The sequence below is a fragment of the Sorghum bicolor genome, chromosome 9, assembly GCF_000003195.3.
Source record: "Sorghum bicolor cultivar BTx623 chromosome 9, Sorghum_bicolor_NCBIv3, whole genome shotgun sequence".
NCBI classification, from domain to species: domain Eukaryota; kingdom Viridiplantae; phylum Streptophyta; class Magnoliopsida; order Poales; family Poaceae; genus Sorghum; species Sorghum bicolor.
Genome location: NC_012878.2, coordinates 51,656,457 through 51,725,853, shown reverse-complemented (window position 1 = coordinate 51,725,853; position 69,397 = coordinate 51,656,457). Strand labels below are relative to the sequence as shown.

General features: G+C 45.2%; 5 protein-coding genes, 1 long non-coding RNA gene and 1 pseudogene across 10 annotated transcripts; 3 read left to right on the top strand and 4 right to left on the bottom strand.

The window, feature by feature from the left end:
• On the bottom strand, positions 3,553-7,804 carry LOC8072532 (rop guanine nucleotide exchange factor 7). The gene is made up of 7 exons (XM_002439860.2): positions 7,056-7,804; positions 6,845-6,961; positions 6,520-6,674; positions 5,247-5,321; positions 4,859-5,149; positions 4,357-4,725; positions 3,553-4,265 (listed from the first exon to the last, which is right to left on the bottom strand). The coding sequence occupies exons 1-7, from the start codon at positions 7,342-7,344 to the stop codon at positions 3,801-3,803; spliced, it is 1,761 nt and encodes a 586-aa protein (XP_002439905.1). The 5' UTR covers positions 7,345-7,804; the 3' UTR covers positions 3,553-3,800.
• LOC8072530 lies at positions 11,247-13,822 on the bottom strand (annotated as a pseudogene).
• LOC8061754 (universal stress protein PHOS32) lies at positions 17,666-20,258 on the bottom strand. Of its 2 annotated transcripts, XM_021447735.1 has the most exons (5): positions 19,844-20,258; positions 19,572-19,681; positions 19,338-19,456; positions 17,955-18,061; positions 17,666-17,858 (listed from the first exon to the last, which is right to left on the bottom strand). In XM_021447735.1, exons 1-4 carry the CDS (start codon positions 20,037-20,039, stop codon positions 17,986-17,988), a joined length of 501 nt encoding a protein of 166 aa, XP_021303410.1. In that variant the 5' UTR covers positions 20,040-20,258; the 3' UTR covers positions 17,666-17,858; positions 17,955-17,985. The 2 variants fall into 2 exon arrangements, with proteins under 2 accessions (XP_021303410.1, XP_002439902.1); XM_002439857.2 differs by having other exon boundaries at positions 17,672-18,061; positions 19,844-20,255.
• Positions 23,700-27,451, top strand: LOC8061753. 3 transcript variants are annotated; one of them, XR_002447401.1, is made up of 9 exons: positions 23,700-23,904; positions 24,878-25,027; positions 25,110-25,172; positions 25,257-25,310; positions 25,397-26,047; positions 26,290-26,463; positions 26,809-26,886; positions 27,125-27,221; positions 27,350-27,451. XR_002447401.1 is itself a non-coding variant. In XM_021447177.1 (8 exons), exons 1-8 carry the CDS (start codon positions 23,746-23,748, stop codon positions 27,161-27,163), a joined length of 1,368 nt encoding a protein of 455 aa, XP_021302852.1. In that variant the 5' UTR covers positions 23,700-23,745; the 3' UTR covers positions 27,164-27,451. The 3 variants fall into 3 exon arrangements, 2 of the variants coding, with proteins under 2 accessions (XP_021302852.1, XP_002441202.2); XM_021447177.1 differs by having other exon boundaries at positions 27,125-27,451; XM_002441157.2 differs by having other exon boundaries at positions 26,809-27,451.
• Positions 26,464-26,862, bottom strand: LOC110430137. The gene is made up of 2 exons (XR_002447402.1): positions 26,772-26,862; positions 26,464-26,597 (listed from the first exon to the last, which is right to left on the bottom strand). It is a non-coding gene; the product is annotated as an uncharacterized LOC110430137 (long non-coding RNA).
• LOC8061752 (protein GUCD1) lies at positions 44,114-47,806 on the top strand. Its single transcript, XM_002441156.2, has 9 exons — positions 44,114-44,818; positions 44,985-45,112; positions 45,774-45,885; positions 45,966-46,040; positions 46,144-46,232; positions 46,394-46,452; positions 46,879-46,951; positions 47,228-47,303; positions 47,412-47,806. The coding sequence occupies exons 1-9, from the start codon at positions 44,690-44,692 to the stop codon at positions 47,472-47,474; spliced, it is 804 nt and encodes a 267-aa protein (XP_002441201.1). The 5' UTR covers positions 44,114-44,689; the 3' UTR covers positions 47,475-47,806.
• On the top strand, positions 60,628-63,269 carry LOC110430582 (transcriptional regulatory protein AlgP-like). 2 transcript variants are annotated; one of them, XM_021448384.1, is made up of 5 exons: positions 60,628-61,116; positions 61,219-61,590; positions 61,694-62,012; positions 62,128-62,235; positions 62,327-63,269. In XM_021448384.1, the coding sequence occupies exons 1-5, from the start codon at positions 60,910-60,912 to the stop codon at positions 62,407-62,409; spliced, it is 1,089 nt and encodes a 362-aa protein (XP_021304059.1). In that variant the 5' UTR covers positions 60,628-60,909; the 3' UTR covers positions 62,410-63,269. The 2 variants fall into 2 exon arrangements, with proteins under 2 accessions (XP_021304059.1, XP_021304058.1); XM_021448383.1 differs by having other exon boundaries at positions 61,216-61,590.

The following is a 69,397-nucleotide window of genomic DNA, read 5'->3' as shown; positions in this document are numbered from 1 at the left end:
TACTTGTCAAGCGGCATGTGGCGTGAGGTTGACGACGCGAGGGCTAGGGAAGTGAAGAGATACAGAGGGAGGTGTGTGGTGTTACGATGCGATTAAATTAAAGGGACATCAAACGCGGTGGCCTATTAACACAGCGAGGGAAGTGAAGAGATACAGATGGAGTATGAAGGGAGTACTTGTCAAGCTGCATGTGGCGTGAGGTTGACGATGCGAGGGCTAGGGAAGTGAAGAGATACAAAGGGAGTATGAAGGGAGTACTTGTCTTCCAATGTTAATATCAGAGGGCGAGGGAAGTGAGGATACAGAGGGAGTATGAAGGGAGTACTTGTCTTCCAATGTCAATATCAGAGGGCGAGGGAAGTGAAGAGATACGGAGGGAGTATGAAGGGAGTACTTGTATGGAGGGAGTATGAAGGGAGTACTTGTCTTCCAATGTTAATATCAGAGGGCGAGGGAAGTGAAGTGAGGATACGAAGGGAGTATGAAGGGAGTACTTGTCTTCCAATGTCAATATCAGAGGGTGAGGGAAGTGAAGAGATACAGAGGGAGTATGAAGGGAGTATTTGTCGAGCGGCATGCGACGTGAAGTTGATGACATGATTAAATTAAAGGGACATCACACGTGGTGGCCTATTAACACGACGAGGGAAGTGTTGAGATATGGAGGGAGTACTTCTCTTCCAATGTTAATGTCGGAGGGCGAGGGAAGTGAAGAGATATGGAGGGAGTACTTGTCTTCCAATGTTAATGTCGGAGGCTAGGGACATCACACGCGGTGGCCTATTAACGCGACGCGGCAAGGGAAGTGAAGAGATACACAGGGAGTATCACACACGATGGCCTATTAATGCGGCGAGAAATGGAGGAAGTACTTGTCTTCGAAGAGATGGGGAGAGTATCACACGCGGTGGCCTATTAACGCGGCGAGGGAAGTGAAGAGATACAGAGGGAGTATCACACATGATGGCCTATTAACGCGGCGAGAAATGGAGGGAGTACTTGTCTTCAAAGAGATGGGGGAGAGTATCACACGCGGTGGCCTATTAACGTGGCGAGGGAAGTAAAAAGATACAGAGGGAGTATCACACACGATGGCCTATTAACGCGGCGAGAAATGGAGGGAGTACTTGTCTTCGAAGAGATGGGGAGAGTATCACACGCAGTGGTCTATTAACGCGGCGAGGGAAGTGAAGAGATACGGAGAGTATGAAGGGAGTACTTGTCTTCCAAAGTTAACGTCAATGACTTTTTTTTGGTTAAGATCGGTCCTTCCCCAGAACAACTTCTAATAACGATACGGGGGGAGTACTTGTCTTCCTCATTGAGGAGTTTGGCGAGGGAAATGAAGAGATCGATCGCGGACTATTAATATGCGGCGCGGGAGCCGAAGCGCGAGGAGTAGCGTCGTCCAAAGTTAACGTCGGAGGCTAAAACGACTCCAAATTTAACGTCAGTGGCTAGAACGACTTCTTTTGGTTCAGGTCGGTCCTTCCCCAGAATGACTTCTAATAACGAGACAGAGAGAGTGTGAAGGGAGTACTTGTCTTCCTCATTGAGGAGTCTTCATCGGAACTTGTGGGAATTATCAAACCTACTATTTTTGCATTTTCTCTTTTTGGGTGCATTTGCCCCCCCCCCCCCTCCAACCACCACACAAACAAACACAACAACGAAGCTTGGTTTCATGTTTTCTCGTAGATCACTTCACTAAATGCATCATGAACAACAACATAGCTTCGCCCCTACTTGTAGACTGTTTGTAGAGAGCTTTAGTCGTATATTAGATGCTTAGCCTGTTAATATAGGTGATCCTGTCTTTATTCGATGTTATATTGTTATCCTATTGATATTGTTCATCGAAATGATATCAAGATGGAGGATGAATTGAAAAAGGTCTATTAACGCTATGAGCAGTGCAAAATATAGAATAGAGGCAAAGCGAACCCTTTGTTAGAAAACGAAAATATCAATCTCATCCTTGAATCGTATTGAGTAGTAAGTAATACTAGGAGGATTCCCCGCGCGTTGCCGCGGGTATGAAGGAGGAATATAATAAATATATAACTCTTTTATTAGCATAATCATTGAAAATTGTATCCATAGTGGATGATGTGTCTCGCTGATGTGGATGTCATAATTCTTGTGCTAGTTAACTTTAATGCAAATGATAGTAGATTGCTGATGTGGACACCTTGCATGTCAGGAGAAATTGATAGAGGCAAATGATAGTGGACTGCTGAGGTGAACGTTTTGCAATTTAAGAGAAAATAGATAGTGGGGTTGATAATAGACTACTGAGGTGGACGCATTGCATGTCAAGAGATAGTGGAGTTTTGCTTTATAAGAGTTATAGATTACTACGCTAGTTTCGTCATTTTTGGTTAGTTATACTCATTATAAAAAAATACATCAACAAAAATATCGTTTATTTTCTGTACTTTCATATAAGCTAATGTGGAACCGGCAGAATTAATTCGACACAATTGTTCTGGTAAGCGAACACTATTTGAACGGTGAATAAACAATATTAGAACATTATAAATCAATATTACCTAAAAGTTAATAAACAATATTTGGCAAGTGACTGAACAGTATCGTAGCCGTGATTGAGCCGCCCGATCAAGATCCAATGGCTGAGGAATACCCGCTGATGTGGCTAAATTTCATGCGAACGACACTAGTGCACCTTAAATTCTAGGCGAGACCGCGAAGGTTCTGCGAATGTTTCACACGCGCGGCATACTTCAAGAGATCAAGAGGCCGGCTGTGACGTTCATTATGTATTGGGTTTCGTTAAGACCATATGAAGGTTTTATGAACGAATTTCTAATGCATTTATATTTTAGAAATAGTGTATAAAAGTTTTATCTTTATAAAATTCTTTACTTCTATAAAATTTTTATCATCTTTATCTTTATTAATAATATCTATAAGTGGCAACGTATCATATGCAACCTAGCTTCGTGTGCAACCTATGCAACCACCAATTAAAGCCACAGGATCTAGATCTAACGTCTGAGTTTTTTTTCACTTAAACCCCTCTACCTGTGGGTTTAAATCTAACCCGTGTGTATCCAGAAGGGAGGGTTTAAGTGAAAAAAACCTCAGACGTTGGATCTAGATCCTGTGGTCTTAATTGGTGGTTGCATAGGTTGCATACGAAGCTGGGTTGCACAGGATATGTTCCCTATCTATAAAACTCTGATAAAACATCGATGAGACTAGCGAGTCAAAATCGGGCTTGATTGTCTCTTCGTGGACATCCCGATAAAAAAATCGGGCACGATTACTGTCTTGCGACGGCGCGGTGCTTTGATCCGATGAACATCTGATCTGATAGAAGGCAACGGATCTAGTGCAAACTCATCTCCCGTGCAAACTATGCAAACTCTAATATGGACCGCAGAATGTTGATCCAAGGGGCGCGGAGAGATCGGGTAATTTTGCACTTAACCGCCCGCTCTTAATCACACTTTTACAAATCCCTCCTTCCACCTCTCTCATGCGCCTCCTTGGATCAACATCCTGCGGTCCAGATTAGAGTTTGCACAGTTTGCACGGAAGATGAGTTTGCACTAGATCCGTTGCCCTAACTCCCTTAACATACCAAGTCCTACATGACACCGCGCCAAACATTACAACCGGAGGAGGGCTGACAACCAGAGAAACCGCCCTCGGATGCTACAGTAAACACTCCTACACGCCACAACGTATCTGGCACGCACAGACGAGCGAGCGAGCTACGTATACACTACACATAGAGGCCTCCACAGGCGACCTCGATCTGAACCCATGGGTCTTCACATCTCTGCTGTGACAGCCGTCGGGACATCGAACACGGCGCTGCCGACCACAATTCCCTTGACGACCTCCGCCACGCCAGCGCGGTCAGCCACGGACCTCGCCGTTGTCCTCTTAGTAGCTCCGGCGGGCCCCTTGACGTGGTGCGACCGGCGGTCGACCAGCAGGGCCCTCCCGATCTTGGACGGGCTCGACAGCTGCGCCGGCGAGAAGCTCGGCGTGGTGTACGCCGTCGCGTACGGCGTGCCCGAGGCGGGCACCACCGTGGCCGCCTGCTTGCTGCTGCTGCTGCTGCTGCTGTTGATCTTGCAGACGATCTTCGCGTCCACGCCGGCGGACGGAATGCTGTCTGACTGCTTGCTCAGCTCGTCGACGCTGAGCAGGTCGTCGATCCGTGCGATGATGTTGGACGCCAGGCTCTCCAGCACCCTCGAGTAGCTCTCCAGGATCGATTTCCCCACGTCCTGATAACCATGAGGAAAAAGAAGATGTTCAGACCGCCATTCGCTGAGCTATCATTACCGCCAGCAAATCATTCTGAAAGACGCGACGAACCTTGTTGTACTGAATCTTGCTCATGTCCAAGCTGGTCTGAGTGAGCCCGGGGAACCGCTGCTTCAGCGAAATCAGCAACCCCTCGGCGCGCTCGGCGAGCAGGTCTCGCTTCTCCGTGTCCATGATCATGTCCTTCACGATGCCCCAGGACGACTTGGCGCCCGCACGGCTCGCCGGCTTCGCGGCGGCGCCGTGGCCGCCGCCGCCGCCCCTCCGGCGCCACACGTAGACGGAGGCCTCGACGCGGTTGGCGATCTCCAGCGCCTGGTACTCCGACGACAGGTCGAGGCAGTCGAGGAGGCAGTCCGGGGAGAAGTGGTCCGAGGTGATGTACCGGTATATGACGTCGCCCAGCGTCGCGCGCCCGTTCTGTCACGTCCAAACATTGATCAAACAAAGTGTACCGTGTCAGCTTCAAGGTATACCGGCACAGAGTGTTCGAACGATGTATGGACAGAATGTCCAGACATCGTCGTGTCATGGTCCGTGAGTTCTGCACGACCTTTGGCAGCGAGTCGAGGTAGGAGTCCGGCACGTCCATCTCGGCCAGGGCGTTGCTGTTGATGGCCATGGCGGCCTTCAGGATCTGGTTGGCGCAGTCGCGCCGGTGCTCGACCTGCCTCCGCGTGGCCTCGCAGAGGCCGCCGTGGGGCACGCGGGGCACCGGGAGCCACCACTTGTCGTCGCGGCGGTGGAACGTTCTCCGGTAGGACGCGGAACCGTCGCAGTCCGGCGCGCAGATGCCCTGGTCCACGTACCAGAATTCGGCATCTCTGAATCCTTCCAGGATTTCCTGGAAGCAGAGGATTGTCACTTGTCAGTAAGTTGGAAAATGTTCGTTTGTTCAGAAGAATTGTGAATAGAAAATAGGCATGTGATGCTAAACTCACGAGGAGCATGTTGTCTAGCTTCCGAAGTGCCGGCAGGTTGATGTACAGATCAGACCGTGGCCTGCTTGTCATGATCTGAAAAATTGCAATCGACAATTATTAATCAGTTTACACTGCTCGCATCGACATTGTTGCCATAATGATTCTTGAAATATAGAACTACACATTGCAACATTATAGCAATCTGGAATGAGGATTAGTCTAGACTGTTTGAAACTCTGTACTGTATTTTAGAGGTTTATTAGTAGCAAAGATGAAAACGGTACGGATATTTTTCGACCGTATTTGACACCGAATTCGTTTAAAAGGATTTAGATCTGTCCGTATTCGAGTCCGAATGTTCAACATCCGATACCGTATCCGTATCCGAATACTTAAATCGTATATTTATGATGTCCACATCTAATCCTATCTTATCCGACATAGTTGACATTATCCGTATTCGAATTCGAATTCGACCAAAAATATAAAAACAAATATGATATTGGTGATATCCGATCCGTTTTCATCCCTAAGTAGTATGGAAGTATAAATGAACTACAATCACAAAAATTACTCTGGTGGTTCCCATAATCTAGAGTGTTTAGATCACCTTTATCTGCTCATTATAATTTAGTTGGTATCCAAACATCCCCTAAACAGGAAATTGGTATACAGATGGATGAACAGGATTAGCATCATTCTGAACAGTTTTTTTTTCTTTTCTTTTATAATGCATCTCGTGGTTACTACTTAGCAGATACAGGCACAGCTAGGAATGAACACGGCATTTGAATTGGCAAGTTTGATGAAACATGCACAAGTGACCACCAAAACGGGCATCACATTAATGTGATCTTTACTCTATTCTTGGTTGTTGATTGATAAGAGAGCTATTTACTTTCTTTGGACCTCAGACATCACGCGCTTAACTGTCCCTTTTTAATACACTAGATTAGGTATCAAACGGCTAAGTACGTATTTAATGGCTCCTTGCCGCGATCCAGCACCATGAAGATTCAAATCACCAAAGATTTTGCGCTTAATCACACATGGCTAGGACGCCAGACGCTGCAATTGCTCATTAGAAACCTTCACAGGTACACTACTAGATTTATATCAATGTTTCTTTAGATGAACTTGTTCCTGAAATCATGCGTCCTACAAAACGATGTATACCTAAGATTTTACTGCAGAAACATGCTGGGAAATGATGATCAATTCTACACAAATTTTTACTTTTTTAGGTAAAGACACAATTTTAGTGCGTTAGTTGTTATTGTCACTTAATTACCTCAAGCCTTGTACCATCCGGGAACGTCTGCCACGTGGGCACGAGCTCGACGATGTGGTCGCTGACGCAGAGCAGCCAGTCCATCTCCCGCCGCCACATGGCCTTCTTCTCCGGCAGCAGCGGCTCCAGCCTCCAGAGCTGGCCGAATATCGTCGCTGCAAACACACGGTGCGCCGCAACGGCATCAAGAGCAAGTCGAAACTCCATTGCAAATTTGCAATTGTCGTACAAGAAAGCATAAAGCAATGCAATGCAACCGGGCTAACCTAACCAATCAATGCAATTGTGCAAAGCTAACCAACAAGTTGTTTTGGTCACGTCGTACCGCACAGGTTGGTGATGGCGTTGGAGATGGCGAGCGCGGTGCAGACGCCCTTGCCGCTCCCGGACATGTCCTCGCCGAGAAGAAGCTTCGAGAACCTCTCCTTCATCATCTCCATCTCTGGCAGGCAATTTCGCACAAGCACGACGGTGAGATCGACCGACAGACCGCTGTTAGTCCAGATTGGAGATTGCATTCGCGTTGCACTACGTACCTGAGGCTCTCGGCGGCTTTTTCTCATTGCCGCCGTCGTCAGCCCCGCCCGCGCCCGCGACCGCGACGTCGGCCGACACTACCGACACGCAGGTCTTGATGGCCACCTTCTGCTGCCACTCGTCGGGCGGGGAGTAAGTGTAGGAGACGGTGGAGGAGGCGGCCTCGGAGCTGGCGCTGGAGCTGCTCCCGCGTCGCCCCTCTTCGTCGGCCGAGTCCGCCGTCAGCGCCTCGCTCGCCGCCCTCTCCTCCTCCTCCTCCTCGCCTGCGCCCGTGCTACCTCTCGCCATCGACCACGTCCGCTTCCGCTACCTCTCGCGTCGTTTATTTCCCGGGAGCCAGCACGAGGGCGGAGGCTCAGGCTCCGACTAGACACGCAGGCAGGCCGTCTTCGCCGGCGACGACTACGCTCGTGGCGTGCGGCGAGAGGGCAGGCTGGATGCTCGTGGGGTGGGGGTGGGATGCGATGAAAGAGACGGTGTGTGCGAGTGTGTGTGTGTGAGAGAGAGAGAGGAGAGTAATAAAGGCTTAAAAGAAGCGAAAGGCAGGAGGGAGGAGGAGTGACCGTTGGGTTTTGAGTTGTCTTGGTGGGCTTCATCTTCCCGTCCGCCCGCGCCCGCGCCCGCGCCCGCCAGCTTCTCCCCCACCACCACCAGGCCACCACCACCACCACCGTCTTTGGTAGAGGGAGGGGGAGGGGACAGCACAGGACCGCAGGGGGGGGTGCGCCTGAGGGTTGCAGGTTTTGGTCGGCGCCGGCGTGGCAGCTACGGCGGGACCGTCTGGTGCGTCGTCTCTACGTATGGATCGACGATCCATCGGACTGGCTATATATTTCGTTCTCTCTCCTCTCTCAACGTACACTGTACGTGTTGCCGTTGCACGCTGTCTTTGCAGGTGGCCGGCCATGTGGAGGGGAGGATGGGTTGCTGTGTCTGCAAGCCACGGGAAATTCCGAGGAGGCAAAAGGACCGTTCGGTGATTCCTCGTTACTATACAGTAGTCCTGGATTTGTTTAATGGCCGTTCAACGTGATCGATCGATCAAACGGTCAATTCGAGCAGTAAATAATTTGGATATGATATTCGGCGGTGACGACGTGCCCGCAACGGATTGCACCTCGCTGGTGCAAACTCGTCTTCTGGATACGTACTACCAGGCATGATGAGAAGTTGCATGCATGAGATTTGTATCGACAGGGAGATGGAGAAGCAAAGCAATAGGTAGTACTATACGTGTAGTCGTGTAGTATAGCAATTCGAACGCGCGATGGCAATACGGAGCAGCATCACAACCCGAGAAGCTAAAGATGCTCATCGGGGAAATGAGCCACAGGTTTTCAAAATCGAGACAAAGACGGAAGCCGGAGAAAGGCTGCGATGGATCTACACAACGTCAGGCAGGCAAAGCGCCTTGGGTTTGACTCGGTAACCGCGCGCGGGCGCGGGCCGGCAGGACCGCAGGATGTCCTTTCGCCGCCGCATGCAAAATCCTGCCCGTGTCGTTTCCCTGTCCGTCGCTCGCCTCCCACGCTGCTGCAGCCCCAGTCCCCACAAGAGCAACTGTTTTTTTTTTTCTTTTTAAGGAATTCAAGAGCGAGTATCTTGCACCAACCATCTTCAAAAATCATTGGCTCGATGGCTTAGGATCACTACACTAATAGAGAAGAAGACTCACTTCTGCTCCAAGCAAAGACCGAGTGCTGAGGAACCGCAAGCAACGGGCGGAAATGATGCTCGCTTTGGCCCCCCCACCCGGAAGTTTCAGCTTTGCTCGGCAGCCGGCAGGCCGTCGGCAGATTAATTAGCTTTAAGCCTTTAACAGGTACGCAGAGGCTTATCGAGCTGAAACGAATTCACTAAGGGCACTCACAATGCAGACTCTATTATAGAGTCTAAAGTTATCTATTACCTCGAACAATGTGAATTTGGAGTCTAAATAAGACTTGGAGTCTTATTTTTTCTACCTCTTTCTTTAATAAATAAGCTGCCACATCAGCAAAATATCATAAATAATATGTAATTAAGTGTCTTGGACTCTGTGATAGAGTTTTGCATTGTGAGTGCCCTAAGGGCTCGTTCGGTTAGGGGTGATTTTGGATTGGAATCGTTTCTGGTGATGCTAGCTATAGAAATTAAAGAAGGAATTCCGGTTGGAATGCTTCCGGGCCTTTAAAACCTGGTAACCGAATGTAGCCTAACCTGTCTCGACAGTGTCAAACAAACACTGTCACTGTGGTTGAGCCGAGTTCACTAGTCTGTCTGTCTCGATAATCACTCGTCAGGTACGCTCGCCATGGCTAGTTTTTGTAAACTTTGCACGAAGTCAAAGACCTTTTTTGGCATATCATCGTGCGGTAACGGGAGAAAAGAGAATCACACTTGCGCCATACGAGAACTCCAAGCCGAATGTCAAAGAGAAGACGACCCTTTGCCTAAAACAATGTTCCACGATACTATTACCACTTGTGCAGACATGGGCTACGCGTCAAGTCCAGCACCCCAAGGGAATCGTACGCGCGGCATGTAGGCACTGGGCTCACCGGTTCGTCCCGTCTCCCCTGTCGGGACTCCTCGCCGGCGCCGGAATGGGTGCGTCGTCGTTGCCGGCGAGGAGCCCGTCGCGAGCTGCCGCCTGCTAGTGTTGGCCCGGGATCCGATTCGTCGGTTTACCTAGTGGCGCTGGGGAGATTGTCAATGCGCCCATGCCAAGGTCGATTAGTTTTATTTCTTGTAATTTCTCCTATATGTACTACTGTCAGTGTTAATTCGCTTAAAAAAAGAAAAGAAAAGAAAAGGCTGCTGAGGATCTCGGGAGGATGTTCTATTTTGTCTTTTCGTTATCGCAGCCTCTGCCAAGGACAATTATTTTGCGAACCCAAACTAGACATACTAATTATCTTCTTCAAAAAATTGGGAGCTTGTTGGACCCAATAAGTGCTAGAGAAAAGACATTCTTCACTTGGAAGGCTTAAATATAAGATTGTATATTATAGGCTTATCATCTAGTCTTTGTCATTGTTTGCCTAGGTTAGCACTTCAAAAGTATTCCATGACATGCATGAAAACCATCATCCAAAGCCTTTTATGTCTCCAGTGACCAACTGACCATCATCCAGATTTGCGTGCCACATTGGCGGAGACACTACCACATCACATCAGTACCATGGCCTACCAGTAGTTACACATCAGTGCCAGAAGAACGTTACGAACCGCCCCCAAAAGATAAGAGGGAAATGATTCTGAAATAAAGTGCCAGTAGTTGGTAGGTTCGTGTTTTCAAGTTTGAATGTCAGTATATGGAGTTATGGACCACTACAATTTGGCCGTAGCTTACCAGAATAGAGAATACTGAATACTAGTACCTAACATGGAACTGCAGGAAAGAACCGGTCCTAGAGGGGGGAATGTTTCGCCTACTCATGCCAGCAATACTGAAGTACAAGACACTTCACATATAGTTTTGATGAATCCTGTTTAAACAAAAACAAGGACATGTAATGCAAACGGCAGCAGAGTAAGAAACCATTAAAAAATTGTCTTCTTTTCTCTAATAACTATTCACATCAAAGCAGAGGTAAGAAACACATTCGAATTGTTTGGAGTAGGATAGGAAAGAGGCATGCAACAAGCTAACAAGCAATCTAGGTGAGTGAAATAGATAAAAGCAGGCTTATTTGTTCACCTTTTTTTTTCTAACATAACATACAGATGCTAATTCCAAGAGAAACATTAGAGGATCAAGCAATGCGGTAGCATGCTAGCTAATCACTTGCAGCATTAATGCAGCTCATGTATTAAACAACAATAGACATTTTACTCCGATGTTTATACCTTGAAAAGGCAATAATACTTTTTTTTAACTTCACCGCACAGTTTGAGCATACAATATACATATGACACGTAATATGCTGAGGAAGATGTTTGAGCTAGCACAGTACAAATATCTACAGTTAAGAGTTTAGGTCAGGAATTATGGCATGGCACTGCATTCTCAACCATGTGTGGGGTCAATAAGCATCGTGCAGTGATGCAATTCAAATTTAAAAGTTTGCAGGTACTACAACATGATACAATTGTTGTATGGTTTTAAGTTTTAACCTCAAAATTCAGCAATCTTCAAGCTAGACTCTCTAAATATCAATTGCTGTTGAGACAGCCATGGTGGTCTGTAAGTTCCTAAGAATAAAAGCATCCCAACAAACCTACGCTGGTAAAAGTAAGATACCAACCTTAGCTAAGTGATGTTCTGAACAACTTTACATAAATCCGGCTAGCAGGAACTTTCCTGCAAGAATTGCACTAATCTTGCTTCATTGCAAAGATGGAAAAGGTCAGTATGATGTGATACAAAGGTGGAATGAACCTGTGTTGTAGCTTCTGACAAGAGCAAGTTAGAATTTGAACTCTGAGAGAACTATGATTTCACAACATCGAGTGCAAGAAGTAAATCAAACTTGTGCACAGGAAAAATAAGTTTCTAGGTCGAGCAAAACTAAATGTCAATACACAAGTTAAACTGTTATCAACATCAGCTTTCTTAGATGGCACACTGACCAAAAGGCATCCACACGTAAACAGAGGAAATGAATTTTAGTAAGACTGATTGTACAATTTACAGAGTTGTAAGATCTATAAAAGTAATACATCATGAAGAAAATTGTCACTAATAAAGATATTATAAACTTCACTCATTTATCTAGAGCAATAAATCACTGCCAAAAACTAGTTAGAAGAAGCTCCCTGGTACAGAACATGTCTAGTTAGAAGCTCTCTGGTACACGTCTCATGTACCTTGTCCCTTCAGACCCAGGATGACATGTCCTTTCATTGTTGAAAATAGTCTCTTCAAGCATCACAAGGGTGGCATTCCATCAGGCTCGGTTGTGATGCTTGAAGATATTGAAAATGTTCAAGAAATGGAGCTTTTCATGGATACTTCAAGAAATAGTCTCTTCAAGTCTCTTCATGATTTAATGGCTGCAGAGTGGTTCTTGAAGTACTCTTTCTCTGAGAAATGGAGCTTTTCTTGTATGTCATGAGGAAGCACAGGGCCAACTTTCCATCTAAAACTCTGAATAACTTCTGCTCGGTTGTACCTGTTTGGATAGAATTCATTCAGCTAAAGTACACACAAAATCAATTTTAAGCATGTGCTATCAGCATAAAACAAACAAACAAAAAGTTAGCTCATTGAGAACTTTTAGTTATGTACATGTAAGCCATAAGGCATCTTTTGTTACGGAGCAGGGAAAGATGGTGGATAGCTGCACCATAGTGATCCTAATTTCTAGTTGTCTCAATATCTAAGTTTTGCTCCACCATTTTCCTGTCATAAGCCAGGCCTTGTCAGTTGCATTGGAAATGTCTATCAATCAGGTTAACTTTGGATCAAGATGGTCAACCTTCTAGTAGGAATGTAGGGTACAATTTACCTGATCAGTGATTGGAATTGTGAATTGTGCTCACTGCACTCTCTAATCACCTGATCGAACATGTCAGTCTGCACATTTTCAGAGATTGCAAGTTAGGTACCAAAGAAACTAAAAGGGACTGCTGCTGTCAAAGTCGCATTGCTTATAATAACGGAAGAGCAGTACAAAATATTTTCAACCTTTTTTGCCCGCCTTGTTCGTTTGGCTGATAAGTCATGGCAGAAAGTACTGTTGGCTGATTTATTGTGAAAGAAAAACACTACTGAATGGCTGGCAGATTCGGCTGATAAGCTCATGCCTATATTAGTTATGTCTTATATATTAAGACAGAGGGAGTAATTGTTTACATCCATACACATGGTAAAAAAAAATTATGAATTAATGAAACATTGTAGTGATCTGTTTTTTATGTACATAGGTATGGACAGGGTCTAACTTGATGGAGAATTAAACCAGGTGTCCAGGTACAATACGAGTTTCTTCAAATTTGGATAGCACATACTAACTAGTAACTAACATGTTTAGAAGGGAGAAGAGTCTAAAAGACACTGGTTCAGTAGCTCAAAAAAATGATATAACTTTGCAGGCACATCTGTCAGCCAAACCAATATTTGATCTGACAATTCATGATTTTTAAGGTGCTACCAAAGCAATACTTTCGACTGAGGATACAAAAGGTTTTCCACAAGCAAATTAACCCATCAAACACAGAACACACTAGATCATACAAAATTGCAGCCTGCCATAGACACAAACGAGATAAAAGCAGCAATCACTCTAGTAGCTGCAGGTGAGTACAGAGAAGTAGGAATTACGTTGAATGGCGCAAGCTGGCCAGCCTCAGAGGAGTCGATCTCCTTTAGCAGCTGCGACGCACGCCTCCCATACATCCTCCTCCAGAACCTGCGATGGCACTTGGGTATTCCTGAGCAGGGAAGCTAAAAATGTTCAGTCCAAATTCCAAAAGGCGAAAAGTCTACGATCACACGTGAACTAAAATATAAATTGTTTAGAGCAAAGATTTCTCAGCTATTTTAAGAGAAAGCACAAGACATTATGAAATTACAGTATAATAACATTCTCAAGTAAAAGTGTCCCTTTATGCATTGGAAGTGTTTGCCGTTGATGATGTCAGCGTCCTTAACTTCCATAAAAATTCATGTTCACTACAAACAGGCAAACGATAATTCATGCATTGATTCTCCATTGTATATCTTAAAACTTATTTTTTTTCACACAATTCATTCAGGGAGAATTCATCTCAATACTAACAGTTGCTACTTACTACAGGAAGAATTAGCATCAAGTTGAAAAGCTTGTAAACATCCTCGGGCCTGCTGTCTGTAGCTACGGCTGCTGCAAATAACTGTGATTTACTATAGTGAATAACTGAAACAGTCACAGCAAGCTCAAACAACGAGGCTGCTGGTGTTTTGGGGCTCTTTATTTCAACAAACATAATAGAAGGTCAGCAAGATTTTCCACTTTTCTAAACCTTTCATCTCTACATACAGGTATCAGTAATGAAGAGGTCAAGTTGAGAAAAGGTTTTATACTTGTGAATCTTTGGATAAAACTGAGCAAGCTTAGTCAAGTTTATCAATCCTCTTTGCCTTGTGCCAATTTCTAAATATTTCGTTGACGAAAGCATCTCTAGTTCTCTACCAAACAGGGGAGGAGCCGGTAAAGGACATGGCAACTGATAGTTTTTGCAAAGGAATTTGAAGTTAGTAAGCATAGCACACATACGCTTGTAAATTAGATCAGATCCAAATACAAATGAGCAAATAGCTCAAGTTAGGGTTTGGGTGCTCGGTTTCGCACGGCAGGGAGGGAAGAGAAGAGGTGGGTATACCTGGTGGGTGCTCGTCGCCGGTGAAGAGCTCGATGAAGACCTGGCACCTGGCCTAGGGCGGCGGCGGCGGCAGTGGCGGTCACCCACTCGTCGCCACTCGCCACGACGCCACCAGAGACTCAGAGAGAGCGCGCGCGTCTTTTCAAAGGAAAAAGAGAGCGCGCGCGGGGTGCGGGAAAAAAATGCAAGCCACTAGTGATGACCGCAGTCCAGGGCTCCAGAAGTTTGCTGGGAGCCTGGGACTGGGAGGCTGCGTGTCTGTGACCGCCTGACCGGAGCAAGGCCTAGATGTTGCTACAGTTGGATTAGCAGAAGACCGTTTGAAGCTTGTTTGGTTGCCCGCATGAGACCATATATGCATCTTGGAATGTAGTGTGGTCCTGTTTGGTTGCCTGCATGTAGCTTTGGACCAGTTTCTGGACATGCAAAAAGGAGCCCTCAGCTAAGCTGAGGAGGACCTGAATCGGCCGTTCCTAGCCAGCCAGGCGGGCAGATGCAGCCGTTTACGTGCCTAACGGTGTATTAGTGCGTGATTAGTAAATATCAAGTGATATTAGTGTACTTTAAAGTTGATTAATATATAATTAGATAAAATAAGACCTGTAAAAGTGTATTCGTACAAAAATAAAAATTATAATCATAATCTTATAATATTTTTATCTCATACAGCTTACCTTCGTACAGGCAAAGAGCCTGGCTCCACATATGCATGCAACTAAACTAGGCTTCCTGCATGCATCCGGTCAGGCCAAAGGCAGCCTGGCTCTCTAGAGCTTGTCTGGTTGGGATGAGAAGGAAACCAGGCCCTTGGTTGCCCAACCATCGTTTTTGGAAAAACTATAGAATGGACCCTAAAGGCCTTGTTTAGTTCCAAAAATTTTTGCGAAACAGGTACTGTAGCATTTTCGTTTGTATTTGACAAATACTCCCTCCGGGCAGCTTTCTTAGGCGTACACAAAGATTAAATGATGTTGGCTCAATACGGCTGCTATAGAGTCGGATACTCTTTCATTTAATTCATGCATGAAGCCATGCAGGGAATACGAAGTGGTAAGCACTGGTGCCGCAAATTTATACTTAAAGGACCTATACATGCATGAAAACTCTTCGATTCTCGGCCAGCATGCACGCCCAACGGCACCCACATTGAATGCAGTAGGATTTCCAAAGCATCGTTGCCTCGTTCCTGCTACCGGCGCCCAAGATAGCTGCCTAACTGAAAAATGACGAAACGCCTAAGAAAGCTGCCCGGAGGGAGTATTGTCTAATCATGCACTAACTAAGCTCAAAAAGATTCGTCTCGTCAATTTCGACTAAACTATGCAATTAGTTTTTATTTTCGTCTATATTTAATACTCCATGCACACGTCTAAAGATTCGATGTGACGGGGAATCTGAAAAATTTTGCAAATTTTTTTGAGAAGTAAACAAGGCCTAAATGTCATTTTCTCCGAACTCAATCCCTCTCTCACTTACGAGTGGCCCTGCTCGTCAACCTCTTCCTCTTCCTTGTTCCACTTCGTGCACGAGAAGCCTGGAGCTCACCGCCCTAGACCTTGCCGACCTTGCTCGGCCGAGGATGCAGGAAACACGCCGCCGTAGGGAGGAGGGAGAGGACGTGCAGCAGGAGCTCCCACGCCTACGGCCTACCATTGCGCATCGGAGGAAGAGGCTCGCGCCGGCCGCCAAAGCTCCCGCGCGCTCGAGCAAAGGCCCGCGCCTGCCACTACGCGTCGGAGGAAGAGGCCGCCAGCCACTGGTGCTCCCGTGCGCGCCCTTGTAGAGGCCTGCGCCAGCCACTGGAGTTTCCGCGCTCCCTGAGCAGAGGCACGATTCTTCTTCCTCTCCGTACGGCGGGCAGTCGAGCTCGACCTAGGGTTGCGAGGAGGCATGGGGGCACCGGCTGGCCACGGACCTGAGGCGGGGGTGTGCGGGCGACGTCGGAGCGGGGCGTCGGCGAGATCTAGGTCGTGCAGGTGGCGGCGAAGTGGGGCGCTGGCAAGGTACCTTGGCAGCGCGAATGGGAGTCGCAGAGGAGAGATGTCGCCGACTAGAAAAAACGAGGAAATATCAAATCGGTATGTTCATAATCAGTGGCAGGTGGATAATTTTTTACTCCAAAAACAGCTGAAAAGCAGGGGGTGAGATGCTTTTGAAGTTGTCTATAGTGAAAAATAGAAGATAAGAATGACTCTTTATAGTACGCATGAAATTTAGAAAGATAGGCCTTGTTTAGTTCTAAATTTTTTTTGCAAAATACATTGTAGCACTTTCGTTTGTATTTGACAAATATTGTTCAATCATAGACAAGGCTATATTTAATGCTTCATGCATGTACCGTAAGATTCGATGTGATAGGAAATCTTGAAAACTTTTTTGTTTTTAAGGTAAACTAAACAAGGCCTTACTAATTGATTTTGTAAAAATAGCAAAATTGTTGTGGATCTCTTCTCTCTTTTTTTTTGAGAAGTTTTCTATTGTACTATATATATATATATATATAACAATGAAATTTGGCCACAGAGGCTATAGAGGCACCTGCTCCTGCTCTCCGATAAAACTAATGTGAGTTTTTGTTTTTTAGTTATGACAGTGTAATGGCCTATTTGGTTTGTGAAGACGCTGTTCAATTTTGAGACGTTAGGGTTAGGACGACAAAAGTAACTGTGGTGCAGTGTTGATTCCAGAGAATATCATGATGTTGTGACAATCCAACCAAAATAATAAGGGTCGGTGGGTTGGATCACTCTCGAGCCTTGAATCACTCCGCGCCTTAGATCCAAACATTGATGTAAGAGCATCTCCAATAATTTCCAAAACCCACTCAATCCTAATCTTTTTCTTACATGATTAGAAAAAAAAAAAGTTACTCTCCAACAATTCTCAATCTCAACTCCTGACCTTTTCGTATTCCCAATCTCAACTCCTAATCTTTCATTCTGTCAAAAAAACTCCTAATCTTTCTGTACTTGTAAAACTGAACGAATCACGTGAAAATATACATACATGTATCGATCATCCCATCTAGAGGTGAAAAGAAGTAGAATAGAGGTGAAAAGAGTAGGAAAGAATAAAGAGTAAGATTCCCAATAGAAATATACAAGAGTGAAAAAATATAGAAGTGAATGAAGTGATTTAGAAATTGTCTAGAACTCTTAATGTAAAATTGTCTTTTATATTTTTAGATTGGAGGGCAAATGTACTCTCAAGTTTTTTTAAGCCACTTACAAAACTTATTGATTTACCGATTATTTTTTTAGAAACTATTTGAGATGCGGTCACCAGATACAAACTGAGTAGAGTACCAACAGATCAAAAGACACGACAATAAAAAGGGCTATGAATCCTCAAAATTCGATCTGAACAGGAACAAAGTATGGACATTTTCACAGCTTATAGATAAGGTCAGAGCCTCAGCTGGATTTGCGAAAGCTGCAACATCATAAATAACAAGACTTTATTCAAATGCAGAAACAATACCGAACATATATGTGTAAACCACACAAACTGAACGCTAAATAACAAGTTTTTTGTTGTCACCGGTCATCACTTCCCCTTGACCACTGGCATCAAGATTCAAGGGGAAGAAAAGACACGACAATAAAAAACTTTAGCCATATCACTGGCAGGCTGCCCAGGTCATTACTTCCCCTTGACCACTGTCACCGGACATGATGCGTTTGACAGAACGTAGTTTGTCACACTTCCCAGGAGAATCCTGAAGTAATTACCGGATTAGAGTCATGAAGAAAATGAAACAGGCTAAAATATTTAGGGCAATGTATATATTTTTGCCTGAGTGCAATAATAAGCTTATAAGCATATACTGTATAAGATTGTATGAAAAAGGAACGTGGTAATTAATTTACATTCAAATTGAGTAGCACGAGTTTCAGGTAAAACAAGTGTGGGGAGAACTGCACTCAAATCTGATTTATGACATCTAAATTATTAAGCAGTGTTTCAACAACGAATATGGTGTGACTGGAAAGCTAGAGTAACAAAAACAACACAAGTCCCCTTTCAGCACAAGTATATAATCTGTAGCAAGGCAGAACTGAACATTTTTTCCTGACCATAAAAAAATTAATCACTGATTATTATGCAAGGAATTTTCTATCCATTTCACAACTCAAATGATCCATTTCTTTTTCGAAGAAAGCTGTTAGTCTGTTACACAAATGCCAAGAACTCAAGATACTGAGCTGAATTAAAAGCTTCCTGAACCCTTGTATATGTAGTTACCCACTAGTGATAATTTTATATATATGAACTTAAGCGTTGAACAACACAGCCATGCCATTGGTCGACTGATCCTATACATGCATCTTTCAAATGCCCAGACTCATGTAGAGCATTTAAATATCAAAGGCAGCTTCACATGGCTGCATAAAAAACTGACAATCGTGATGATGTTGGGATGTCTCAAGTCTCAACTCTCGGACAATGCCCTCTTGCGAGTCAAAAAAGAAGGTCGCAACTCGTAAGGCAGCATGGCTTGGCTCAGCACTGCTAAGAAATACTACTCACATTGACAGCTCAGAATCACCGGATGCAACGATAAAATGCACAAGAAGATTTTTCAGATAAGGCCTTGTTTAGTTCAACCCAAAAACAATATTTACCACAAACAAACGAAAGTGCAATAGTAGCGAAATTCAAAAAGTTTTCACATCTAAACAAGGCCTAAGTATTATTGTCGTCGAAAGACATTCCAGCAAGACGTGACGAACTAGAAGTGCTGTGATTTAAGTACGTGCGCCAGCATACGTGACGAACATATCGCTATCAATTGTTGAGCCTGTTCGCTGAAACTACAGCCATATTTATTCTAGACACTCCGTTGACTCGCTTATCCGAACGAAAAGAAAAGGAAACGGAAGAAACTAGCTTAGGGACTCAATGGTCAAGCAGGACACCGTATTCCAGTCTTGACGAGGCAGCATCTGACATTTCAATAGTGGTAGTAATGGCGGCTTAGGATGATACTGTACCTCTGGATCGGGCCGAGGCCGCGACTACCCATGACGAGGGAATCGATCTTGAGGTCCCCGACGGCGTCGCAGAGCTTCTCCCTAGCGTCGCCCCAGTACAGCTTCGCCACCACCTTGAGCTGAAGAGCACGGAAATGGGGCAAGGATTAGTTAGTTAGTTTATCCCCCACCGGCCACCGCCACTCACTTCGATTCAGATCAGAGCGTAGCACGAACGCCGCCGCCGCCACCCACCTGCTTCTGGCGCGCCGCCGTGTCGATCATGTCGAGCACCTCGGCGTCGGTGCGCACGCCGTAGCCCTGCATCACCTCGGGCTCCCGGAACTCGGAGAGCGGGATCAGCGCTGCGGGGATCGAAGATTCGAAGCAGCGGGGGAGAGGCGAGATCGAATCGAATCAGATGGAGCCGACGAAAATGAACCAAGAAGATGGAGACGAATCGAAACAGACACTGTTTCGAGTGAGCATTTGGGTAGTAAAGTAAGGGTAGGGATGCGAGTGCTTACGGGATCCGGACTTGGCCCAGAGCGCGTGCTTGGTCTCCTCCCCGCTGTGGTGCAGGACGTGGAGGACGACGAGGGTGTCCCCGTGGTGGAGCAGGTTGTCGATGGCCCAGTCCAGCGCCTTCTTGGCGCTCTCCGAGTAGTCCATGGCCACCCCGATCCTCCGCTCCCCGTCTGCTGCTGCCGCCGCGGCCGCCATCGGATCAGCTGAAACCTCTCGCTTGCTTGCTTGCTCTCGCTCTTGCTCTATTCTCTCCTAAACGCGGTGGCGTGGTGGTAGCAGAGACAAGTCTATTGCGGGTGCGGCGAGGCGAGGCGAGCGAGGGAGAAGCAGCATAAAAATGGAGCAGGTGGTGGGGGTGGGTCCGCGTCGGCGTTTGGAACGAGCGAGCGGGACACCCGGCGCCTGGTCCCGGACCCAGACAGTTCTCGCGGCGGATCGGCACGGAAGCGGGAAGCAGCCCCTGTCGCGGCACACGTTTTCGCCGCGTGCGTTTCGGCCGGGAACGGGCGGCGTGGTGCGGGCGCGTGCACTCCAGCGTTTTGCTGTTGCCGGGACGTGCGCGCGGAATCTTTGCACGCACGATGCCTCTGCTGCCTCCGCGCGACGCGCTGAAGCAAGCAAGCGCACCCAACGGGGCTGTTCGTCGTGCGGCCGGTCACCGACTCATCGCTACCGTGGATTGGGTGACATCGTTCCATTCCTTCGCGTGAGGACGAGGTGGATGCGTTGGATCGGAACTTGGGCCTTGTTTACTTATACCTAAAATCCAAAAACTTTTCAAGATTCTCTGTCACGCATGCATGGAGTATTAAATATAAACGAAATTTAAAACTAATTACACAGTTTGGTCAAAATTTACGAGACGAATCTTTTATCCTAGTTAATCTATGATTTGATAATAATTACCACAAACAAACGAAAGTACTACAGTGTCCCGAAAAAATTTCGTCGACGAAGTAAACAAGGCCTTGGAAGCAGGCTGCGGCTTGCGCCGTGCGGTGCGGTCGACGTCGTTAGTATACCACGACGATCTATCCACGCGGGGTTTTTTCTCCTTCTTTTCTTTTTTATGAAAACTCCACGCGGTATGTATCGGCATCGTGAGACGGTTCACGGTTGAGAGTTGAGACTGGGGATCGCTTCTTCTTTCGGGACAGACACAGGAAAAGTGGCGGAAAGCGTCGCCGTGTTTCGCAGGTTTTGCGTGAACGAAAGCATGTTGACGGGCCCGCAGGTTGCGGCGGAATGTTAGCCACAGCCCACAGGGCATCGTGCAAGCGAGGGTTCTCTTCCTTCAACAGGAAGATAAACATCTCTCGTCGTCATGAGATTGCTAATCGCGCCCGAGCATGCGATAGGCATGTTTTTCGTCCACAAAATGAGCAATCATGGACTAATATTGTTTAGTTCCAATCATAAGCAAGCATGACCTATGTTCATCCTGGCCTTGTTTAGTTCCAAAAAATTTTATAAAATAAGCATGGTAGTATTTTCATTTGTATTTGATAAATATTATTTAATCATGGACTAATTAGATTCAAAAGATTTGTCTTGTAAATTACAGGTAAAATGTGTAATTAGTTATTTTTTTATTTATATTTAATACTCTATACATAAGCCGTAAGATTCGATGTAACGGAGAATCTACAACTTTTTGACCTTGTTACCTTTAGTTCACTCCAAAAACCAAAAAAAAATTCAAGATTCCTCATCACATCGAATCTTGCGACACATGCATGGAGCACTAAATATAGACAAAAAATAAAACTAATTACACAGTTTTCCTGTAAATCATGAGATGAATCTTTTAAGCCTAGCGACTTCATGATTGGACAATATTTGTCAAATAAAAACGAAAGTGCTATAGTTTTGAAGACCAAAAAGTTTTCGGAACTAAACAAGGCCTCACCCAAAAACCAAAAAAATTTCAAGACTCTTCATCACATCGAATCTTGTGACATATGTAGGGACTATTAAATATAGATGAACACAAAAACTAATTGTACAATTTGACTGTAAATCGCAAGACGAATCTTTTAAACTTAGTTGCTTCATAATTATATAATATTTATAAAATAAAAATGAAAGTACTACCGTGTCAAAATCAAAAAATCTAAACAAGACCTTTAAAAAAAATTTGAAAAACAAGGCCGGGATGAACATAGGCATATGAATATTGTATGCCCACGTGCCGGAGGGTGAGGTGTCAGTTGGCATAGCTGCAGGACTGCACACATGATGACACAACCACATGGCCGGGAGCAGAAGATAACATGCGCTTGCACTTGCACCTCTGCATGGCATTCTCAAGTATTTCCTCAGTTTTAAATTATAATAGCACGTTTTGATTTTTTAGTTTCGGGATAATGTGTATTTTAAATTATATTGTTTTTATTTCGGCATAATGTGTATTTTAGTGTGTAGCAAAATTTATATATCTAAAAAAGCTAAATGTATTATAAGTTAGAATAGATGAAGTGCTTGTTAGCCCCTTCTTTTGGAAAAAAATTGATCTACCTCTATTATTAGAAAAACTCATTTTACTACTTAAATAGTTTTTTCTAATTTTTGAAACCCTTTGATTTAATCTTCCTAAGCGGTTTTAAAAGCTGTCTAGGCTGACGCGGCGTCATGTCAGCCATCTTGTGTCATCACATAGGTAAGTTGGACTTTGTCAACTTCATAGATTAATCAAATTTTAACAAAAAAAAATGTAGAAATGTTTTTACCAAGAAAACTCTAAAAAGATGCATTTAAAAATTCTGAAATATAATTAAATCTTACAAAAATATTTTAGCTTGGAAAAACATGAAACTAATTTCATTTTTCTCTAAAATCATATTCTATATTAAGGTTACTAGCTAGTTTGGAATAATTTGAATCTTATATATTCTCCTAAATCTAAAGCTAGACCAAAATATGAAACAGAAAATGTAGGGAACAAAATATCCTTGTGGACCGCAACCTCAATCACTGTGCAGCACACCCTAATTGCAAATAACATTTATTTTAGGCTAGTCTCAATGCATAGTTTTATTACATAGTTACCAAAACTATAAACTAGGTAATCCAGCCACATAAGTTTTATGGGGATGAAACTTCTCTCTCATCTAATGAAACTCCTTCATTTAATGACCTTATCAAGTCAGCAATTTTGCTTATGTGCATGATACTCTCATGCAACATGCATTGAGACTAGTCTTAGCATTAACTTCCCTCTTAGGCCTTGTTTAGTTCCCAAATAAATTTTGGGTTGGGATACTGTAGCATTTTGTTTTTATTTGGTAAAATATTGTTTAATCATGGACTAACTAGCCTTAAAAAATTCATCTCGCGATTTACAGACACACTGTGCAGTTAGTTTTTGTTTCGTCTATATTTAATGTTTCATGCATGTGCTGCAAAATTCGATGTGACAGAAAATCTTAAAAAGTTTTGGTTTTTGGGTAAACTAAACAAGATCTTAAGCATTGAGATATGCGCCAGAAATTCTAAATGAAAAATATAATTTAATTTTAAATTACATGCATTGACAACATGTATCATATGGTTTAACTTCTCATCTAGAGCATATCACGATGACCAAACATGTAGACTCATCGCACTATCAGCATTGTGCAACTTCTTTTGTGCAACCTCCCGAACCGACATACTGCAACTTGTCCAACAGCATCTGGAAAGACGCGGCAGCCTCCTCATTTGTCGTCGTTGACTCGATGGGCGGTGTGAACGTGCAGTCCAAAAATTTTTACAAATTTTTTTCAGAAAAGCTATTGAACAAACGGTTGTTTTGGCGTGTTGCAGCATCCGTTTTTTGGGCCGTTTGATCTGGTTCGGTCCATGTGTTTTGGACCTTCTGATATTTTTTCCGTTTGTTTGGTCTGTCCTTGTTGGATATGTGATGCTGACATGTGGGGTCCAGTTGTCGGCGCCGCACTGTTTAATTTTTTGGGAGTCGCGCTCATTTATTCGCTGCCGTTTCCCCTTTCCCCATTTCGCTTCGTCTTCTTCCTGGCGATTTGGCTCTCTCCGCCATTGGCGACTCCTAGGGTTTGGAGAGGTATGCTTATTGTGCTTCATTTCCTCAAGTTTTTGTCCAGCGATTTCGATATCTGTTGTTTGTCGTTCATCTGTGCGGCTCGGCGTTCTTCTCTATTTACTCTGTTTTTTGCGATTCTCTCCGATCGAGCGCGAGTGCGCTGCGCGGACGGCCCACGGCCCGCTGCTTGCTGCACTACGGTCAGTCGCCCAGTCAGGCAGGCCATGCGCCACTCCGTGTGGTGCGCCGTGCGCATGGCTCACGGCGGCAGATCTGGTCGCAGGCTCGCAGCGGCCGGGGACCAGGTCCCAGGAAGTTCGGTACGCCTCGGTCCACTGTGGAGCCTGTGCATGGCGAGGAGCGCTGCTCTGGTGACGGTGACTAGACGAGTAGGAGGTGGACGGGAGTAATTATGGGGACAGGACGTTGTGCTTTTTTTCTTTTTTTTATAATATATAATTACGCTGCACTTTTGGAATCATCGTGAACTATTATGGTTCTTTTATTTTGTTTTGCCAAATGTTAATTGAGCATGTAGAGTTGTGGATATGATTTTAATATGTTTTATGTATGAAATGAATTGTAGGTTTTTTTTATACCCGGCTGTTTTGTATATCAATTGTGCTCTTTTAGTATGCATTGTGCAGTTTTAATGTTTTTTTGGAAGTTATGACATGTGTAATCTTTAGTAAATTTATAGTAGCGTATTTTTGTATCAATATTTTTCGTGATTCTTACTGTTGTATAGTACTTTTGGTGTATACTTTGTTAGTTAAAGGTATTTATAGTTGCATGACCTATGTTTTTTGTTAGCTGATATTGTGATATTACTGTTTTTACATGCTAGTAGTCAATGTAATTTTTTCTTATTTTACTGTAATTTTAGTATTTGATTGTTATAAGTAAATAGGGGTACACCTTTTGAATTGTGGTTAGGTCTTGAACTTTTTGCAATGAAAGGCAGCTGACATGTGTTTTTTTCCATAATTTTTAGATGGTTCGAAAAAGGCCTCGTGGTGTTGTTGATATATCTAGTCCTGATATTTCTGAGAATGAAGATTTGAATGATGTGCAGTGTTCTCAACCAAATTTTATGGATTATGATTCATTTCAGACTTCTTCGGATGCTATGGATGTTTCTGATGTTAGTGTTCTATTTGTATTTCTTTTTTTAGATGTATATGTATACTATTTTAAAAACTTACTTCTATTTATGTTGCTTGCAGGGTGATTCTTCTAGTGATAATTCAAGTTTTGATCGACATCTGTATGAGAACTGTTTGAAGGATGTATGGTTTTTTTCCTTCCGTTTTTTTCCTTTGTAGTTATATTTTAGTGCTTTTATTTACTAAATTAATTTATTCTTTGTTCAGTATGAAAAGTTTAGAATTATGAAGAGAAGGCTAAAAATGGCATTGAGGCATAAGGTTAGTATCTGTTCTTTTTATTTATGTTTGTGCATTTTAGGTTACATTCATTTCTTGTTTTCTAAATTTTATGAATAAAATTGTAGGCTAAGAAGGTGAAATCTGTAAAGAAGTCTAAGGCTGCTTTCACAAGGTTTTCTGCCACAGCTTTTATGAATGTAATCTCCTCTTTGTCTCCTGAGAAGAAGGATGTTATTGCTAGCTATGGGTTTGGTTCATTGTTGCTGTTTGATAAATGCTTTGTGCCCAATAGTTTGGCTAAGTGGGTTGCAAATTTGGTGGATTCCAAGTCTGGTGATATAGTTCATGATGGAAAGGTAATCTCATTGACTGAAGAATCTGTTCATCTGGTTCTTGATCTTCCTATTGGTACAAGGCCTTTCCCTTCTGATCCTAGTGTTGGCAAGGATTTTATTTTATCAAAGTTTGGGAAGTCTATGATTCCGCCGGTATCTTTCTTTGCTGATAAATTGATCAAGAAGGATGATTTGTCAGATGAGGATGTGTTTATCTGTTTCATGATAGTTGCTTTGAGCAGTTTCTTGTGCCCCAATACGAACACCATTCCCAGTCCAAAGTACTTTGGTATATTTGAAGATGTTGATCACATTAAGGATTTCAAGTGGTGTGCTTATGTGCTTCAGTGGTTACTTGAGCATGTGAAGGCATTCAATGGTGGTAAAGATGCTAAAGCAAAGCGTTGTTTGGGTCTTGGTGGCTGTTTGTATTACCTTGCGGTAAGTTTAGTTTTTGCAACTATAAATATGGTTTCTGTATTTTATTGTTTTGAATATTTTTTATCTAATTCTGCATTATATATTTTGTTCATGGTTTGGTTATGGCTTTTTAACTTATAAGTTGTCTGGTCATTTATTTCTAGGTTGTTTGTATTTAGTAATTGATTTTATATTTTTTGTTGTTATTTGTTGCTTGTTTTAATAGTTCTTCACTGTAATATAATTGTTTAATTTTTTTTAAGGTTGTTTACCTGGATCATATTGATTTCGGTCAGAGGCAACTTGTAGATTCTATTCCTCGAATATGTGTGTGGAAGGGTGATTTGATTAAGTTTTATGCTAATCTTGATATCAAATCCCCTGGTGTTTATGGTTACAGACCTTTGCTTCCCTTTGACAACACATGCTACTACAAGGTGAGATTTAATGAGTAATTCAATAAGAATTTGATGTAGTATTTTCAATTGTTATTTTAGTTAGGTTTGTTAGTTACCTCATTCAGGTTTCCTTCCAAATATGTTGCTGGTAATTTGCCTCTGTCTGTATCTTCCTGCAATTAACAAATAAGAAATTGTAAGTTCAATGAGTAATTCACTATTTTGGCTTAGTATTTCAAATTCTATCAGTTTTTGGCTTAGTTTTCTGAAAACTGGTGGAGATAATGCAACTTAATTTGTTGGGGATGTATTATTTCTAGTTCTATGTGATTGAATTTGGTTCTTACCTGTGTTTTTTGTCCTTTATCCCTTCCTTGCTGCCAGGGTTCGTCTGGAGGTTGCATTGCCCCTGCTTCTTTCGGTTCCTGTAGACAGATCTGGACGGGTGGTCTAGTAGTTCAGGTAAGTTTCCATTGTCATGACCTTCTTGTAGACAGATCTGTAGAGGTAGCAAGGCCTTCTTGTAGACAGATCTGGACAGGTGGTCTACCAGATTCGTTCTGACCTTCTTGGTTGGCAAGTTTCCTACTTTTGTGTTTGGACCCTTGGTTTATTTTGTTTTCTGGTTTAAGTGCTCTATACTATCTTAGTTGGGCTTTGGACATATGAATATCCTCAGTTGGGCTTTTTTATTTAACAGGTGCTAGGTGGTTTGTGTAAAAGTTTGGGCTTTGACTAAGGAGTTGTTATTTTGTCTTGTGGGCTTTGTTTTGGGCCTTCTCAGTTTTAATTCACTAGTAAGCTCCCATCCTTTTCTTTTCACATTTTCTGTATAGTTTAGGTTTATTTATATTTGATCATTATTTTTTTTACATAATTGTACTCAATGTAATTTCTTCATAGTCCTAGTGTAATTTTTTTTCAGGCTAAGTGACTGTAACTTGCCCTTTTTTGTTTTTTGCATTTGTAAAGTTTGTGTAATTTTTTGTATTTTTGGTTTTGACTTCAATAGAAAATATTTGTTATATTTGTAGCATATGTCCTTTGTATTATTTGTTTTTTGAATTCAATAGAAAATATTTGCTATATTTGTATCATCATTTTTTGTATTTTGTTTTGTATTTGTTTTGGACCATTAGATTTCAATCTGAGGGTTAGAAAATCCGGTTGTTTCATTGACCCAAAACAACCAGATTTGATGTGGCTATATATCTGGTTGTTTTGTTGCTGCACAACAACCGGTTGTTGCCCAGGCCACAAACAACCGGTTCTTGAATAGACAGACTCATTTTTTTATATTCTCTCTCACATCAAATTAAATCTTGTTGTATATGCATAAAGTATTAAATATAAATAAAAAATAACTAATTTTACAATTTGTCTATAATTTATGAGACGAATCTTTTGAGCCTAATTAACCTATGATTAGACAATATTTGTTAAACACAAACGAAAATGCTACAGTATCTATTTTAAAAAAAAAGAACTAAATAGAAGTCTACATGTTCACACCGCTCATGATGTACAACATGAATTTTTGTAGCGTGGTTAGCCCATGGTGTACAAGATCCACTCTTTGTTTAGTTCAAACCAAAAACTAAAAACTCTTTAAGATTTTTTGTCACATTAAATCTTGCGGCACACACGTATCGAACATTAAATATAGTTAAAAAAAAATCTAATTATATAGTTTGTCTGTAAACCACGAGATAAAATTTTTGAGTCTAATTGGTCTATAATTAGATAATATTTACCACAAACGTACTACAGCGGTCAAAAACTTTTCGTTTTGACACGTGAACATTGGGCCTTACTTGCGGAAGAGGCAACGCCACGAGCACACATCATCTAGATCACCGTCTGAATCTGGCCAATGTGGGAGGACGTGCCATGGTGTGCGATTCTAGGGGGGAAAAAGCTGGTTTCATATTGTCTTATCTTGAACTAAAAACAAATTTTCTATGAGTTTTTACAAGATTAGTTTAGATTTTAGAATTTTTAATTGCATATTATTCATAGAAAAATATTTTGACTTTCAAAATAACTTTTCTATTTATTTTTTAAAAATGAATTCTATAGTTTTTTTATAAAGTCTAATTGATCTTATTAAACTATTGATGTATTCCGATTTAGGGCCTGTTTAGATACCTTCAAAATTTCAAAAGTTATAAGAATTTCTGTCACATCGAATCTTGTGGCATATGTATAGAGTATTAAATATAGATTAAAAAATAACTAATTATACAGTTTGCCCGTAAATCGTGAGACGAATCTTTTGAGTCTAGATAATATATTATTAGACATTGTTTAACAAATACAATAAAAATGTTACAATGTCAATATCCAAAAGTTTTTTTTATCTAAACAAGGCCTTATGAGCGGTTTTGGCTAAGGTGACATCAGGTAGATGGTTTTGAAAGTTGAAGAGCCTACAAATCTGATTTTCTAAATGAGGCATGTCGCCAGGGGCAAAGCCACGTTGAGGTTAGCTGGTGCACTGCACAGGCACCGTAATATATATATATATATATATATATATATATATATATATATATATATATATATATATATATATATATATATATATATTTGCTATTGAATGGTCTTATTTTCATCATATATTTTAATAAAGTTGTGTAAGTTATTTAATCAGTGCACCAGGATTTATTTTTATGTAGCTTCGCCCCTGCATGTCGCATGTAAATCAGAACTAGCTACGTTGGGCTAGTAAATTAGTTGGACTTATCCCCTTTTTTAAAAATAATAATAATAGTCCACTTCCGGTTACGAGCCCATCTCATATCCTTGGGCCTGGTGAGTTTGTAGGATTAGCGTGCGTTCTTTAGCTAGAGATAGCAACTGCTATAAACCCCTTCGGTTTTGTTAGCACAAAGCATCTCTAACAACTTGTTCAACATACTATCCTACCAAATTTGCTAAAAGCATAAAAATCTTCCTCCAACAACTCCTTATCTCAACTTACTAAATTTTCCAAGTTGCTATCCAGAGGTTTCTACTGCCGAGATTTGTCAAGTTGCTATCCCGATGAAAGGATCAAGATGCCCAAGAGGGGGGGTGAATTGGGCTTCTCTAAAAATTTAAGCAACCTATAAGCTCCAATTCAACCCCTTGTGCCTAGTGTGACTTAGAGAGCTACCGGATAAAAAGTTTTGCAACCTAGTTCCAATCCTATTTTAGCATGGCAGTTCTAAGAATGTAAAAACACAAAGTAAATGCTAGAAAGTAAAGGAGTAGTGGAAGAAAATGCTCGGCGATGTTTTGCCGAGGTATCGGAGAGTCGCCACTCTCCACTAGTCCTCGTTGGAGCACCCGCGCAAGGGTCTTGCTCCCCCTTGGTCCGCGCAAGGACCAAGTGCTCTCTACGGGCTGATTCTTCGACACTCCGTCGCGGTGAATCGCCCAAAACCGCTCACAAGCTTGACACGAGCCACCCACACGAACTTCGGGTGATCTTCGTGTCTCCAATCACCACCGAACCGTCTAGGTGATGGCGATCACCAAGAGTAACAAGCAAAGAACTCTCACTTGACCCAAACAAGGCACTAGAGAGTGGTGGATGCACACTTGACTCTTGGAACTCACTAGAGAAGGATTCTCACAAGAAATCACTCCAATCTCAATCCTCTCTAGGCTCTTGCAACTCTCTTGCTCCACAACAAGTTTCTCTGATGTTCAAATGGGCAAGAGAGCTCTCATGGACGAGGTGGAGAAGTATAAATACTATCCACAAAGTCCAAAGGTCGGCCAAACGTTTTCCACTGAAAACGGGGTCACCGGACGCACATTATGTTGCACCGGACGCACTGCACCGAGCGTCCGGTGCTGCATAACGGCTAACTGTACTTCGCTCTGACAGGTCACCGGACGCTAACTCTCAGCGTCCGGTGCAGCGTCCGGTGCTAAGGGAAAACTTACATGCTCCCTGCGCATGGGACCGGACGCTACCCTGTGCGTCCGGTGCTAGCGTCCGATGCTCTGGGGAACTTTGCAAGCTCCCTGGGTAAGGGACCGGACGCTGCCCGGTGCGTCCGGTGCCAGCGTCCGGTGCCTAACCCTAAGCACCAACCTGTTCCAACAGCTAAGGACCTCACCGGACGCACTCACAGAGCGTCCGGTGCAGCGTCCGGTGCCCCTTTGGGCACCCAAACTTCGTCGAAACGTGAACGCTCCAACACGAAGTTTGTTGCTCTCGATCTAAGGACTATCTCTGAGCTGCCTGGTGCTAGGTTTGCCAAGTGTGCACCACACCTAAACCTAAAGCCTTGCCTAAGTCAAGCTACTAGATCAAAGCCCCTCTTAATAGTACGGTCAAAAGAGAACAAAGTCCTAAACTACTCTAAGTGCCCTTCTTCACCATATGGCACTTAGACCTAGTCTAGTCTCGACGATGTCCATCCATCCTTTGAAAACCGAAACGATTTCCACTATTAAGTTGGCATGTACGTCCCTGTCCATCGAGTACTTATTTACCATGACCTTACCTATGACTTTGCCTCTGCAAAACACACGTTAGTCATAGTAACCAACAATGTCATTAATCACCGAAATCTCTTAAGGGCCTAGATGCTCTTTCAATCTCCCCCTTTTTGGTGATTGATGACAACCTCGAGTATGAAAAGAGTTGAGGTTTTCAAAGTGACTTGGTTTTAATAAGCATGATACAATAAGAACAAAGAAATAAGTCATGCTTATATCAACCAAATCAAATACCCTGCATCCAAATATGTGAGTGATATACAACAGGATAAAAACATAAGGCTCATAGATACATTGGAGTAGAAACGCGGAAGCAAAGATAATATGAGCCAAAACACATGACAATAGAATATCACATTAAGCGCAAATCATGTCGCATAAGCCATAGTATCTCACACAAGTGCAATGCATAAAGGTAAACATGATGCATGATGAAGTAGCACACATAGAAAGTATCTCAAAAAAAAATAAACTCCTCCCTCTCTAGCTAGCTCCCCCTAACTCCCTAACTCTCTCATACACGCACTCTCTCTCCCCCTTTGGCATCAAGCGCCAAAAGCCTAAGAAGACGGTGGAGGAGGCGGAGCTGTAGAGTCCCTCGGCGCGGCCACGAAACGAGCTGCATCATCTGAACTGTCGGCCGTCGAGGCGGAAGAGGTGGAGTGACCCTCTGAAACTGCAGGTGCTGGAGAAGCGGTCCGGGTCTGCTCTGGCGCTGTCACAGGCTGTGCTGGCTGCTCGAGTCCGGCTGACGAAGCTGGCACGGACTCGGTCGCTGTAGCTGTCGTAGCTGGTACGGTAGAAGACGGTGCAAGCTGCTCGGACGACGCTACGGACGACGACAGAAGCTCTGTAGTGGTGACTGGCGCCGTAAAGACTGCAGGGGCCTGCAGAGGAGAAGGCGTAGGGTCACCAGTCAGAGCACTGTAGGTGAAGCTGAGGTGCGGATCTGTCTATGAGTCCCACACAAGCTGTGACGCTGAAGCAGACTGAGGGGTGAAGCCTGAGCGGAGAGGGGTAAACTGCGGTACCTGCTCAAAGCCTGAAGAGATAGCACCCTGAGAGACCTGGTGCTGTGGCGTCGTGAACGGCTGACTCTGAGCGGGTAGCTGGAGCGGCTGCTGAGACGGGCTCTGAGTCTGAGGCACAGGAGTAGGGGGTCTAACTGACGACGTGCCGGGAAGCTGTATCTGCGGTAGCTGAATCCCGGAGGCGGTCATGAGAGCGGCCATCATCGCTGTCTGCTGGGCCTGGAAAGCAAGCTGCTGCTCCTGAAAGGTGAGAAGCTGACGCTGGAGCTCATCCTGTCTGGCCTGCATGGCTGCATTAATGGCAGCCTGATCCCTGTCGCGCCTCGCCTGCTCCTCAGCTGCACGGCGCTGATCTGCCCTCATACCCTCCAAGATAGCAAGCAGGGCAGGGTCTGAAACACTCGAAGAACCACCTGCCTCGTGATCATGAGCTCTGGGAGGAAGGTCAGTTACTGGCGGCTGATAGTCATCATCGGAACTGTCTGAGGCGAAGTCAAACTCGCCCTCTGCCTCTGCATCTGCAAACGCGCCAATAGCTGTATCCTGCTGCTCCTCTGTCTCCGCAACTGTCGCTGTACTGCGGGTGCCCCTAGGAGAAGGTGGGGGCACCGGTCTACGTGGAGCACGAGGAGGAGGAGCACCTCTGAGGTCGTGGTGCGCTCTCAGCATCTGTCGGGGGTCGTAGTGGGGGAAGACGGTGTCGGACTCTGTCAACTCCCTCTGCAAGTGAGCTGGCAGGGGCAGTGGCCTACCACGGAGTATAAGTAGGGTGATCCAATGGGCGTAGGGCAACTGACGCCGGCCCCTGAAGCTCTCTGAAATAGTGTCCTCTATCTCTGAGATAATAAGATCCCACAAGTCAAACTCTGTCTGCGAGATCAGATGAGCGACAAGCCATTGCTGCATACGAGTGAAACCGTCTCTGTAGCCTGTCCTGGGAAGAAGAGTCTTCCTCAACACAAAGTCGAGGATCCTGGCTGGGCGTGTCAAGTCTGCCACTGTCCTGCTGGAGCCCTCCCCAAAAGGTGCACGGAAGCATGGAGCCACGAAGTCAACTGGTGGTATCTCACCACCGTGAGGACGACGAGGAGGCTCCACGTTCCCGTAGCACAGCTGGTGAATCCTGGTGGGAGAGGCTTGCAGTCCAAGCACTTCTCTAGCCCTCTGAGCTGTCACTCTGTAGTCTGTCCCGGCCAGTGCGTAGTGGATATAGGTGTGATCTGGAGAAATCCACACTGACGCATAGAACTCTCTGACCCACTGCTCGCAATAAGTACCTGGAAGCGCTAGCAGCTCTGGGAGACCATGGAGGTAAGTAAAATACTGACGGATATCTGCCCCTACCATGTTCCCGAGAATCTCCAGGTCAATCACCTTGTGCTCTCTAAACTGTGACTGAGAGCGAACCAATGCCTCGTGAATGTCTTCCTGGACTATGGTGTAGAAGCGGGCACCGGCTCTGGGATCCCTGGCAGCTGGAAACCAAGTCGGAAAGGGAACGAACCGCAGCTGCTGGATCTCTCTGGCTGACACAAGGGTGAGATCCCTGTGAACCCTGACTGGCCTCTGGCGGGAAGCTGGAGTGCCTCTAGCCGGAGTGGGTCGAGCTGTGGGGGCAGACTGTCCCTGCGTACCAGTCCGGGAAGTGGCCTGAGTACGAGCACGCGTCGACCTCCTCAGTGGCAGCTCCTGCTCCTGTCCCTCTGCTGGACCCTCTGCCTGGGTCTCCGTCTCTGTGTCCGTACTCTCCTGAGCCGGATCCCTAACCACAAGTCTAACCCTCTGTCCTCCAATCGTCACGGTTCCTGGAGGGGATCCATGGAAAGCCTCTGCCTCAAGCACTGCACGCCTCTGACGTGGCGTGAGATCATCCCCGATCCTCAGAGAACCAGAACGACCACCCCTCTCGGCTGCCTCAGCTGCTGCTGCAACTGCCTCTGCGACCTCTGCATCTCTGTCACTGGCCTTCCGCTTCTTGGTGGCCAGCTTCTTTCCCTTGCCTTTCTCTGCCGCTGAGAAACGACGAGGAGGATCACCTCCACCATCGCCTCCTGGGGAACCTCCTGAGCCAGCTGTCGGGCCACTGACATTCTTCGTACGAGCCATTGCAAAAAGAGTGTCCGACAATCAAAAGACTGACAATGGAGATTAACGCGCTACAGGGAACCGACAAGATAGGATATATATAATCAATCATATTGACCAGAGATGAGATAAGCCTATGGATCGCAAGAATAGATAAGATACGAGCGAAAACTGCTTACGATCCACAGACAAGACGCGTTTCGAAAGAGATGGCACGATCGGAAACTTCCGGAGACCTCCAAACCACTCCTCAAGGTGCTATAGAGATAGAACAAATTAAATCGCTGTTAAAAACAACAATCTAATCTATTCAAACGATAAATCAAACAACTTGAGGGTGAGGTCCAAGAGACTTACCCCAAGCCCTAACTCCTCGATGAGAGAAGAGCACTGGCGAGGAGAGGGAAAGGAGAGGACCTTGATGCAGATCTGGCGCGAGAGAGAACGAAGGGCGCCGCGGACCAGGCGAGGTCGCCGACGGCGGCGGCGCTAGGGCTCGGGGAGGGCACGGCTCGGCGAGATCGAAGAAGAAAGGAAGAAAACCGGCCGCCCTAAGCCCCTGGGCGCGGGCTTTATGCGCCCGCCGCGGGGTCACCGGACGCTCTTAATGTGGCACCGGACGCGTCCGGTGACCACCGGACTCATGCGCAGAGAGGTCTGAAATTTGGTTTTGCACCGGACGATGGGCACCGGACGCTGGCATTAGCGTCCGGTGCTTCGGGTGACGCCAGGTGATCACCGGACGCACCGCACCGGACGCTAAAGGGAAACTGTTTCTGCGTCCGGTGAGTGCAGTCTGGCACACTCACCGCACCGGACGCTCAGTGGTAGCGTCCGGTGCATCGTCCGGTGCTCCTCTGAGCACTCTTTCAACTAAGCACCACGTCCGATTTTGACCCAACCAAGTTCCATCTTCAAAAGCACACAACTAAACACCAAATGGAACTGGTATGAGTGACATCTCTCAATCCCTCAAGTTTTCACAAATAATTAGCCATAGGCTTAGTAGATTTTTTAAGAAAATAGTTCGAGAAAATCACCAAGGAGCATCGTATGGCCATAAAGCTAGGGGTTTGATTCATAATGAGCTTGGAATGCTCCCCCTATCTATGGACGAACACAGCGGATGCTCAATAAATAACCGAAAAGAAAAGATCAACTAACAAGAATGCATATGAAATGAGTTGTAGTGCAATTCTTGAAAGTAAACTAATGCTTGTCAAGTTTGATCCAAGGTTAAGCTTTTTCACACACTCAAGGGGGTTATCTTAACCATGTTAGACAAGCCCTACATGCAAGTTGAATTTTTAGTTTTAGCATGCATGATATGCAAAGCAAAAATTATTTACAAGATTCAACACACAACTTTTTATCTTTTAGTGAAGTTAGACATGTCAAGCACATTAAGTTCATTTCTCAACATACAAAACCTAGCTTCATCTAGGGGTTTTGTGAAGATATCCGCTAATTGATTTTCCGTTCCCACATTCTCTAGGGTTATGTCACCTTTAGCAACGTGATCCCTAAGAAAGTGGTGGCGGATGTCAATATGTTTTGTGCGGGTGTGTTGAACCGGGTTGTTTGCAAGTTTTACGGCACTTTCGTTGTCACACAACAGAGGTACTTTGTCTAGCACTACTCCATAGTCTAGCAAAGTTTGTTTCATATAGAGTATTTGTGCACAACAAGCACCGGCGGCTATGTATTCCGCCTCGGCCGTTGATAAGGCAACACTATTTTGTTTCTTTGACATCCAAGAGACAAGTGATCTACCTAGGAAATGGCACCCTCCGGATGTGCTTTTTCTATCAATCCGGCACCCGGCATAATCCGAATCGGAATAGCCTACAAGTTGGAATCTTGCACCTTTGGGATACCACAAGCCTAGGCAAGGTGTGTATTTTAGGTACCTAAGAATTCTCTTGACCGCAGTCAAGTGAGATTCCATAGGCATTGCTTGATACCTAGCACACATACACACACTAAACATTATATCGGGCCTAGATGCGGTGAGGTAGAGTAGACTTCCTATCATGGAACGATAGAGAGTCTTGTCAATAGGGTTACCTCCCTCATCCAAGTCGAGATGCCCATTTGATGCCATGGGAGTCTTGATTGGCTTGCAATCCATCATCTTGAATCTCTTGAGAAGATCTTGAGTATACTTCTCTTGAGAGATAAAGACCCCTTCCTTCATTTGCTTGACTTGAAATCCTAGGAAGAAGGATAGCTCGCCAATCATGGACATCTCAAACTCCTTGGACATCAAATCACCAAATTTCTTGCAAAAATCTTCATTAGTAGAGCCAAAAATAATATCATCAACATAAACTTGGCAAATGAAGATTTCCCCATTCATTTTCTTGGTGAAGAGTGTTGTGTCAACTTTCCCAATCTTGAAGCCCTTCTCAATGAGGAAGTCCCTAAGTCTCTCATACCAAGCTCTAGGAGCTTGCTTGAGACCATAGAGAGCCTTGGACAACCGGTAGACATGCTTGGGGTACCTAGGGTCTTCAAAACCGGGGGGTTGCTCAACATAGACAAGCTCATTAATATAACCATTTAAAAAAGCACTTTTCACATCCATTTGAAATAATTTGATATCATGACTAGATGCATATGCAAGTAGGATACGGATTGCTTCAAGTCTTGCCACCGGTGCAAAGGTTTCACCGAAGTCAAGACCTTCCACTTGTGAAAAGCCTTTTGCCACAAGTCTCGCCTTGTTGCGCACCACTTTGCCTTGATCATCCTTCTTGTTGCGGAAGACCCACTTTGTTCCAATCACTCTTGCATCTTTGGGTCGCTCTTCAAGTGTCCATACTTGGTTACGAGTGAAGTTATTCAACTCCTCTTGCATGGCCATGATCCAATCCGCATCACGAAGAGCTTCCTCTATAGTCTTTGGTTCATCTTCAAGAGACACAAAAGCGTGATGTTCAATAAATAAAGCATGTCTAGAACGAGTAGTTACACCACGTGATGGACTCCCGATGATGAGATCTTGAGAGTGATCTTGGAGGAGATGTGATGTTCTTCTCGGTGCCACTTGAGGAGTTGGTTGGGGAGCATCAACATCTTGTGCTTGTGCCACCGATTGCTCATGAGTGATTTGGGTGTCTTCATGAGCATCTCTCACATCCTTGTCTTCATCTTGTGGACCTAGTGAGGTGGATGGTCGCTCAATGATTTGTACATCATCATCATCTTCTTTTGGCTTGATGTCTCCCACCGGCATGTTCTTCATGGCATCCCTCAATGGTTCACCACCTACATCATCAAGATTATCACTTGCTCCTTGGGAGCCATTAGTTTCATCAAATTCAACATCAAATGTTTCTTCAACCATCTTTGTGGCATGGTTGAAAACTCTATATGCTTTGGACTTTGATGAATAGCCAACCAAGTAGCCGATATCACATCTTCTTTGGAATTTTCCCAAGTGTTGGCGCTTCTTGTATATGTAGCATTTGCATCCAAACACTCTAAAGAATGAGACATCGGGCTTCTTCCCATTGAGCAACTCATAAGGTGTCTTCTCTAGGAACTTGTGAGGAAAGAGCCGGTTTGATGCATAGCATGCGGTGTTGATTGCCTCGGCCCACATCTTCTCCGAAGTGTTGTACTCATCTAGCATTGTTCTTGCCAAGGTGATCAATGTCCGGTTCTTTCTTTCTACAACCCCATTTTGTTGTGGTGTGTATGTTGAGGAGAACTCATGCTTGATTCCCACTTCATCACAATACTCTTCAATGTTGGTGTTGTCAAACTCTTTGCCATTGTCACTTCTAATTTTCTTGATCTTCACATCAAATTGATTTTGGGCATTCTTTGCAAATTTCTTGAATATTGATGCAACTTCGGCCTTGTCTTGCAAGAAGAATGTCCAAGTGTACCGTGAGTAATCATCAACTATGACCAAGCAATATTTGTTGCCTCCAAGACTAGCATATGTGGTTGGTCCGAACAAATCCATGTGAAGTAGCTCAAGCACTCTTGAAGTAGAGAGATAGGCTTTGGTTGGATGAGTGTTTGCAACTTGTTTGCCCGCTTGACATGCACTACAAAGCTTGTCCTTGTCAAATGTCACATCCTTCAAGCCTCTAATCAATTCTTTCTTCATCAACTTCTTGAGTGTGCCCATTCCAACATGTGCTAACCTTCTATGCCACAACCACCCAAGCGAAGTTTTGGTGAATAAGCAAGTTTTGACATCAACTTCATTTGATGAGAAATCAACTACATATAAGTTGTTGTGTCGGAAGCTTTTGAATATCACTTCATTGTCATCTTCCTTGGTCACAATTACTTCCTTCTTCTTGAATAGGCATTCAAATCCAAGATCACAAAGTTGTCCAACCGAGAGCAAGTTGAAACTCAAAGATTGCACATAGAGCACATTGGTGATGGAGTTGTCATTTGATATAGCAACTTTTCCTAGACCCTTGACTTTCCCTTTTGAATTGTCACCAAATGTGATCTTCTCTTGGTTGTCAACATCTTCATCAAGAGAGGTGAACATTCGGGGATCTCCGGTCATATGTTGAGTGCAACCACTGTCAATTACCCAATGTGATCCACCGGTCTTGTAGTTCACCTACACACAAGAGATCAAGCTTGAGATTTAGGGACCCACATTTGCTTAGGGCCCTTGACCTTCTCAACTAGTTGCTTTGGCACCCAAATCTTCTTTGGCCTTTGCTTGTTTGGTGGCCCCATGAAGCTAACTTTGACCTTGCCACTCTTGTCTTTCCTTACAATGTAGTGAGCATTGAAGGCAAATGGTCTTGCATGCTTGGGCAAGGGTGGTGGTAGTGGTGCCTTGCACTCATGAGCAAAATGTCCTTCTTGACCACACTCAAAACATCTCTTTGGCTTTGGCTTGCTTGCTTGATCATGAGTGGCTAGAGATTTGATGAGCCTTGTTTGATGAGCCTTATATCCAATCCCACTTTTGTCCATCTTCATGACGGTGTTCATGAAAAGCTCACTTTGAAGGTCCTTCCCTTTAGTGAACTTTGCTAACCCCATGGTTAGGTGTTCCTTCTCTTTCTTGAGCTTGTTGTTCTCTTGAGTTAGCTTCTTGATGATTGGGTCATTGTTGCTAGCTAACTCATCCAAGATGAATGTCTCATCTTCTTCTTGCTTGTCATACATCAAACCAAGCTTAAGATATTGATTTTCTTCCTTAAGTAACTTGTTCTCATATGCAAGCTTCTTGTCTTGATCAAGTGACTCAATCACAATTGTCTTGTGCTTGGCTTGATCTTGCAACTCTTTCTTGAGCATGACAATTTCATCCTTGAGCTTGATAGTGTCCTCATAGTTCTCGGCCACTACCACTTTCTTGCCCTTGCAATCAACACATTTGCTTGTGCTCTCCACAAGTAAGTCATCACAAGATGTGGCTACATCAAGCTTAGCAACATTGTTAGTAGCAACATGTGTTTCATCAATTGCAAGTTCATAAGCAATCTCTAGGTTGTCATAGTTTGCTTTTAGAGTTGTAAGTTCTTCTTTCATTGCTCTATATCTAGTGATAAGCTCATCATGAACACTCTCAAGTTTATCATGTTTTTCTTTGAGCTCTTTTAGAGAGAGTTTGAGCTCCTTGAGCTTAGTGGTCATGATCTCATTTTGTTCTCTAAGCTCATCACTAGGGTTAAGCTTTGTTAGAAGTGTCTCATTTTCAAGTTCAAGCTTTTCATTTTCACATTTAGTCTTTCTTATGACTTTTGTGTATTTGTTAAGCAATTTTACAAGTTCATCATAAGAAGGTGATTCATATTCACTATCACTCTCACTACTCTCATCCTCACTTTGTACCTTCCGGTCACCCTTAGCCATAAGGCATAGATGTGTAGAGGATGTAGATGGTGGTGAAGATGATGGTGATGGAGCATCAATGGCAATGGCGGCAACCTTCTCATCATCACTTTCATTGCCGAATGAATCACCACTTGAGCTTTCAATGTCGGTGAGCCAATCACCAACAATATAAGCCTTGCCATTCTTTTTCTTGTAGTGCTCCTTCTTCTTGCCACCTTTCTTCTTGTATTGCTTCTTGTCATTTTTCTCGTCATCACTTGAGTCATCTTGCTCTTTGTTCTTCTTCTTGTACTTGTCCTTCTTGGGCTTTGGACATTGATGAGCAAGATGACCAAGCTCACCACAATTGTAGCAATCCATCTCGGAGATGGGCTTCCTCTTGCTACTTGTGAAGAACTTCTTCTTCTTGGAGTCAAAGTTAACTCCATTCTTGTTGAGCTTCTTCAACATTTTTGTGGTCCTTCTCACCATGAGGGCAATAGATGCATCATCATCACTTGAAGTTGATGACTCAACTTCAATCTTCTTGGCTTTGCTCTTATGAGAAGCTTTGAGAGCCAAGTCCTTCTTTTCTTTCTTGGCCGATGAGGAGCCATCTTGAGGATTCATGTGCATGTACATCTCATGAGCATTGATCTTTCCCAATATGGTGGTTGGTGTAGCGGTGGAAAGATCGCCTTGATGAAGCACGGTTACTATGTGCCCATATTTCTCAATGGGAAGCACACATAGTATCTTCCTTGCTACATCCGCCGTACTCATTTGTGTAAGCCCGAGTCCATTTAGCTCCTCTACAATGACATTCAAGCGAGAATACATTTCATTAGCATTTTCTTTGGGAAGCATTTCAAAAGTATTGAGCTTGTTCATCACTAGGTGATACCGTTCCTCGCGTTCACTCTTAGTTCCCTCATGGAGCGCACAAAGTTCCTTCCAAAGTTCATTTGCGGTTTTGTGACTCCGAACACGGTTGAACACCTCTTTGCAAAGACCTCTTGCAAAGTCCAAAGGTCGGCCAAACGTTTTCCACTGAAAACGGGGTCACCGGACGCACATTATGTTGCACCGGACGCACTGCACCGAGCGTCCGGTGCTGCATAACGGCTAACTGTACTTCGCTCTGACAGGTCACCGGACGCTAACTCTCAGCGTCCGGTGCAGCGTCCGGTGCTAAGGGAAAACTTACATGCTCCCTGCGCATGGGACCGGACGCTACCCTGTGCGTCCGGTGCTAGCGTCCGATGCTCTGGGGAACTTTGCAAGCTCCCTGGGTAAGGGACCGGACGCTGCCCGGTGCGTCCGGTGCCAGCGTCCGGTGCCTAACCCTAAGCACCAACCTGTTCCAACAGCTAAGGACCTCACCGGACGCACTCACAGAGCGTCCGGTGCAGCGTCCGGTGCCCCTTTGGGCACCCAAACTTCGTCGAAACGTGAACGCTCCAACACGAAGTTTGTTGCTCTCGATCTAAGGACTATCTCTGAGCTGCCTGGTGCTAGGTTTGCCAAGTGTGCACCACACCTAAACCTAAAGCCTTGCCTAAGTCAAGCTACTAGATCAAAGCCCCTCTTAATAGTACGGTCAAAAGAGAACAAAGTCCTAAACTACTCTAAGTGCCCTTCTTCACCATATGGCACTTAGACCTAGTCTAGTCTCGACGATGTCCATCCATCCTTTGAAAACCGAAACGATTTCCACTATTAAGTTGGCATGTACGTCCCTGTCCATCGAGTACTTATTTACCATGACCTTACCTATGACTTTGCCTCTGCAAAACACACGTTAGTCATAGTAACCAACAATGTCATTAATCACCGAAATCTCTTAAGGGCCTAGATGCTCTTTCACCCGAGCGCAACTTGTTGGAGACACATATTCTTTTACCAAGTGAGCGGGTCCCATCTGTCATCCTCTATTTTTACCAAGTGAGAATAGCAACTTATTAGAGACACATCCTTTTTTCTTTTGCTAAACAAATTAGCAACTTGCTATAACTCAAGATTTGACAAGTGAATTTTACCAAGTTGTTGGAGATGCTCCCATAAGAATAAATTTTGCCCTCTAAAAAATCCATGACCTATGACGGATTTAATTTAGTGCCTAGATCCATACCCATCAGATCACGGTTACCCATTAGCACATTGCACATAGCAACAAAGAAAAAAATAAAACATAAAAACATGTCTCGGAGCATGAAATTTTATTCATTCTTCTCGTTTTTGAATGGACATATCATCTTATAATTATCTCTCTGGACGTAGTAGTAGAAAAATTTAGGATACTGTAGACTCATATGATTGCTTCACTATGATGGATCGGGTTTTAAAAACCCATGGGTTTACGGGTTTGGTACTACGTTCCTAGACCTATGCCCACAACCCGTTAGTTTTGCATTTTGCTCATTAATAAACCCATGAGTAGAGAAATTGACTTATATCCTTATTCTAATAGAATAAAAATCCATCGAAAGTAGCCATTGCTATCTTGATCTTTAGCCCATATGTCTCGACCTCCATATTGGGCCCGGTGAACCACTTTTTCTTCGAAGCAGCCCATCAGCCCCCACCTTAGTACGACCAACGCTTGTTAATCAAGCTGTCAGTGAGCATCTCTTTTGTTAAGCTGCGAGTGAGCTGCTCCCGCACCACTACATCTACGGAATTACACCAGCATTTGATGTCGGGGATGAGAGCAGAAATAGACATGTCAATTTGCCAACACGAGATATCTCCACGGAGCCGTGTTGGGTTTGGTTCCCTAGCTATCTCCTAACCGGGCTTGCTAGAGCCAACTTAAGCTTGTTTGGTTGATTGAACAGACCCTTTAATCAAGCTCCAGCAAGCCACCCAAGAGGCCTTTAGCCTAGCCCCCAAAAAACATAGGAGTTGGGCGTTTTTCCAAACCCAGGGCCGAGCCAACCTGGTTGCGAGTGTCCTCATCGCCCGCGGTTGCGAGTTGACTACACCGTTGCCCCAACTCCCGCCCCTTCGTTTCTCCACGCCGTCTCCTCACCAAAGGAACCAGCGGCGGCGTGGATCAGCTCCTTCGCTCGATGTGTGTGCCGAGGAGGTGGAGGCAGCGAGGAGGGGCACGGAGACGGCGTTGGCGCGGATGGGATCCTCAACTCCGGTGAGCTGCTCCTCCACCTCCTTCCAGATTTGGTGACTCCATGCTCGCAGCCGATGACTCCGGTGAGCTCCTCCTCCACCTCCTCCAGATTCGGTGACTCCGGTCGAATGACTCCGGTGAGTTCTTCCTCCTCCTCCATGCTCGCAGCAAGGTCCCAACGTTCCTCCTCCGTGCCCCTTCGTCCCTCTGCCCCTCCTCGCTCACCCGACAACAGGGGCGCGGCTCCCTTCGGAGTCCGCCATGCCCAACTCTAGGTGTTGCCGGTGCAACTGGGCGGATAAGCTCCCGGTGTCGGCCATGGAAAATAGACGAGCTCTAAGTGTTTGATGAAATGACTGAGAGGAAATAGACTTACCTGTTGAAGGAAGATGTGACTTTATGCCTTTTGCATAGCAAACTAAACACGAGCTCATTCTAGCTAGGCTCAGCAGCACAAATAACCAAACAAATGTCTCTTGGCTCCGTGGAAACAGGCTTATGGTGCTCAGACTAAGATGCCTGGCCAAGCTACAATAAATCAATAAACCAAACACACACGGCCAACGCTTGTGTAAGTGTAAAGCCCGGCACATAATTTTGGAGGTCCAAGGTTGCAAGGAAGGCAGGACCATGACCAATGGACCATGGCAGGCAGTCTGGCCACCATGCGACGGCCCACGCTGTCACTTCCCGTCTTTCCTCCAACCCTCTCGCAGAGAAGCGCTCGTAATCGTACCAAAAAGTATCACCAACCCGGCCGGCGCCGGCCTGCTCGCATTGAATTGATGATCGAGATCGACAAAATAATATAAACCCGCCCGCAGCCCGGCACGGCCGGCCCACCACCACCCAACTCTTCGGCGGCCTTCGATTGGGTCAATGGCAATGCAGTGCCCGCCCGCCCCGTCCGCTTTTGGATTGGATCGAGTCATCCAGTTCAGCAACCAGCGCACCGATGAAGCTTGCCGAGCCGAGCCACGTAGTACGGTCGGCACCAAGCAGATGAGTACGTGTACGGGCCTACGCTACACGTCACCAAGCCCGCGGTGCCGAAAGCGAAATCCCCGTCGACATCCTCCTCCGCTTCCCCCAATCCCTATCCATTTCCCCGCTGCACTCCCCCTGCTCCTCCCTCCCACTCGCCTCCACGCCCGGCGCCCACCCCGCCCCCTGCTTCCTCTCCTTCTTTCTGCCGGCAAGGCAACCGGACACAGAGGCGCATAAAAAATAATAGCACCGCCACCACCGCGCTGCACGGCTGCGGTTTCTGGAAGATCCCCCCCGCGGTCCGCTTAAAGGCGCGCCGTTCGCACCGCTCGTCTCCCTCCCTCCCTCCCCGCCCACCCCACTGGCAGGCAGCGCTGCCGCGCGCGGCCCTCCCTCGCCCCCGTTTTAATCACCGTCCAGCGCGGCGGGGGCAGCTAAGCCGGCCGCGCCCAATCGTACGTTCCGCCACCGCGGTTCCGCTCCCAATACAGGCGTGTCCACCGCGCGTGCCACGCGCTGCTCCTCTGCTCACGTCTTGCTCGCCCTCTTATTCCCTCCGAACCCCCAAGTCTCCAACCGAGGAGGAGCCTCTGTCGTGTCAGGTTACTTGCCGGCTTGCCGGCCGTGTCCGCCCGACCCGACTCTTCTCCTCGCCGGCGGGGAGCTGGAGCCTGCCTGCTCGATCGAGCTCTTGCGCGCGCGCGCGGGCGGGCGGTTGGTTGACGATGTCATGTGGCCCCTCTGCGTCATCTCCGAGAAGCTCTTCAAGATGGCGGGCGACGACGCCGTGCAGGGCGCGGCGGGCTCGCCGTCCCTCGACGGACAGATTCCACTAGCACGCCGATCGTACTACGTCGATGTGAGGACCCGTACTACTCCTGTCCTGTCACTCTCAATTATTCATCTCGCTGTGCGTTTCTGATTTTCTGCGTAGCATGTACTCCGTATGCGCTTTCCTCATTGCTGTTACTGTTGTTTTGACAAATTTGGCTCTTGCTCTGGACTTCTTCTCGTGATGGTGGTAGGTTCCGCATGTGCAGCAGGCCTTCACCTGGGACTGCGGCCTCGCTTGCGTGCTCATGGTGCTTAGGACGCTCGGGATTGATTGCTGCGACGGCATTGCCCATCTCGAGAGGCTCTGCCGCACCACGAGGTTCTTTCTCTAACTAGGACTCTGGAATATCACAATTTTAAGTACTGCAATTAGCTGTACAGCAGAACTAAAGAAATGGCCGTCAGTTTGATTATTGGCCCTAAGCACGGCACGTTCAGAAAGTAGAATAAAAAAAAAAGGAAAGTAGTAGTGCAGAGCTAAATGATTGTTTCTCAATGATCATAAGAGAATATTTGGTCTAGAGTAGGGAATTCTCTATAGTGGTCATATAAGAACAGAAAATTGCAATAGTTCCTTCATTCCAATTAAAGACAGTACTACTTAAAGAACAAAAGGTACATTTTTGGAATATGAAAAATGGTTACCTTCATTGTACCCTGTTGTCATTTTTTTCATTAGCTGTTGATATTGTCTTCTCTCGCTAGTCACAACTCACAATGATAACAGGAGCTGTATGTTCTATGATGGTTGTACTAGATAATATGCAAAGGCGATTTTCTTTTGTTGATGTGAGGAATCTATTTAAGTACTATGCATGCCGACTCAACAATAAATGAATACTTGCTTCAATTGTTGACATACACATATGACATGTTGGAGATTAGCTGAAATTGACTTTTATAATGTCTTCAAATTTCAACCTATTAAAAACAGTACAAGCTTGACGAACTAATGCCGTTTGACACTCTTTTGTTTGCAGCATTTGGACGGTTGACTTAGCATATCTGTTAAACAAGTTTTCAGTCAGTTTTTCTTTCTTTACGGTGACTCTTGGAGCAAATCCACAATATTCTGCTGAATCCTTTTATAGGGTACGTGTTCTGATGAACTTCTATTGCACGAGTCTTCTGAAGTTCACATTATTAATGTTCTAAAAATGGTCATTTCATAGGAGCAATTGCAAGAAGACATCAATCGTGTGGATGAGCTATTTGGGAAGGCACTTGATGCTGGAATTAGTATTCAAGTATGCTCTCAACAGATAGCAACATAGAAATTCTGCATTACATGTACTTTGCATGTTGGTTTTGAAAGCTAACATTTTCCCCCCAATTTATGGCTTCTCACAGTGCAGGTCCATCACCGCATATGACATTGCTTTTCTACTGCTATCTGGGCACTGCATTGCTATTGCTTTAGTGGACAAATCGAAGCTAAAGTAAGTGTTTTTAATTGTTGCTATTACTAGAACGATATGTAGCTCTGTTTCACTCTTTCTCTATGAGCTGTGAATTTCTCCATGAACTGTCAATTTCACTCTTTCCCCATGAAAGTTGAGGTACCGACAGAACATAATTCCAACTGTAATCTTGAATGCAGTTTGCCGTGCATGAGTGATCATGATGTGCAACAGTTCAACGAGGAGTCAGACTACATGGGTAAGTTGCCTTGTGCAATTTCCAGGTCATTGTGAGGTGAATTATATGCATTTTGGTGGTTTTGATTATTTGGTATCTTGTATTACAAGCAGCATGGATGTTCCATCGCATCATATTGTAGCACTGCAGAATTATTGATGGTCACAAGCGGCTTCAGTAGTTTAATTCTGGATAACACACATTTATGCAGCACAAAGTTAGTGTAGTTTGGCTTTGTTTCTTTTTTGCAAGGATAGCTAAATTACTCTTAACATGATGTATATTTCACATGCCATGTCCTTTTTTTTTCTTGTCTTGTAAAAATATGGAGTTCAAATCTCCTTGTTTTCCTTTTTCCCCCTATCTTCATTAGATAATTATGACAAAACACATTGCGAACACACACATTTACCACTAAAGTAATGTGATTGTATTTCCCCTTTGCAGGGCATTATGTCATAATATGTGGGTATGACGCTGATGATTGTGAATTTGAGATAAGAGATCCTGCTAGTTCCAGGTAAACAATAGTCACTTTGTCTGTATTTTTTACATTATAATGAGTGCTTTTAATAAAGTAGTTTGGATAGTACTTTTCTCCTTCTGCTAATTGCATAACTTACATGCCAATGAATCTAAATAGTAACATTACCTGAGGAATTTCCAGCTTCTGATTGGAGGCACTGCCTCATGCCACCACCTATTTATATCGAGATTTCTGTTCATATTACTTCAGTTTGGGCAACGGCAGCAAAATCTGAATCAGAAACATAAGGCTGTTTGTTGACTGTACCAGGAAACGCGAACGGGTGACAATGAAGAGCTTAGACGAGGCCCGCAAATCCTTTGGAACAGATGAGGATATTCTCTTGGTAGGACTTGCGCTACAATTTGTTTCTCACATTTCAGCCGTGTCATGCTCTGTGCGCTAGTATTTTTCGTACTAGTGGTGAACTGGTTTCATATAATCTCTCTTGCAGGTTTCCTTAACGGGAAAGAGTGGAATGAAGCTCTCACGTAAACTACTTGCCTGCTCCATGTAAATAGGTCACTAGCAAGCAACCAACCACCTTGTGAATACGCTGTACATGTCCCTGTAGTTATGATTGTCGATTGTCAGCCTTGTATGTAGCTGAGATGAGAACGTTCTTTCAGCTGATAGGAACAGTATGCTAGTGAACTTAGTAAGCATCCGGTTTGTTGGCTCATGCCATCACCAAACTTTGGCTGCGAAGGCCAAAAGGGTTCAGCAGCAGCAAAAAGCTCTGTTGATGTTGTAACTTGCAAATGTTATACTACGATTTAGAGCTGAACGTGTACAGATCTTCAGAAATAATAGAAAAAAAAAGTGCTCCTCTGCACCATATTCCGTCTACTCTGCTTCGGGAATTGTTGGCGTACATGCAGTTTCGTGGGAGCGCTTGCTTTGCTGTCGGCCGTATCTGAATTTCGCCAATCATTCGAGCTCGCTTCTGCCAGACCCAACCGTTCGTCAGTGTTAGGTCGCAGGAAGCGACCTGGCACCGGCACCAACTTCACCTTCCTGCCTGCACGTTGCTTTCTAGCGATTGCATTCAGGGAAAAACAATAATTGGAGCTGGTGAATACTGATTAGGAAACAACTGTCTCATTGTCAATGAACAGTGTGTGCAGAGCGTGCGTGGTGTCGCCTTTTGTAATAACTATTAAAAAAGTGTTAGGATAGATTCGTCAGATGCGTAGCACACCGGAGTTCCGTAAGAGTGTGTATTGTTCCCACAAAGTACTGTCTACGAAAAGGCGATTTGCACGATGTGGTTATAAAGAGGATAAGATGCTTAAGTTCATTCTCGGTGCATAAATGTACTAGCAAGATAATTAAGCTTAATTAATTAAGAATCTTTGTTTTGGAGAGATTTATCTTTTATACATGTAATAATGTAATAATGAAGCATAATCTTCCTCTTTAAGCATACAATCTCGCACTGTAAATGCTAAGCATAGGCACTTTCCACAATAGTGTCCAGTCACTATCAAATCATAGCGTAACGACCTCTCCTGTAGTGAATGATTGGTGAGATCACGATGGGAAGTTTCCACTGCCCTCCTACTCCTTGTAGCCGATCCGTTCCGTAAGCAAAGCACGGTGGTTACTGAAAAAAGTCTGCGGAATGGCCCCCGTCAACCGTCCCGATTCACCCGCCTCACCTAAGGCACGCAGCAGATTTCTTCTCCCCGAGTTGCAACCGCGGAGGAAACCGACGTAAAACGGGCCACGGGCCATGGGCCATCGACGACCACACAAGTCGTTGCTGGTGCGACGTGACGCCGGCGGGCGACAGGGACGCGAGTTCGCGCGACGGCGACGGGCTTTTTTTTCCGTCGCCCAGTCCGCCAGTCGCTCCCGCCGGGCCGCCTGCTCGCCCGGGTGGAGATCTGCCTTGAATTGCACTTCAGAGACTGGCGTTTCCCGTAGCTGTCAGTCTTCTAATCGTTTATTACGTGCTCCCTTTGATCCGTTTCTTTCGAGAAGAAGCGCAAAACCGATGCTACACGAAGGAGCATCGATTAGGGCAACTCGACTTGCTGAGGCAAAAACAGGGGAAAATTTCGTACCGGAATGGCAACTTACCTCAGCCACCAACAGGCGGCAGATAAGAAAAACAAGACAGGTGCGACGACGCTACGAGCTTTCAAGTCTCAGGTACACGTCGGTCGAATAGAACAATCAGAATTGCACCAACTTTCGAGTCACGAACCGATCAGCCCGATCCCTGATCAGGTGCAGAACAAAGCAAAGTGACGAAAGGACCTTTCGACCGGGGGCCGTTTACGTACCTGGTCGACAGATCAGGCGACCTATCCTATCGGGGATTCAGAGCCAGTCCTTCCTACCTCGCACGATCCGAGTCACGGCGGCGTACCCCGGCCGGCCTAGCTCGCCTTTGATCGAGTGGTTGCCAACGAAAGTTGCCGCTCAGTTTATACTGAGAAAGAAAGCTCGATCAATGACGCGCACCGCCGGTGTTTGGCCGCGGTTACGTCGAGGCTGACTGCGACTGAGCGCCATACGAACTCCCTTTTTCCCTCCTCTGGTTGCTTCCGCCCGTGTGATGATGATTTTCGGTGCGTGCCCGATCGAGCTTTCCTTCGTGACGCGACACGAAATGGACGTCCGGTATACGAGGCCGCGCGCGCGACGTTAGTTTCGGCGTGGCGCCGGGAGCCGGGCGGGCGGCCACGCACGCGGGCGCCCCAATGGCGACTGGCCGTGGTGCGCGCTCTGTCAGGTACAGGTACCTACCCGATCGTCCACCGCGCGATCGCCCGCGGCAGGCAACAAGCGCACGCCGCCGTTCGGTATCGGTCCTGACTGAGCGACGTCCACCTCCGCCGCGCTCCGCCTGTCCGTCCGGCCGATGCGCTGGTTTCTTTCCGGCGGAGCCACGCGCGCTCGCGCCGCATTCCACTGGTGCGTGCATCACTGCTAGTACTACCGCGTTTCGGTAGCTGGGACTGGGAGTAGTGGGGACGGCGGAGCACGACATTTTGGATAAGGAAAGCGTGAGACCACCACTCGTCGTCTCGTCCCTGCCTTGAGTGGCAGCATAGCAACGAGTAGAGTTGTACCGAACCGGGCAGTTCAAACCGACCGTGCTCGTCCATCAATGCGGCCGGCCTAGGCCCAGCTCCGATCGAGCGTCACCAGCAGTTGGTCTATGAAGATGACAACAGCACAGGGACACTAGCCCTACAGGTTACACACTATTAATGCCGTAGTTACGCATACTGCAACACAGGCACCAAGCACGCCGTAAGGTATTTAGGCCTTGTTTAGTTCAAAAAAAAATGCAAAAAACATTTTTATTTGTATTTGACAAATATTATTCAATCATATATTAACTAGACTCAAAAGATTCATCTCGCAAATTACAAATAAACTGTGTAATTAATTATTACTATATTTAATATTTTATGCATGCACCGTAAGATTAAATGTGATGGAGAATCTGAAATTTTTAGTAAAAAACTTTTAGGAACTAAACAAGACCTTAGATTCTTCGTACATATTGTATCTTGGAACACATAGATAGAGAATTAAATATAGATAAAAAATAAATAATTATATAGTTTTTCTATAATTTACAAGATAAATCTTTTAAGCTTAATTAATTTTTAATTAAACAATAATTACATATACAAAAGTGTTATGTTAAACAAAAAAAACTTTTCACCCGTAGACAAGACCAAAGAAAGCCCGCCCAGCACAAGTCTGTAGAACATCGATTGGATAGGAGGCAACGCGTCCTCTTGCCTCAGCGAGAGAACAGAGAACGCCAGAACGGCCACATGAATGAATGCTCGGTGCTCCATATCTATAAAATTATAAAATAAGTCGTTTTGGATAATAACACAGCATCCAAAATCTAACTTTAACTTTTTATTTTTATATAAAAATATTTATCAACAAGTGGTATAAATATGTATTCTTATAAAAGTATTTTTAAAACAAATCTAGTCATATAATTTTTATATCTTTGCAATATTTGATCCAAACTTTCTCGGAGTACATCGTTGGCGTCAGGATTCTGTCCGGTTTACCACTCGAACCAGGGCCGAATCCTCCAGGCGTCCTGTACCCTCCAAATCACTAGTGGTTCCGACTTCCGAGTATGCATTGGCGCGCGCTCTAATGGTTTACAGTTTTTCTTTAACAAAAACGCTTAGGAGTGACTTGTATATCAACAAAAACGATAGGCTTCCGAGGAAAAATATGGTGCTGAAAAATTACAATTCTGTGATGTGTCATTTGGACATTCATGAATCCATGGTCCATCTTTTCTTTCATTGCCCCTTCTCCATATCTTGTTGGAATATCTTGGGCCTAGCACAGTTTATTCAAGATGACCTTGTGAAACTCTCACTTTGTTCAGAGCTCCAATTTAACGACCTTCTTTTATAGAGATTATTGTGCTTATGTGAGCAATCTAGTCAGCTAGAAATGACTTCGTCTTAAACCTTTAAAACTCGGTGGGTTCATGCAAAGGAGCAAGAAGCCACCCTCCGAAAAGAGCTAGCTCTAGTTAAGCTAAGAGCGAGGTATAAATATCAACCTTCTTTTGATCTATGGCCAGGCACCTTTGTGTAATCTTGTTGATTTTCTTTCTTTGTATCTGGAGTTTTAACATTGCTTGTGTATCTTTTAACGTTTTTAATAAAGTCTAGTAGGGGGCAACGCCTCCCGACTCATGCATGAAAAAAAAACAATGACTCGATATCTTGACATAAATGGTATCTTAAAAATAATAGCACATCAAAAACCAAATTTAGTCATCTTTTTGTTTGATCGTTCACCGGCCCACTGGAGATCACGTGGACTTTGGTCAAGTTTGGAATCGATGCCTCTCTCGGATACGACGAATCTGAGTAGCTTGCCTGACGCCACCTTGAAGATGCATTTCACCAAGTTGAGCTTCATGTCATATTGCCACAAGCTTGCGAAGTTTTCCGCTAGATATTCGATCAGTTGCTCGGTCTTCCTGGATTTGATCATGATGTCATCCACTTAGGTCTCGACGTTGCCACTAATCTGAGTACGAGGACACTGTTGCATGCACCTTTGATAAGATGGCGCCTTTGATAAGATGGCACCGATGTTCTTAATCAAATAAACCACTATAGTTTTGGAACCTTGATTCCGGTAAACATATTTCAATGCATGACATTGGATATATTCTCCATACAAATAAAGACTATTTTCTTTGTATTCAATCATCACCCACTAATATTGACTACGCAACCCATTTGAATATTTCCGTTCTGTCTACCTCCAGTTTTTTTCATTTAAATAATGTAGCCATGCATGCCAATGGATATTCTCCAAAATTACGGTAAGCCATTATTAATGCATAGCCTTTTAATATTGTGTTGTTCTTTCTAGCGCTTCAACGCTCAGTGCAATCTAATTTTATTCTGAAATACTTGTATCAATGCGTGGGGAATCCTTATACTTATAAAATTTTGTGAACATAAATGACACATACTGATATTGTTCATGCATTTAACTCTTTTATATAAACTGACAACACACGATTGATGTTAGATTTGTTATTGAAAAAAGTACTTTATTTGTAAACCTTTTCTTTCCAAATATTATAATAGTTGACTTAGAAAAATTGAACAATAGTTGACTTGGAAAACAAATTTAGATGGATTTAGATTTATAATTTGTGAAAGTACAAAAATACTAATTTTTTTGTGGGTCAACTATCACACAATATACGAGTCGCGAATAAATTGGCAGGGTTTACTAGTTTAGATGCGAAAAGTTTTTAGATTTCGCTACTGTAGCACTTTCGTTTGTTTGTGACAAATATTGTCCAATTATAGATTAACTAGGATCAAAATATTCGTCTCGCGATTTACAGGGAAACTGTGTAATTATTTTTTTGTTTTTATTTATATTTAATGCTTTATGCATTTGCCATAAGATTCGATGTGATGGGGAATCTTGAAAACTTTTTGGTTTTTAAGGTGAACTAAACAAGGCCTAATGATTTCAAGGGCTGACTTGTTGTTTTTGTGTCATTTTCGTCGAGCGAGGACAGTGTTTAATACAATATATGATTAGTACTGTGGACGGAAATTTGGACAGATGACTTTGGCCTTGTTTAGTTACTCCTCGAAACCCAAAAAATTTCAAAATTTTCTGTCGCATCAAAATTTTGGATTTATGAATAGAGCATTAAATATATATCAAAACAAAAATTAATTACACAGTTTGCCTGTAATTTATGAGACGGATCTTTTAAGTCCAGATAATTTATAATTGGACAATATTTGTCACATACAAACTAAAGTGTTACAGTACCCATTTCCCAACAATTTTTAGAACTAAGGTCTAAGGCCTTTGTTTGTTCGAGATGGATATCTGGCCTATTGTTGTTACTATTCCTGATGCCGTACACAGTGTCACAGTAAGTAGCACGCCTGTTCGCTTGATGTTATCAGCGGAATCAGCTAGCTATTTAGCCGTTTTTTTTCTCTCACCACAAATCAGCCAATAATACCATTATTTATCAGCTAAACAAACAATGCTGCGATTTTCATTTGTATTTGACAATTATTGTCCAACCATAAACTAAGTAGACTCAAAAAATTTGTCTCGCAAATTACAGGCAAACTATATAATTAATTATTTTTTTAGTTATATTTAATACTCCAAATATAAAATTTTGGAATTTTGTATGCATACAGTACAACACCACATCGCAGCATTACGCTTTCATGAACCACCTCACAAACTCCTGTACAGTGTACAGTATCGGAGATATTACGATGTACAGTACCAGCGTACCACTCCGCTGCTGCCCGCCTGCGGCCTGCAGCCCTAACTGCGATCCATGGGGTTGATTAGCGGCAGAATGACCATGGACCCCTACCACTACCCTGCAGCAGCCAGCATCCAGCAGCAAGCAGGTGCCGCCATTTGCGCGGGAAAGCTCCCGCGCCCGGCCCCTGCCCCTCCCTGGAATGGCGCGAAAGCGAGGCGCGAAGCTGCGTTTGACCGCGGACAGCTGGCCCCAAGACCGGCAGCCGGCAGCCGCGCGCGCGCAGGGATCACCGCCGCAGAGACCGAGACGCACGTCAGCCGATTGCTCGGTGCTTGCCTGGCAAGGCCTCGTTTAGTTCCGAAAAGTGAAAAGATTTCGGTACTGTAGTATTTTCGTTTGTTTGTGATAAATATTATCCAATCATAGATTAAGTAGAATAAAAAAATTCGTCTCGTGATTTACGGCTAAACTGTGTAATTAGTTTATGTTTTTGTCTATATTTAATGTTTTATGCACGTGCCACAAAATTCGATGTGACGGAAAATCTTAAAAAAATTTTGGTTTTCAGAGTGAACTAAACAAGACCAAAGTGGCAATGGCCTTTTTCCCCTGCCAGCTCATTCGGTGTGCCGACCGACCATCCAGTACAGTTTCCGCTACTTTCAAACAACGAAGAGCCAAATGCAAAAGTCACCTCGGTTGTCACCGCCTCGAGAGAAATTTTAAGAAAATATTCCATTTCGGTACGGTCAGTAAATATTTTCTTAAAATGCAGGAGTCCATTTGGTACTGATGTACCCTCCGTCTAAAAAAAGTACAATTTCAGATTTAAAGGAAAATACTTTTAAGTTTACAATTTATATAAACATATAGCATTTGTCTTGTATATGTTTATTAGAAAAATACTTATATTATATTATTGATCCATTGAAACTTACTCGGAATCATAGATATACCTTTATAGATTAGCATTCGCATCCATATGCTGCAATATGATATATAATTTGTCATGTGGTGTTCATGCCGACGAAAATGACCTAGCTGCTTTTGTTGGATTTAATTGGTCTCCATCCAACTTGAAATTAGATACTCCCTCTGTCCTTAAATATTTGTTACCATGATTTACGTGTCGACAATTTTAACTTGATTTATAGAAAATACTTATAATATTTTTATCTTCAAATAAATTTATTAAAAACCTAGATTCAAATATCTATCAAATGATACTAATTGTGTATCATAAATATTATTATTTTTAATATATACTCCACGAAAAAAATTAATTTCTAGAATCTGTATCAGTCAAACTTTTTTAAGTTTGACTAATTTTATAAAAAACAGTAACAACACCTATAACATAAAATACGTATCATATAAAATATATTTTATGGTGAATCTAGTAATACTAATTTGATATCTCAAATCTTAACATTTTTTAAAAAATTTATGTAAAATTTAAAAAGTTTAACTTAGGACAACCCTAGAAGTTGATCTTTTTTCTTGGACGAAGGCAGTATTTAGTCAATGTTATTTATTGGAAAGCAAACAAGACTGAGATAATAGTACAATAAAAAATTAATCCCGTATAATATTGTCAGGAGACCGACTCAACTGGAGTAGGTAGCTATTGTGTGTACCAGTTCTGAGCCCAATAAAAGAGGAGTCACACGCCCATGACACGAGAGACTCGGGTGGCCCGTGGCCAGGAAATAACACAAGTGTTGTGGCACCAACAAATATTTATAACTCCAAGCTCAAAAGAAGAAGCATGGGAATAAGCGGCAGCCGACCAGTACACACAAAAAAGAGTAAGGGATGCATGGATGGTGCATTGCAACAGTAGAAAAAAAATAGCTGTCAAATATTCATGTAAATTATTGGTATAAATATCGACATAGATTTGGTTGATTTAAAAACTGTTGTGTTCTCAAAGCTGTTGGTTAAATTGTTTATTTTAAAAATAGACTACCCGTCAATTTTATCTGCCTTCTATTCGTAGTACTAGAATCTCTAAAAAAAGATATATATTCCTTTTCGAAGGAAAAAAACGATAACTACTCGCCTCTGGCGGCGCTGTGTTTCCTGACCTGCGCTGCGCATGCACGGTGTGAACGGCAGCGAGGTCACGGGGCGGCGGAGCGGCAGCAGCGGCGGAAGGGCAGTGCCGCGTGCAGCGGGAGCGTGCAGGCCGGCCTGGAGACAGACAAACGCCCAAACCCCTCCAAATGTTTTCAAACTTTCGGGGGGTCTTTGGCCTTGTTTAGTTCCAAAAAATTTTAGGGAATCAACACTGTAGTATTTTCGTTTGTATTTGACAAATATTGTCTAATCATAGACTAACTAGACTCAAAAGATTCATCTCGTCAATTCCGACCAAACTGTGCAATTAGTTTTTATTTTTGTCTATATTTAATACTTCATGTATGCGTCTAAAGATTCGATGTGACGAAGAATGTGAAATATTTTGCAAAATTTTCTAGGAACTAATCAAGGCCTTTGTTCGCTGCAATTTGGCCTCTTTTCGGAACCTCGTTAGGACAGCGGACGGACGATGCAGCTGTTTAGACATTGCCGTGTCTTTTGCGGACTGTGGTGTGTGGTCGCTCAAATCGCTCGACATGTCGAACGCTCCCGGGGCCTACCAGCTTCAGCTAGTCCTTGGCCACTCGACACCCACAGGCCTGCCTTTTCAAAAAGATTGGGCTCTCATCCTGAGCATGGGTATCCAATGCATTGAGAATTGAGATCCTTTGTTAACTTGAGTCGAAATCGCGGGCGCTATCGCACAAAACCTGTACTGATAAGTACGATAGCAAATGTCGCTCTTGGGCTTTTTTTTAAAAAAAAAAAAACCGGCGCGTCGCTCTCGCGGCACGTCATTTTTCTTTGTTACGAGCCGGCCACTGAGGACCAGACACGCCGGCGCAAGCATAACAGGACTCCAAACTTGCACTCCTTCACAGTCTCGCTATCATCGCCCGTCATCGACCAATAATAATGCTGCTCCAAGGCAAGGGCACCTGGGTCTGGGTGATGCCTGCATACGCAGTGGATAAAAATCGCGGGGCACACGAGTGCACGCTTGAGGAGTTCTATTCCTATATATGATGATTTTTTTTATATGGTCACTTGTTTTCACGAGAAATTTGAAGAGAAGTCGAGTTGTTTTCGGATGGCTACGCTACGCACGTCCCCCCGGTCCACCGGCGGCGCCGTGCAACGCTCCTTGTCCTTGGCCGGCTGTCTACCTCTTATCCGTTTCACCTGCCGGATCATACGAGGTCCACAACACGGCTTGTGGTAACTAAACATGTGCACCGTGGTCGGACAGAAATCATGGAGAATCACAAAATAGCACCGGCCTCTTGGCGTTCAGGAGTACAGCAACGGCTCCTCGTTTTTCTATTTTTCTCGACTTGGTTTCACGGTTCGACCAAAACCAAAAGATGGACTTCACCAAGTTCCTACGTGTCCGCCTGTTCACCGCGGGATCTCACTATCTCACACATCTTCACGAGTCTTTTGTAAACAAAAAATCATTATATAAATTATCATTTGGAGAATTATTTAAACGAAAACCACTTTTCATATATAATTTTACTCATCGATAAGCCTTTTTACATCTTATGCTCGCTCTATAGAGTTAGCCTAACTCTCAATCTTTGGCTAATGTGAAATCCAAAACATAAATAACTATATCTAAATAGCCATTTAAAAAGTCCCTTTTAGGAGTAGTTGGAGCCTTACTCTTAATTGTCTTTTCAGAGCCACATCATTAGTAGAGCCAAAAAAAAACGTTCTCCACACCTTACCATCCTCCAACAAATTTTATAAATCTTGTGAGCATTCTAGAATAGAGAATAACGGTATGTCGATATGTAATTAAAGAAGTTGTAGGAGTGTATTTTCCACTTAAATTTTCTATTCATATCAATTGGGTAGGATATAAAGAGGCTCTTGTTAGAGAAGTTGTAGGAGGACATCTTTTTCACTAAAATCTCTAAAAAAAATATGCGCTTGGGTAGCTTTTAGTATCGTCATCCTCTTTTCCTGGTTTCTCCGTAAGGCTAAAGATGGAGAGCGAGGCTGACCTTTAGTTATAGTCATATAGCGAAGTGGTTGGGTAGTGAAAAATATAGATAACAGTTTGTATTTAAATAGCTTCTTAAACAGTAATTTATAAATTTGGTTTAAGAAAGTTTATTGAAGATACTCTTAGTTTAGGGCATCTCCCAATAGTAGGAGTTAGCTATTAGTTTTTTTACATATCATCTCGTAATGTAGGTCATTCTCATATTTGCAAGAGAGGAATAAATGTGGTGTGTTTCATGCATCTAGACAAATAGAAAGTCTGTATGTTCTCTTCATGGTTCATGCTAACTTAGACCTTAACGTTAGAGACGCCCTCATGACACCTGTAATAGCTAGAGTTTGGTACCAACTCTTTGATGGCATATCATCTTTTATGCTCCATAGTTAAGGTCTCAACCTTATGTATTATGTGAAATTGAAAACGAACCATTTATATTAGTTCTTTGAGACTAGCCCTGTTAATTAAAGTAAGTCTCCTAATTTTGCTACTAACATGTACTACACGTGAGTTCTATGTTCAACATAGTAGAATTGGGATGTGAGGGTGCCTTCAATGCAACAAGGACATTTTGTTCCATTTGTATGTGAAGAAAACGGAAAACACAGTTGAAAGGGAAGTAGTGTGCTGTTTTTCATAGGACCTTGTGCTGTTTTGTAATAAATTTATTTATTGGTTTGAAGTCCTATTTTCTTCACCATTCCAAAACTAAAAAAAGGCAAGCACCAAGCAGAAGGCAAGTGAAATTCGACGGCCACACACACACACACACACCACGATCCTGTCGTTGACCACGATGAAAGCGGCAAACGACGGCTTGACGGAGCCGTAAGAAACGAGGGTCCGACGACGACTCCTCCCTGGTGTCCACGATGTCAGAGTATGGCCGGGCCCCGCAGCGTCGGTGACGGCGGCTGCCTCCCTGGCCCTGCGAATGATCGGTCCCCGACCCCGACTGCCCCCACCACGCGACAAGACCGCCGCTATAGTGGAAGGGAGGAGGGGGCGACGTGAGATTGGGACAGGGCGAGACGGCGAGGGCCCCGCGCGGCAGCGACGCGGGTGTGGTCGTTGCGGTCGCGGGAATCTCCGGTGTCGTGCCGCGCCGTGCGTCAGCTGGGCGTGGGGCGCGCGGAGATTCACACAGGATTCCCTTCCGGGGACTCCCCCCCGGTTCGCCATGCCCCGAGGGAATGGCAGGTGGGACCGACGTTTGAGGGCGACAGACACCCGACAGGTGGGGCCCAGCAGGACGAGCCCCGCTCCCGCCCTTATCCAATGGCAGAGAGAACTCGGATCCCTGTACGGTTACGCCCCAGCATGCGTGACCGCAGCAATGATCAGCCCTCTACTCTACTACTACTGTACCACTACTCCAAAAAGTCCAGAGGAACTGCTTTGTCATGTCAGCACGTCTGACAGTTTCTTGCAAATTGACCTCTTCGGATTTATCGAAATAAAAAAAATCGAAATTTGAACGTGTACCCGTGTTGTGGCCTTGGCAATTCAAATTTCTGCGCGGTGTGGCCTTTTGAACGCTGGACGAAAGAAATCAAAATACCGAGCCGCGCCGTCGCAGAGGGCCGGCACGCTTGAGACCCGAAAAATTTTAAAACCCTGCGGCCTGCACGCCTCACCAAGCGGTGCGCGCGCTCCTCGGGGCGGCGAGCGACACCGCATCGTCGGCGCAGCAGTCGAGCAGTCGGGCTCACCAGCCAGCCAGCCAGCCAGGCAGTCACCAGTTAACCGGTCCGGCTCCAGCGTTCGCTGTAGACTGTAGAGTACTCGTATCCTGGCTGCGGTCGAAACGGGCTAGCAGGCGCGCCGTCGGCCAGTACCGGATGCGGGCAAGGCAATGGGTTTTCTACGTGAGCTGTAGCGTACCCGGTAGCAGCTCAATCAGCTCACATCCTTTTCCACTCCGTACCCCTGCCTTTAAAGCGCTCACGTCTTTAATGCAGTGTAAAATTTAAACGCCACCCGGCCCACGAAAAACTCGCATACGGCCACGGAAAAACTCCCGTGACCGTGTGACGCCCAACTAGTGTCCCTGTTAAGTCCGCAGATTTAATATCCGATGCGGTATCTAGAATATTAAATATTTAAAGTGTATATTTATAATATAACGTTTAAACATGGTTGGCATTATTTATATTTAATTCAAATATGAGTAAAATAAAAAATATAAAAATAAATATCAACGATCCATCTACCCAACCCAACATTTGCTCTCGACACACAGCGACGCTGCTGCTCTGCCAGCACCAATTGACAAAAAGACGAGTTTCTTTCCCTTCCTGAAAATTAGTTCAACCACCATTTGACTTGCAAGCAAAAAGATATTGAAAATTCGCCAAACCATTTGACGTTGGACGGAGTGGGTCGAGTGTGGCATTGACATGACGCAACATGTACCGAAAAAAAAAAATCCCAACACGCATGGACGTAATCGTACGTACATACCCATCCCACAAGCCACAATAAACTGCTCCAACTTCTGCACTGTCCTCCTCCACCCGCCGTCCGGCCATCCCGTTGCCGAAAAAACTACTACGCGCAATAGAGTACTAGCGCAGCGAGCACAGGGGAGGGTGGAGAGGGAGGCATTTGGGGGCGATACGATACGGGAGCTACGGGCCTACGGCGCGTCTGGGTGGCCCCACAGGCCCGATTGCACCGGCGAAAAATGGCTCGAAAAAGAAAATGATTTTCGTCATTAATGAATTCTTTAATTCATTGGCTCCTGTTTTTCTTTTTCTCACTCCTCGGCGTCCTCTTTTATAAAGAGTAGAGCCCCGCAGGCGTCGGCCTCCGCCGTTTTTAATACCCCTCGTCGTCGTCCGTCGACATTCCATTCGCCTCTCCCTCCTTCCCCCATCTCTTTCTCGCCGTTCCACCTCTTTCCGCTGATAAGCACGCCGCTTCCTCCATCCATCCATCCACCCGCCGCTTTTCTGCTTTGGAGATTGGAGAGGAGCTGAAGCGCACGCAGTGGTTGCTGTGCCCGTCCTCCTCCACCGGTCGGTCGGCGGTGGACTTGAGGTTTCTTCGTCGACGGTTTCGAGAGTTGAGGAAATGTCGACGACGGAGTGTTCCGACCTCGGGGAGGAGTTCTGGCTGCCCGAGGAGTTCCTGGACGACGACTTCTTCTCCGAGGAGGAGAAGGCGGCCGTGGCCGCCAGGAGCGAGAGTGACGAGGAGGACAGCCTGGCGGGGCTCTCGCGCCGCCTCGCGGGCCTCCTCGGTGACGACGGCGAGCGGAAGCCGCCTACCGCCGCCAAGGTTGGTTTTCTTTCGCATGCATGGGATTGTTGGTTCTTTTTCCGATTGTTCTTGTACGCATCCGTGCCGGGATTTCTGATTGCGCGTTCTTGTGTGTAGCAGGCGGAGTTGACGGTTGGGTCACCGCAGTCGACGCTGTGCGGGCTTCCCAAGTCCGGGCAGGAGAGCCCCAACGGCGTTGCGTCCAAGGGCACGTCGCCGCCGTCGTCGCCGCTGGAGCAGAAGCCGGCAGACCCGTGGGACCTCTTGTACGAGGCGGCCGGCCAGGTCGCGCGCATGCGCGCCACCAACAGCATCCCGGTGCCGGCCAACAACGCTTACGGCTTCGGCCAAAGCGGTTTCGCGCCGCCGGCGCGCAAGCCCTCGCCACCGCCTATCGCTCCGCCCTCCGCCAAGGTTCCTGCTGGCGGCGGGCAGGGCCACTACCACCCGTTCGCGCACTTGGTCTCGCAGCGCCAGATGCAGGCTGCACAGGTGCGTGTCCGTCCTGGCGCCCTCTCGCCAAGATTCTTCGGTTGTATGGTTCGCTTTGTTCTGTTCCTGTTGCCCTGACGCTTCCTCCGTTGTTGGTTTGCAGTTCCATCTCCTGAAGCAACAGCAACTGCTCAAGCTGCAGAGGGAGCGCCAGCAGCTTGCTGCCGCCGCCGCGTGGAGCGCGCGCCAGGGCGCCTGTGCCAAGGCCGTCGGCGGAGGCGACGCGCCGCTTGGTCTGAACCCGGCGGCGTGGCCCCCGCTTCAGAAGCCGCCGCAGCAGCAGCACCAGGCGCCGGTGGCTCCTGCCTCGGGCATGCGTGCCGTGTTCCTCACCCCGCCTGGCGCCAAGCGCGAGCGTAACGGCACTGGGGTGTTCCTCCCCAGGCCAGCCGGCGCCCCGGCGGAGCCGAAGAGAAAGACAGGTGCGTCGTTGGTAACAACTTCTTGTCTTGCCGCTCCGTGCTCGAAACTGGATCCCGTTCTTGGCTTAAACATTCAGCTCACTTCGTGCTGTCTGTCCGCTCTCCGCTCGTGCAGGGTGTTCGACGGTTCTCGTTCCCGCTCGCGTCGTCCAAGCTCTGAACCTCAACCTTGAAGACCTCGGCGCGCAGCCTCGCTACCCTGGTGGCTTCGTTCTTGATCACGGTAACCATCTCGTCACTCGATTTCGTTCTCTTGTAAGCGTTCCCTGCTAGAAACTGCGAGCAATTGCTAATGTTGAGCTCTTCCGTTGCAGATGCCTTGATTAGTCGGAGCAACGCCATGCTTGCGAGCCAGAAGCGCCGCGCGGCGTCGCCGGCAGTGTGCCACAGCTCTTGAGTTCAGTCGCCGGCCGGATGGAGGAGACGAAGGCAGTCGCCAAAGATTCCGGCGACACCCTTCGTGTGTCCGTCATCACTCCAGTTAATCCTAATAATAATGAAAGAAACTACTCTAGTTCGAGTACCTTTTGTTAGGTAGTGTGTTAGCAGCAGAGTTAGGAAGGGCAATAGTAGTGTTAGCATCAGTGTTAGGTCTGTTCATTTTGGATCCGGTGATATATTGGTTTTTTTGGTGTGGACGGAAAGCGGTGGAGACGGACGACGAGCGGCGAAGAAGAAAACCATGTCGTCCTCCCAGTTTGGTGGTTGTGGTTAGGGGGGAACAATAATAATAAAATTGGTTTGAGAGAGGTGTTAGCTGCTGCAAGAACAAGAAGGCCTGCATTGCAAGAAAGTATTCATGGGGGGTTTATCTTGGAGATGAAAAGAAAAGAAGTGGTCATTTCCCCATCCATCAATGGCTTGCTTGCTTTGGGTGCTACCAGCAGTCCAGCACATACCCAGCTAAGGCCTCTCTTAAACCTCTTTTTTGCAACTTTTTTACTTGCAAAAGAAGCTTGCCGTGGGCTCCATGAATAAGGGCGTTTGCTTTGTTATGCTAGAAGTATTATCAAAGGATTTCATTTGTGTTTCTCTTGTACCAGGGCTAGCTAGCAGCAGCAGCAGTAGTAGTAGTAAAAGTGTCCCATGACTTTCGTTACAAGGGTCATTAGGAGTGAAGTGGCTAGTTGCTTAGCAGCTGCTTGTTGCAGGCTTGCAGTGTCAACAGCAGCAAAAATATATATATATATTTCTTGTGTACTTACTACCTGTCCCATGGCATTGTGGGCCATTAATATATGGAATTTCATTGCTTAACACGGTGCATCATTGCCTTAATCAAGTCTGTTCCTCAGCCTTCTATTCTCCGTTGGTTGATGATTACGCATGTGAGGTGAGCAGAGCAGCGGTCGTTTGTGTTTGCTTGTCCGGGTGCCTAACCGCCGCAGAATCTGGCGCGGGGGGGGGGGGGGGGGGGGGGGGTCATGGGATCTGCATCTCCCGTCTTCTGCCGTTTCCTCTCTTCGCTGGATCCCGGAGAAGGACGCCTCTGGTTGGGTGCGCGGCCCGCGCCCGCCGATACAAACCCTGGCTGGCGCGCTTATTCGCCGCGGTCCAGCGCGCGTTTAGCTGGAGGCCGACGACGGGTGGCTCCGGGCCGTTGGCCCCATCCGATGGTGGAGAGCAGCGCGGAGCAGAGCTCTCCGCCGCAGCTTTTGTACGCATTCGGGTGTCTGCCGGACTCCGCGCCTGCGCCCTGTTGTCGCTGTGGATGTGGAGTGAGGAGGTAAAACTTGAGTGTGGCGGTGTGGCCGATGGTTACCCCTTGTTCTGTTGTGGATTACGCATGCCTGCATAGTCGCATTGGTGGCCCGGTCAAACCGTCAAAGCGGTCGCTTGTTTTTTTAAAAAAATAATGTTCTCGCTTGGTGCGCCGTCTTTTGTTTGGAGTTTTTACCGTGCGTCCGCACATCCATCGGTCGCCGGGAAAGGCGTGTTTCCAAGAGAAAGCGGCTTGCGGCCTCGGGTTCCCACCGATGGAGAGCCCCCTCTCTCTCTTTCGCTTGCCTCGGGCCTTGTTACGATGATCCTGTCGCTTTTTCCGCTAGGGTAAACCGCACGGTACCCCACCCCACCCGCAATTTTAAACTCGCGGGAGTACCACGGATAGTATCTTCTTTACCTGCTTTTGAGAGGGCTCACTGGCTCACTGCTGGTGCCGGGGGAAACTCTACTAGTAATCTGGATCGATTTTCACATGGCGCACCGCTTCGTTTCTTTCTGTCCGGCGAGTGGCGGTTTGGGTGGCACGCACGACGCCTGGTGTGCTGCTGCAGTTGCTAACTCTGGGCGGTGGCGTGGTTGTGGGCTGCGAAAGGCGCCGGTGTGTGAGGAGGGGCTGCTGCTCCCACCGCTGAGCGATATCCTATGCCGAGAGGCTGGGGTTGCGGTGTCGTGATCGCTGGAAAGGTGGGTTGGCTGCATGCACGCACCAGACCTGACCTGACCGTCCGAGCTGGGTCGGGTCGGGTTGGGTGCGCGCTGGGGCAGGCAAAACCCGCGTCGCGTCGCTCAAGTCAGCACCATGTGGCCCTCACGTTGTTGGGTCGGTCGTTCGACGTTCGTTCGTTCGTGCGTGCGTGCCGCGGGAGGGAAGGCTGGCTGGGGTGGTGGTGGTGAGCTGGGACGGACGGAGGGCCACCACTCCCACCACCGCCGCCGCGGCGGGTCTCGGCTCGCTGTCATGCCCGGTGCATGGCGAGCCGAGCAGCAGCGACGGTGGGTTGGCTGCGGGGCGGCTCAACGTGCCCCAACTCCCGCCATTTTCCCAGCACTGATGAATGTCTCTCGTCCTTCCTGGGCGTGGTCCACCCCACCGTCTAATCTAGTACTGCTCGCGACTCTTTTTTGTACGCCTTCCCGCCATCGAGTGGTGCCGACCGGGAGTACTAGATATTTTTGTGACGCCTACGGCAAGCGAGCAATCAAGATTACTTATCCGTCCGGACTGCGTCGTGCCCTCTTCGCCGCACCCGCACACGTATAATAAAATGTACTGTATTCGCACGTCTCAACGGGCCCGGCCGGGAGGAGGTTCCGGAGGGAATCGATGCCCACCCTTTGGTCCGGCCCGGTTCAGCGTACGTGCCTTTGCAGTACTATATTATTACTTAGGCCTTGTTTAGTTTCGAAAACTGAAAAATTTTCCGAACTGTAGCACTTTCGTTTGTTTGTGGTAAATATTGTCCAATCATAGACTAATTAGAGTCAAAAGATTCGTCTCGTGATTTACAGTCAAACTGTGTGATTAGTTTTTGTTTTCGTCTATATTTAATGCTTCATGCATGTGCCGCAAGATTCGATGTGACAGGGAATCTTGAAATTTTTTTTGAAATTCGGGATGAAGTAAACAAGGCCTTACTACTAGTATATATTTGTTGCAGTATTTTAGTAATCGATGACTATGTAGGTTTGATGACCTAACTGATGCGCATTATTTGCACCCGGCTAACGTCCCAGCCTGCACACCTATCCCTATCCATTTTCATGGGCCGTAGTGATGACGCTCATGTCGTGTTTCAACGCCTTAAAAAAAATTGTTTGCCTCAATTAGCACATCGCTGATCATGTACTGAAGTCAGCCAGTAAGTGGCAACATGTCAAATGGAGGCTCGCGTATTTAGCTTGCTTTTTGGCCCCTCCTTAACAAATTCCATGACGGTCTGGCTCTGGCCTACCTCCTCCCCTCTCTTGCACCTCTATCTGGAGCATCCTTTTGCCACCAATTGCGTCCAGCTGAAGGGTCTCGCTCGTCGTCACTTGTGGTGATTCTGTGAATCGTGACCGGCGGCCGACGTTTCCCGCTGCCAATTTGCCTACCGACTGTGACATTCCGAGTTTGTTGTTCGATTGCAGGCTCGTATGCTAGGTGTAGTTTACCAACCGCAACCATTACCATGGCAACCAAGTGCCACGTCACTCTCACGGATCCGAGTATCTAACAGTTAGGCTGCAGGTGCACCAACAGCTGAGCTCCTGATCGCTGCCGTTTGGCGGTCTGCGTACGTACGCAACGCAAGATTCAAAAAAAAAAAAAAACAAAACCGGACCAACCTAGGGAATGCCTGTGCCGCCTACGCACGCGCCCTCACGTAGTCCATTTGTCGGTAGCCAAATCTGTCCAGTGGGCTTATTAGTTACGGAGTCACAATCACTCACGACCCCGCGATAGAGAGCTGCCGGTGCCGGCCCTATTTTCATCCCTGGCCTAAGGTGTAACTCATCGTCTCATGATAAATGGGTTCTTATTCTTTTTAGGGAAAAAAGGAAGTTTTATTCTAATCTCGGTATAACTTGTGCACTCAATCAAAAAATCAATACATATCAAGTCTACGGCTTATAAAAAGTAAGTAAGCTCTTAAAAAGCTCGCAAGAAACAGTAGGAAAACAACAATATATGCAGTAGGCTTTATTCGAAGACCGGCATCTATCATCTATGTTTGGTGAAAATCTCCATTACTGTTGTCTCTATGATACGACTTGCACATTTTAACATAAGTGGATCATATTTCGGACCAGAAATATATACAATAGACTACTTGTAATGTTGCAAAATACGGTCCATTTCCAGTGCATTGCTCTTGATACAAACTATAGAGTGAGTGAACTACAGGCGTAGTAGGTGCTGTTTGGTAGCCCTATTTTTCGACCCAAATTCTGGCTCCCACTCCTAGTAATTCCAATTCCACTCTCTCCTATCAATAGTAAGTGTCTGATAGGTTTCTCGTTGGCTCGAACTCTTTGTCAACGACAAATCGACTTGGGCCTTGTTTAGTTTCGAAAAGTGAAAATTTTCGGTACTGTAGCACTTTCGTTTGTTTGTGACATATATTATCTAATCATGGACTAACTAGGATCAAAAGATTCATCTCGTGATTTACATCTAAACTGTGTAATTAGTTTTTGTTTTCGTCTATATTTAATGTTTCATGCATGTGCTACAAGATTCGATGTGACGGGGAATCTTGAAAAATTTTTGGTTTTCAGGGTGAACTAAACAAGACCGTGGCGGAGAAGGACGCGGTGGATACAACCATAGGTGACAGAGTAGACGATACGACATGACGTGGAGGAGAATGTTTTTGTACAATGAAAGAATTGTGCTATGAAAGAAGCGTCAAAGAGGAACACATCGAAGTTCGACCCGCTCGGCTCATAGTAGAGAACAGAGAGAGAGCACTTGTAACGTAGAGTAGGTTGTGCTGTTGGGGCAACAAATTTTGCTGATGCTTGGCCCGAGTCTCGTGGAGTGAAGCGGAGTGGAGCAGAATCGCCAGGAACCAGAGTTTCTATAGATTATAATTCTAGCCTCTTACGTACACTAGTGACCATATTTTTTCTTGCTATTTTAGTGATTTTTTTGAAATATATTTTTATATAGTTTTTTCATAAAATATATTTTTCATAAAAAATATGTAGCTAAAATATTTATCACACAATCTAAATCTCAACCAAATGGGCCTAGACTAGGGGGCTGTTTAGTTGGTGATTTTTTTTTGTTTTAGCTATCATTGAATTTTCATTTATATTTGACAATTATTATCTAATCATGTACTAACTAGACTTAAGGATTCGTCTCATAAATTACAGGTGAACTATGCAATTAATTATTTTTATCTATAATTAATGATTTATGCATGTGCCGTAAAATTCGATGTGACGTGGAATTTCGCAAAATATTTTAGAAACTAAGGGCTTGTTTATATCCAAAAACTTTTTTAGATTTGGACATTGTATGATTTTTGTTTGTACTGTCTAATTAGTTATTTTTTTTATCTCTATTTAATTCTCCTTGAATATGCTCTAAGATTAGATATAATGGAAAATCTTAAATAAAATGGATTTTGAGTTTAGCCTAAACAGCCCCTAGCTTGTAGCAAGGCGCACATGAAGGAGAGTGGGTAGCACAAAATGTGAAGAGAGCAGTCGCCACCACGCCGACAAAGTGAAGGAGAAGGTGGTTCGTTCCTAGGTATCCGACCATACCCTGGATCTCCGATCTCAGCAGCATGACAGTTCGGGGACGTTTGGTTGGCCGCCGTTGTGCGCCACAACTAAGATTAGGCAGCCACAGTTCTGACGCATGTGTTTGGTTCATTAAAAACTTTAGGCTCGCCACCACTTTTTCACTTGAATGTTGCAACAAAACTCGCCACAGCTTAGGCGGTCGAATTGGCCGCCGCAACTTCGGCTCGCCACAGGAGCGCGTGGCGAAGTATGGCCTCAAACCAAACAGGCTCTTCATCTCCCGCCAGCGGTTTGCCTTTGCCGGGCTGTTGCTAGCTGTTGGACCAGCCACGGGCATATTTCTTTTTTCCTCCACGAGACCACACCACTGTCTAGGCGCACCGAGGGGACCGAAGAACAGCTCGAGGCTAGCGAGACAAACAGTTAATTAACTCTGACATTGCTGGACCCACGCTTCTCCTTGCGGTAACTAGAAAAAAAAATCAGTACAAGAATGGTTTAATTTTTTTTAAAAAATGTCTCCACTTGTTGTCTAGTGGGCAGGCATGTTCTTAAGAGGACAGCTAATTGTACCGAGGATTGCCTTTTGCATTAGTACTAGCCATTGCTACAATGCTACTCTTGGATTCGGAGGAGTGTAGGCAAAATAAAATATAGAAGTGTGGCCTGTCTATACGGAAGAGGACGATCACTTATTTTATTTTATTTTTTAACAAAGGAATTTTACTCATGCATGTGCATTAGTTTTGCACTCAACCACTAGATATTGGTTTCATCTCTTGGCCAATAGAAAGAAGTTCTTACTAAAGAAAATAAAACAAAAATCATACAGAATCGCCATCCTACTGTAAAAACACGAGCCTCTTTGGCTAAGACAGTTATCTATTGCCATTATATGTGGGGACTAACAAATTAACAATGCATACTCCGTTTTTGTTTACTCTAGTGGGATGGCAAGGAAGCAAGAGGACCTTTTGAAATACTAACTCAGTGATACTATGGGAGGTTATGATTAAGATATTAATTAAAAATGTTAAAAAAAATAATAAAGTCCCAAACAAAACAGGTGTTTGGTGGTTTTCATACTATTGCAAAATAAGCAAATGTTAGTAATTCAATTTTCCCAATGTGGGCGAGAAGATCGTTTTTAGTTAATACATCGCGTAATACATTCAGAATCAAAAGGAATATCTTAATTTTAAGGATGTACTCCATAAACTTTCCCACGTGGATTTGTTTGGAGCCAGGTAAGCTGATGAACAGCCCGGGCCTTGCGTTGATGGGAGTAAAATGGTGGCCATTGGTGGGTGAGGGGAGATGTCAAGAACCTCAGGAAAAGAAACTGCAATCCTAGTACTTGTACACGTGGCTTCTCTTTCTTGGCTGGATTGCTGTGTCCAGAACATGCGCCAAGCCAC

Coding starts and splice junctions, on each gene's coding strand:
- LOC8061754 (XM_021447735.1), bottom strand. CDS start 20,039: ATGGCGGCCGCGGCGGCAGCAGCAGACGGGGAGCGGAGGATCGGGGTG. Junction 19,682..19,843: donor CTGGGCCAAGTCCGGATCCC/GTAAGCACTCGC, acceptor CGATCCCCGCAG/CGCTGATCCCGCTCTCCGAG. Junction 19,457..19,571: donor CGGCGGCGCGCCAGAAGCAG/GTGGGTGGCGGC, acceptor CGTGCTCTTCAG/CTCAAGGTGGTGGCGAAGCT.
- LOC8072532 (XM_002439860.2), bottom strand. CDS start 7,344: ATGGCGAGAGGTAGCACGGGCGCAGGCGAGGAGGAGGAGGAGGAGAGG. Junction 4,726..4,858: donor ACCTCGACTCGCTGCCAAAG/GTCGTGCAGAAC, acceptor TGGACGTGACAG/AACGGGCGCGCGACGCTGGG. Junction 4,266..4,356: donor GCAAGATTCAGTACAACAAG/GTTCGTCGCGTC, acceptor CATGGTTATCAG/GACGTGGGGAAATCGATCCT.
- LOC8061753 (XM_002441157.2), top strand. CDS start 23,746: ATGCTGACATGTGGGGTCCAGTTGTCGGCGCCGCACTGTTTAATTTTT. Junction 25,311..25,396: donor AAATGGCATTGAGGCATAAG/GTTAGTATCTGT, acceptor ATAAAATTGTAG/GCTAAGAAGGTGAAATCTGT. Junction 26,048..26,289: donor GCTGTTTGTATTACCTTGCG/GTAAGTTTAGTT, acceptor ATTTTTTTTAAG/GTTGTTTACCTGGATCATAT.
- LOC8061752 (XM_002441156.2), top strand. CDS start 44,690: ATGTGGCCCCTCTGCGTCATCTCCGAGAAGCTCTTCAAGATGGCGGGC. Junction 45,886..45,965: donor CTGCTGAATCCTTTTATAGG/GTACGTGTTCTG, acceptor GTCATTTCATAG/GAGCAATTGCAAGAAGACAT. Junction 47,304..47,411: donor CAGATGAGGATATTCTCTTG/GTAGGACTTGCG, acceptor TCTCTCTTGCAG/GTTTCCTTAACGGGAAAGAG.
- LOC110430582 (XM_021448383.1), top strand. CDS start 60,910: ATGTCGACGACGGAGTGTTCCGACCTCGGGGAGGAGTTCTGGCTGCCC. Junction 61,591..61,693: donor GCCAGATGCAGGCTGCACAG/GTGCGTGTCCGT, acceptor GTTGGTTTGCAG/TTCCATCTCCTGAAGCAACA. Junction 62,013..62,127: donor GGAGCCGAAGAGAAAGACAG/GTGCGTCGTTGG, acceptor CCGCTCGTGCAG/GGTGTTCGACGGTTCTCGTT.